The 72,089-nt window shown below is 38.1% G+C and overlaps 1 protein-coding gene, 1 long non-coding RNA gene and 3 pseudogenes across 2 annotated transcripts; 3 read left to right on the forward strand and 2 right to left on the reverse strand.

The window, feature by feature from the left end:
• Nucleotides 1–15,494: 15,494 nt before the first annotated feature.
• Nucleotides 15,495–20,915, reverse strand: LOC139776153 (uncharacterized; annotated as a pseudogene).
• A 10,694-nt stretch (nucleotides 20,916–31,609) lies between these two features.
• Nucleotides 31,610–32,001, forward strand: LOC139776158 (uncharacterized). Its single transcript, XR_011719019.1, has 2 exons — nucleotides 31,610–31,661; nucleotides 31,748–32,001. It is a non-coding gene; the product is annotated as an uncharacterized lncRNA (long non-coding RNA).
• Nucleotides 32,002–36,305: 4,304 nt separating this feature from the next.
• LOC139776173 (protein FAM50 homolog) lies at nucleotides 36,306–37,354 on the forward strand (annotated as a pseudogene).
• A 1,013-nt stretch (nucleotides 37,355–38,367) lies between these two features.
• Nucleotides 38,368–39,845, forward strand: LOC139776152 (protein zer-1 homolog). Its single transcript, XM_071712662.1, has 4 exons — nucleotides 38,368–38,691; nucleotides 38,803–38,952; nucleotides 39,031–39,283; nucleotides 39,391–39,845. The coding sequence occupies exons 1-4, from the start codon at nucleotides 38,368–38,370 to the stop codon at nucleotides 39,588–39,590; spliced, it is 927 nt and encodes a 308-aa protein (XP_071568763.1). The 3' UTR covers nucleotides 39,591–39,845.
• A 28,493-nt stretch (nucleotides 39,846–68,338) lies between these two features.
• LOC139776174 (sentrin-specific protease 1 pseudogene) lies at nucleotides 68,339–68,950 on the reverse strand (annotated as a pseudogene).
• Nucleotides 68,951–72,089: the final 3,139 nt, after the last annotated feature.

A 72,089-nucleotide genomic window follows, 5' to 3' on the forward strand; every position in this document is an offset into this window, starting at 1 on the left:
CTTAACGGGCTCCCGCATCGGTGTCTCCTCTCGTCCTGCTACCCCTTGGCTCTGCCTCTGCGATGTCATTTTTGGAACGGATGAAGCCGATGAAGCCGTCTGGATTTTGACAGGCGGTTTCAGTGTGTCTCTTGTAAGGATGCATTCTTAAATCTTTCTTAATAATTCTATGCGCCTTGTTATGGTCCATACCGAGATCATATCCGATACTTCTCGTGCTCGTGTGCGGATTTTCTATAATTGCTTCTCTCACTTGATTGATAGTTTCTTCCGGGCGATGATGATGATTTCGTGCGCGTGTTGACGCGTGTAACGTGCCATGCTGGACAAGGCGAGTTAATATGGTATGGAAATACCCGTGTGCCGGGTGCCGCTTTTCAGAAAAGCGCTCAGCGTACAAAATTGCGGCCTGCCTTCCATTTTTACGACATTCGCCGTAGATTAATAACATATTGGCCAACTCTTCGTTAGTATAACGAGGACGCTCCATCGTTCACCGCGTTTTCAACTTCGATAATTTTTTGTCCGTCTACGATCTGACGTTTTTAAAACAGACGAGTGCATTTTCCGCAGTGATGGCATGATTAATCGCCATAATGAACACCATTACGCGGAAGAGAACCCCCACTGCATAAAAGAAACGCACGTCCAGGGAAGATTTCACGTCAACCAACGTTTGGATGGGGATTGTGGACGATACGATTATCGGACCGTACTTTTTCCCTGAACATATAAATGTCACGGCAGAAGTATATTCCGAGTTTCTGGAGGAAACACTGCCCGGTTTGTTGGAAGATGTTTCATTACACATCCGCCCAAACATCATCTTCCAACAAGACGGCCATCCAGCCCATACTTCCGTTCTCGCCCGTACGATTTTGAATCGTCGATTTACAAACAGGTGGATAGGCATTCACAGTGATCTGCACGAGTGGCCACTGCGATCACCTGATCTCACGCCTTTGGACTTTTTTGCATGGGGTTTTATACGCGATCAGGTATATAAGACATTACCCATGAATCGCAACGAGTTAATTGCAAGAATACGGGTAGCAAGTCGCGATATTACACCTGTCACATTAAGTAGAGTGCGACAAAATTTTATGCGGAGAGTCGCATTGTGTTTGGAGAACAATGGTGGACATGTAGAACATATCCTGTAAAATAAATACATTGTAAGAAATTAATAAATAATTATTTACATATAGATATGAAACAAATTTTTAAATAAAATACCTTCTTATGCACACTGAAGAAAGAACATTCTTGTATTAAAACTATCTTTATTTTTGAAATATTAAATGTTCAAATGAGATTACATAGTGTTAGACAAAGATAACTTGCTTACATGAAAAATTTGTATAGTTGTATCAAGAACAGTATATTCTCATTATTCAATAATAATTTTTTTCATCGGTTTGATATAAAAATATGTTTTAATTGTTATAGATTATTCGATAAATAACTGTAGAACATAGCAAAGAGCGATTCTCTCCAAATTTTTAGGTAATCACGTTCTTGCGATAACAAAACGATTCAGCAAGTATTTGCGAGGGGACGCGGTTTCCTTTAATTGTTATTAATTTTTTATTAACCATTTATTCTCTAGCGGTCGATAGCAAAGAACGATTCTCTCCAAATTTTTAGGAAATTACGTTCTTGTGATAACAAAAATCGAGAACGACCACTAGAGCATAAATTGTTAATAAAAAATTAATAACAATTAAGAGAAATCGCGTCTTGTCGCAAATACTTGCTGAATCGTTTTGTTGTCACAAGAACGTAATTCCATAAAAATTTGGAGAGAATCGTTCTTTGCTATCGGTCGCTGCAGAATAAATTATTAATAAAAAATTAATAACAATTAAAGAAAACCGCGTCTTGTCGCAGATACTTGCTGAATCGTTTGGTTATCACAAAAACGTAATCCCCTAAAAATTTGGAGAGAATCGTTCTTTGCTATCGGTCGCTGCTGAATAAATTATTAATAAAAAATTAATAACAATTAAAGGAAACCGCGTCCCCTCGCAAATACTTGCTGAATCGTTTTGTTATCGCAAGAACGTGATTGCCTGAAAATTTGGAGAGAATTGCTCTTTGCTATGTTCTACAGTTATTTATCGAATATCTATAACAATTAAAACATATTTTTATATCAAACCGATGAAAAAACAGTTTAAATATTAACAGTCAAAAAATTATTTATATAGATATATTTAATCTTCATTAATTAATTATATCTAAGAAAAGCTCAGCGGCCGATAATAATTAACCTACAATACATATGTAATCTCATTTAAATACTTAACATTTCAAAAATAAAGATATTTTTAATACAAGAGTGTTCGCGCTTAACATTTTTATCAATATTTTTTCACAATTAAGAGAGAAAAGCGCGCGACCTACTCGATAAGTCGGTAATGTCAGCTTACATAATTTACGACTACGCAGTGTGCCCCAGCGTGCCCCTGACGCCGGCAGACGCGCGACCCGTCGTACCGCTCTGTATCGTCTTGATACACCCTGTACAATGACCAAAAATAAAAAAATATGTGATTATCAATTCATCAATTTCATCATGCATACGAACATTCGGAATCTATTTCTCCTTCTTTCTCTCTCTCTAGCACAGTAGGTATTTCTTCTTCTAGCACAGTTGGTATTTTTATCTTATAACCGAATTCTTTAAAGGCTTTGACAAAATTCGATCCGTTGTCAGTTACCGTTGAAACTATCTGTTTGCTCTTCAAATTATATTGCATATTTATTTCAAATAATAAATTTGCTATCGAAATATAATTATGTGTTCCCTTAAAACGTTTACATGCAAGAACAGCACTGTGACGTTGAAGAGTGTTTTCGTCGATCCAGTGTGCCGTCACGCCCATGAAACTTCGATGTTTCGTGGACCAGATATCTGCTGTACTGCATATAAATTTTACGTTTTAAAACACTTGTAATAGTTGTCCAGTAACGGATATACGGTCCTCTTCTATCTTTCGACTAAGAGTTCGACGAGACATTACTATTATAGAACTGTCTAAACCTCAGCATAAGTCGACAAAATTTAGATCGTCAACAGTATTAAGTGGTTTCATACTTTTCACAATGTAATTCATTACATTTTTATCAAAGAGTGCTTGTTTCTGTTTGTTGCTGGGTATCTTAACCTCACTAATTTTCAACTGCTTCTGTTTTACACAACTGCTTCCAACGTCAATGTTTGTAGGAATTGTAGGTGCAGATTTGTCATCATTTGCCACTTTTCTTTTTTTACGATTAGGATAGGATTTTATCGACATCTCGGTGAATTTATTGAATTCTGTAGGATGTAATCTCTGAAATTCAAATTTTAATAAATTTAACACTCATGCTATGTACATATTTAATTGATTTCTCGGGTTTGTTCAAGGAAGGCTTTAGGTTTAGGTTAGGATTATTATCATTTTTACCGGTTTTGCTAAATCTTATTAAACATATATATTTTTTATAATTTTATAAAGAATTTACCTTTAGATGTGTACGAAAATTAGTTGTCGCATTTATTGCACCTTTTATCATTGTTTTCTTACGTTTGGCATTGCACACCTCACATTGAGCCATAACTTTATTGCCATCTATATTTTTTATGACGAATAATTTGCCATTTAAAATAGCTGGTATATTTTCTTTCTCGCAGTATTCGCAGTCTTTAGATGTTCCGGGTTCAGCGTCCATTTCTTACATTATATGCTGGCTATGCTGCTATTGCTCTTATATTAGCAAAAATCCTCGTAGAAACTAATTTCATAATCTGCCAGCACGACGCAAAAGCTCACGCGACCCTTCGCCATAAACAAACGGATCGCGAGATAGATACACATTCTAACATTCTCAAAAGCTTCTAATGAGAACTGCTTCGGCGACCGAAGGTCGGTACATAGACGGCGTTGAGGGTTGAGGGTATAGCCGTATAGCGATGATAAGGGACAAAATATAGCCAATAATCTAGTTATTAAGGGGATCCTAAAGCCGTCTGTAATACCGGTTTTTTTCTTAGAGAAAATCTTTTAAATGGCTTTATAGAAATGCAAAATTCTTGTATAGAATTAAAGTACGCATCAAAATCTAGGTTATGGTGGTCGAATTTATATCGAAAACAAAAAAAAATTAATATTTTTTGTTAATTTTTGGTATACATGACGACAATATTTGCTTTGTACAAAAATTTCACAATAAATATCCACAAAATTAGACCGGCATGACCTAGGGACAACATGTAAGAACAATATCGTGCAATTGGAACTAAGAATAAAAGCCTACAAAAAAAGATGAATTGTAATGAATGCAATATAACCTATAACCTTGTCTATCCTTGTCTACTATCATTGTCTATACAAGGACAGATATAGAATTTGGTCGGTAATACAGACGGCTTTAGGATCCCCTTAAGGCTATACAATTTTTTTACATTAAATTTCAAAAAGGGACAAAATATGTAATTAGTAAATACATTTAAATACATTTAAATACAAGATACACTTAGATTAAGTAATTAAAAACAAAATACAAGATACTTAATTATTCGGTATTTAAATACTGTATTTAAATAAGATACGTATCTAAATACGTATCTCAGATACTTTAAGATACGTATCTGCCCAACCCTGATTGTGTTGGAATCAAAGCTTCTATTTCGGTTGACATCCTTTGATTTTCTCTACGGATAATTTCATTATTCTCCCTTATATAAATTCAACTTAACTGGTCGGCAATATTTTGTAGAAGACGGTTTCAAATTTTCCCAAATAATAGTTGAACCATTGATCAATTTCAGAGGGACTAAACACGTTGTGAAAATTGAATCATCTTTTGGTTTGTCGCAATCATTCGGTAGATCTGCAAATGCTTGTTTGCAAAGGCTTTGACAGCTTGCTCCATCAAATCTTCATTTAAATATTAATTTCAAATTCCGAATTTCAGGATGCGTACCAATATTACATGTTTTAAGTAATCTATAAGTTGTCAGAGCTTGTCAAGGAGAGCTTGTAACTTTATTGATGCATGAGTATCTGAAATTATAATTGCTTCTTTTGGGGGATAACAGTCTTTCTTTGCCAATTGAATTTGATAATACGAAGGATACGGATTAATGCCTTGTTCAATAGAAATATTTTGTAGCTCTTCATATTTTAATTTCGATAATCTCAAATTCACTATTAATGCTAAAGCTTTTTCTTTGGAGTACATTTTTATTTCAAGTCCTTTACCTTCGCAGAAAGCTCTGAGTCTTGATGTTTGTTCAGGATGTTCAATAAGAAAAGATAAGATTGCTGCACCATCAACATTGCCAGAATCTTGCATCTTTACTTTTAGAGCGAATGCTAGTTCATCTATAGTGTTTTCAGCTCTAAATAATTCGGTACGTCTTCTTTTTTGTCTATTTGATATATTCAAAAATGGTTTTTGTTTAGATAAAGAAATATCTGGTCTTTGTTTTTTATTCGCTGATGTAGAAGGTTTGATTGGCTCTATTTCTGTCGAAGTTACAATCAAAGCTTCTTCTGGGAATCGAAATGTTGTTCGTAACCATGATTCATTCAATTTTATAAATTTCGTATATATACGATTCGATTTACACCATCGTTCATATAAATGAGATAAAAATTTTCTTAATGGCTCAGATAAATATTCCTCCAGCATTTTCAGAAAAATTAAATTCTCTTTTAGCTAATATATGTGTCAAAAGAGTTCTATAGTCTTTTAAATTTTCACCATGAGTTTGCAGAATGAAAAATAATTCAAAATACTCGACAGAATTCATTATGAGAAAGGACACATATTACGATGCAAAGTCTGAAATGGTAAATTTTACAATTAAGATACGTCGTCGTCGTCGTCGCCGTACGGTTGCTTTTTTCCTCGATAGATGGCATTTGAGAACTTGTCGAACGTTCCCCCGGGTCCCCTCCGTGACAGTGTTGCTACACTGAAAAGAGACAGCATATACGCGTACGTGTGCGCTCGTCGCTCAGTGCGTTCGCGCGGACAGCGCGCTGTCAGTCAGTTATTATAACCTAGTAATACATATCGCGTTCGCGATCTTATCTTCACCCGAGGGAAATCTAAAATATAATGGTAATTATACAGTTTAGGGGCCTCACCTAAAATATCGATGAAATTATGCTCAATCGACGCGTTTTTGCACGAAACGAAAGAATCTGGCAAAAAAAAGTGTCGCTCTGCCCCGCGACGCGAGATATTAAACGTTAACGTTGACAGGAATCAGGTTATGATTCCCGTCATACCGACGAGATGTAGCAACACTGAACTAGAGTCCCTATATAAGAGTCTGGCCACTGAGTGGGACTCAGGCGTATTGGCTCAATCAACCTTTTGTAACAAAATGGCGGAACCAATCAAGAGACACGATAGTGTTTCGCGCCAAGTACGCGCAGCGCGAGAATGCCATGTATTTTTACGCGAGCCGAGTTGCAAGTACCCGAGATTTTGAGATCTTAATAACGAGTAATTAGAATTACTACAAAAATCAGACAAATTCAAACAGGAGAGGTATAATAAATGACAAAAGAATTTTAAATGTAGATTTTTAATTCTCTTATAACATTAATTTTCTAACATTTTAATATAAAAAATAAGTCTTCAAATATTATTAATACAGAAAAATTATTTGACTATAGAATGCATAGCCATTGTTTTGCTGCTATGTATTGTCTTATTTAGCCGACCTTTTTGACATGCGATTCTCATGCGATATCTTATAAAACGCTTCTTTATTTTTTCAGATAATTGGTGACAATTTTTTATTGTTTCACAATTAATAGTTTGCATTTTTGTCAAAAAGAAGCGGATAAAGTTACACTTGCTATTTCTTAAATGTGGAAGATATTGACGAATAACAATCACCATTTTTAAGAAATAATCAAAAACTTGTTCACTAACAAAAAATAAAGTTTTTTTTCTAAAACATTTTAATTGCACTAGTTTTGAATATTTTATACCCGTAAAAATCTTTACATCCTACAGAATCTAAACATAATTTGCATATTACAGTATTATTTTTAATAATAGAGGAAACAATATAACCAGCAATATTATATAGAACGTTCAATTGAATGTTACAAAGACGGATATCTGTTTTCGGTTCAGGAATGTTTGGAAATGGTTCAAACTTAATTGTCTTTGGCTTACTCAAAAAATCACCAATAAATTCTCTGTCGTCTTGTTCATAATTAGAGTTTTTAGATTGTTTTATATATCGGGATATACAAAGTTCTTTTTCACAACACCTCCACGGAAAGTTCGACTTTCCATGTCTGTAGAGAGGGGCGAAAGCGGTCAATTTCACGCCAAGGCGGCATAGCGGGCGGAAAGTAACCACTTTCCTCCCTAGGGCGGAAAGTGACCACTTTCCACCCGCTAAACAGGGAGTGGTCACTTTCCTCCCTAGGGAGGAAAGTGGTTACTTTCCGCCCGCTATGCCGCCTTGGCGTGAAATTGACCACTCTCGCCTCTCTCTAGGCATGGAAATCGAACTTTCCGTTAAGATATTGTGAAAAATATCGTGTGCACCTCGAGGCGAAAGCTTTTTCAGACTCGTGTGATTTGCCGCCCTCGCCTTCGGCTCGGGCGGCAAACTTCACACTCGTCTGAAAAACGCTACTTTCGCCCCTTGGTGCACAATATACTATTAAGTCCTGCTTAAATTGCAAAGCATTTGGAATTTGATGCTTTGCTCTAATTCCCGAAAATAAGTTCTCGACACAATCCTGTGTAAAGCGACTTGTTAAAGCATATTGATAATTTCTTTTAGCTATCAAATATTCTGTTAACTCGATAATAGATTGTGTGGTAATCATCACACCACATTGAACAGGTTTAAAACGACGTTCTCGGCCTACTTCCATATTTCTAAATAATTCTATAACTGAATATAAAAACTGTAAGCTATCATCATATTTTTTTTCTTTAAATTTATCTCCGGATATTTTTCCTAATGCTAATCGTGGTGATCGTGATGTAATTAATGTAAACCATTTAGAAACTACTTCTATAAATGCTGCTGTTGTGTCGTATTCTTTTGTGTTTGTTTCTTCGGCCAGGAAATTCAGAGCTCTACTGACATCTGTACTTAATACATGTTTTGCTTTGTTGACCTTCATCTTATTAAATTTTCCAGGAGTAATATCATTATTCTCAAGTTGTGGTGTTAATTTTAGATCTAAATTTTCCTGTATTTCTATCAACTCTACTAAATGTTGGCATTTGACGGTTAAAGATGATAGATTATGGGCTTGAACAAACGTTGCTGGCAGTTCAATTACTTTGTTACTTTGAAGACAGTTTCTGAGATTTTTTAAAAGATGTGGTCCATCAGCAAAAAAGAATAATTTTCTGTTACTATCAAGAGGATGAGGTATTGAATTTATTATTGTCGAATATCTAGCTGCAGAAATATTTCCAAACGCCTTCCACATTGCTTGATTAACGGATTCCATATCGGAAGTAATGCTGTGTACCAAGAAACCAATAGATTCTGCTTTGAAAATGATTGTTTCTAGGATAGGTTTTAAATGAGAACCAGCAAAACCATTAGAAGTATAATAATAAGCAATAACTTGTTTCCATCTTGAAAAAATACCAGCAAGCATAATAACCAAGGCGTACGTAGCTTTTTGTATTTTACCTATTTAAATTTAACAGAGAAAATAAGCAAAATATATCAATGGCCGGTATTCGTAGTCGGATCTTAAGACCGTCTTAAGTACAATCTTAAGATGTCATGAACCAATCACAGAGTCGTATTAGCATCTTAAGGCGACTTAAAATAAGAACCGACTACGAATACTGGCCAAAATATCATATCATATAATTTCATTTCATTCTATTTGCAATTTAATTGCAAATATATAGAAATAAAATTTGCATTTATTATGTTCATACAATGGAGAAACAAAAATCATTCTACATTCATAGTACATGCACTCACAAGCATCAACATGCACTCAGGAGCGTCCCGTTTGACCACGTTGTGATTGACCACAGCCCTCGGTGCCTGGAATTTTTCCACTGGACCAAATCAGATATTTTTATTTTAAATCAGCCAATTGACGACGTGATCAATTGAGTCCCATTCCATACATTCACATGCATCTACACGCACTCACATGCATCTATATTATCTATAACATGCACTTTCGTGCAGTTTGGTCAAAGTGGCCTTTAAGCATATAGAACTGTCTTACCAGAACTGTCAGGAATAGTAGCATAACCAATATGTGTCTGAGTAGATGGATCAAACTGTTCACCACAAACTAAACTCATTTCATCAATAGCTATTACGGCATCTTTCTCACGATCATCTTTGAATAATAATACTTGCTTTTGCAAAATATCAAACATGTTATGTAATATTCCTTCTTGAAAATTGACACTCTCCTTTTTTCTTCGCAGAGTACGTTCTGATGGTAAAGGAATTTGTTGTGTTAATAATTCATTATAGCCATTACTTCCACATAAAAACTTCAAATGAAGAGCTTTCATAATTGTGCTATCTGACCATTTGACACCGTGTGAATTTTTACCAGTCAGAACTTTAATTTGATCCTCGTTGAACATGTTTAACTTCAATTTTAATAACGATTTCAATTTTAAATTTTCTTCTGCAATTTTTTCTTTTTCATAACGTAATCTTTCTTTTTCATAATGTAATCTTTTTATACGTTTTTTCAATACTTGTCTGGATTTATCTATTCTACAGATCATTACGTTTGCCTTTTGGAGTTTGCGGTTGGCTTCTTCTACTTCTAATCTGACTTGAGTGTTTATTGTATTTTCAGTGTTTATTGTTTCTTCTTCAACCTCTAAATTAGCTTGAGTATTTATCGTATTATTGTCAATGTTTATTGTTTCCTCCATTTCATAATCTGTCATAAATGTTTCTGCTCTATTATTTGTTATATCAATCTACAATTATATGAAAAGTTAATTATTTTATAATCTATATATGTATGATCTATAATTAAAAAACTATCTATTCTACAGAGGATTACGTTTGCCTTTTGAAGTTCGCGGTTGGCTTCTTCTACTTCTAATCTGGCTTGAGTGTTTATTGTATTTTCAGTGTATATTGTTTCTTCTTCAACCTCTAAATTAGCTTGAGTATTTATCGTATTATTGTCAATGTTTATTGTTTCCTCCATTTCATAATCTGTCATAAATGTTTCTGCTCTATTATTTGTTATGTCAATCTACAATTATATGAAAAGTTAATTATTTTATAATCTATATGTATGATCTATAATTAAAAAAATATATTATTGGAAAAATTACACAATTAAAAGAATTACACAAAATTACACAATTAACAGAAAAACATATCAGACAGACAAAATTGACTGATATTTACTCTTGCTGAAGTGTCATTTTTCTGTAGTTGATACAAAATTGTTGGCACTGCATTAGGTTTTAATTTCCGCTTTCCATCCACACGAGGCTTCTCCCACATGTCATCAGAAAAATGCATCTATAAAATGTTAATGCAATAAGTACTGAATTTTCAGTTATTAAGATAATATTTAATATTGTATATCTTACTTCACATATGAACCATTTTTTTGAGGGATCCCAATCTTTTCTATTAATTTTTTCAATCCATAATAATCTTCTTGTGGGATTAGTCGGAAGTCGTCGCATAGAAAATCCCTTTTGAGAATAATTTTTACATTCCGGAACACAACAACTTGGCATTTTTATTTCTGCGTATTGTTTACCTGTTATTATTTTAATTATTTGTAATCTTATTGTTAGGGGAGATCGGGGCAAATCGTGACATTTTTTGGTTTTGAATTTTTTCTGAGATAAGTATTTGAGATAAAAATACGTTTTAGCCGGTTTTTTCATCGTGCAACCTTCTAGTTTTCAAAAAATATTTATTTGTGTTTTTTCATCACATTACTTTTAAAGTAGAACACGAAATGCCTCACTCTGTCTCGTGTCACGAATTGCCCCAATACCGGGGTAAATCGTGACAAGGCACGGGGCAATTCGTGACAATTCTTCTTTCAACGGGTTTCAATATCCGAATTCGTCCTATTTTCATGATTTATGTCAAAACGTACACTTACTCACTCAAAAAAGGTTTTTATTAATCAAATTGTACATTAAATGGAATAGGAAGGGCAAAAAATCGTTAGGCTTCGCTTTCGTCGTCTTCCGAACTGCGAGTAACGACCTTTCTCGGGCGTCCACGTCCTCTGCAAGCTGGCTGTTTCTTGGGGGGCTTGATCCTTATATTCTTTCTTTTATTTTGTACTCTTTCGTCATTTTCGTCAACAAGTGCATCGAGTTCATTAGCGTCAGTCAAAATTGCACTTCTCTTTTGTTTTTGTCCTCTTGTCGTGACTTTCTTTTTGCCCGCTTTTGGAAACGATCGAAGGGATTGTTTGAGGCCCTTGACACATCATTTTCAGTTGAGGTACCTGGCTGTGGTTGGTCATCTCCATTCCATGCTCGATCAGTGACTTGACCGGGTAAAAAATCGATTTCACCAAAAACGTCAGGATTGAAAGGAAAGATTCCTGCTGCTTTGAATCCGGCCCTGATGTTTGTACTTGTTGTGGCTAAAGGCAAAGAATCGGTGACGATCGAAGGGATGTCATATATCGTCATCGTTTCCCCAGGATTGTTCACGCAATGTGTCACGAATTACCCCAGGCGGTCATGTCACGAAATGCCCCAGCGTCCTTTTTTATCTTTCGTGGTCCGAAAAACCCAGACAAGAAATAAATGCTTGCAACCTGCGTTACACATGTGTGTGTAAATGCCAGGTGAACAAGTAAAAATTACCGTTTCAAATCTGGAAGCAATTGCTTCGTATTGAATACAAAATATCCGTGGATTCAAAAATTTACTTTTACACGAGGTAAACACTTTTTCCGCCACTGACAACGAAACATAGTAGATACGCACACCGAATTTTGTTCTAATATAGAGGACCATTAGACCCATCTATGGTCTGTAATACAGGTTTCTACCAGCAAATGCATAGGAGTTATCCGCGCGGGAAATTTTTCGTATTGTCACGAATTGCCCCGGTTTCCCCTACTTTCAATTATCTTCTAAGACAAGAGACGATTCAATAGTTGTACTTACTGCAATAATGTATCTTTTAATAAAAAAAATATAATAAAGTTGTAGAAATTTTTCACAATGCGACAGTTCCTTCTTCTTGTTTAGATTCAGTTAAGGCTGGCGACTACAGTCCCTGAGTGTCATTGACTCTAGATTATAGAGTCCCTATATAAGATGCAACAGACGCCATTTTGTTACAAAATAGCCTCAGTGGCCAGACTTTTATATAGGGACTCTACACTGAACATACCCTGCGGCCACATACGCATGCTCAGTGGCCGCACGCGCATGCAAAACTGCGCCAACTTTAAATATACACAGCTGAGAGGAAGCGCAATATTGAGTATAGATATCGATATTTAAATCATGAGATAATTCTTTCAATATTAATTGATAACTATAGCAAACAAGTATATTGTTTTTTATTCTTTGTAGCAATTGGGACAAATGCGACGCAGCCGTGTGTACAGTTACAGCCTTTTCGGTAGAGAAATGTTAGATCTTAATATGAATCCAATAAATAAATAAAATTGAATGTATTATTTTGAAGTTGTGATTTTCATTAAAGCAGATATTTTGTATTTAACTATTTAAAGGGCGTCACTAACCTATGTAGGTTAGTGACGCGCTTTAAAAGTATTTAAGTGTTTAAAGCGCGTCAACTAACCTATGTAGGTTAGTAACGCGCTTTAAACAGTTAAATACTTTTAAAGCGCGTCACTAACCTACATAGGTTAGTTGACGCGCTTTAAACACTTAAATACTTTTAAAGCGCGTCACTAACCTGTGTAGGTTAGTGACGCGCTTTAAATAGTTAAATACAAAATATCTGCTTTAATGAAAATCACAACTTCAAAATAATACATTCAATTTTAATTATTTAATATAGTCAGGGGAGCAAAGCCCTCCCGTTCACGTGCGCTCACGCATGTAAGCCCCCCTGCACCCCTCCATGCATGTGCTTTATAATTTCGCTTGCCCCCCCCCTGCACCCCCCTCATGCACCACCAAGACAATGCACGCCACGCAATAATGTTAGGTATAATAAAGTTTAGATATGTAACATATTGTCAGGAAAAGTTAATAGATTTATTAATTCAGTATGATGTTCTAACAGCTACAATTAAATGTAGTGAATGTGGTAGTGACATTGATATTGATAAAGAAACATTAATGTACCGATGCACAGTGGGGCCAAATCCCAAAAAGCTGGTCAAAAGTCGAAAACGTTTTTCAATTTGGATAAAACTCAGTACCCGGAAGTTTTTGGGCTCGCTGATTACGAATCCGAAGTCAAAATTTGAAAAATCAAAATGGATGGTTTTATATATAGACGATTTGTATAGAAAAAACGTTTTATTTAGGCTAAGATTTAAATTCTGTCCTTTTCAATGATCATTAATTAAAACTCGATTTCTAAATAACAATAGAAAAATGAAAGATTAAGAATGCTGTCAAAATTCTAATATCTAAATATAAAATTATTATAAAAAAAATTTTTAATGTTATTTATTACATCAACATTAAATTTCTTATTAAATATGTAATTGTTCATGAAGGAAGAAAGTGAAATAAAAAGTGAGAACTGCAAAATAAATATATATTTAATAAAACAAGATTAGTCGGTCTGACTGGCAGTAATTTATTAGTATAACGACATTTCAACCCTTACTTTGGGTCCTTATCAAATTAATTTAACAATGCTGAAACAACATAAATTACCGATAATCAACACATGCTACAAGAATGCAAATTAATAGATCGTGATACAAAGTACAATAAATATTAAATTTACATAGATCATTGTACGTCAAAATTTTAAAAATATTTGAGTCATACTTAAAAATTGTGTAAACGGGCGGTGAATAAATATATATTTATTAAAATACAGTCAATCAACAACTTTATGCATCGTCATCAGAAGAATAATTTGATTCACAGTCAGTTGATTCAATTGTAAGATTGCTGGAGCTTTCCTCACTCTCTGTAATCCTTGGCGCAATTAATAATAAGGCTTGAGCATCAGCGTCGGCAGATTCTAAAATTTGAAAGTATAATATTTATAGATAAATTGACAATTACACATTCAATCTTAGTTACTATTATGTATTCCAAAAAATATATATTTTTAAATTATTTATGAAAGTAAATTGCGTATCTTAAAACTCAATACAATAAAGACCACAAGAAAATAAAAAAAAACATTAATTTACATTTCTATTCGCACGAATAAACCGGGCTAACTAAGAACCAGCGCGGTAAATGATGCGCGAAAGTTTTATTTATATTTATATTTTACATATTTTCCAACCTTTGACTGCGTGCTGACAAATCTAGTCGGCACGCAGTTAAAGGTCGGAAAATATGTAAAATATAAATATAAATAAAACTTTCGCGCATTATTTACCGCGCTGGTTCTTAGTTAGCCCGGTTTTTTCGTGCGGATTTTTCATTAAAACCTATACTTCGAATTTTAAATTTTTATTTTTAAAATATTCTCCACAGTGACAATGAAAAATTATTAATCCTCATTTTTTATGGATTTTAATTCTACGCTCTAAATTAGAAATATTTTAGCTGGCACCTAATTTTTCGCTAAACTCCTTTCTAAAGGCCCAAAATTTTGGGCCTTTTGGAAGGGGCTTAGCAAAAATTGACTTGATACAAAATATTTCTATCTTGAGCCGTAGAATCAAAATGCGCAATAAAAAATGGGGATTAATATAATTAAAAATTGACTTGGGCCTGACTGAGCCCATATAGGGCCCCGGGCCCACAATGTGAGTACACTCCTAAATAGATATTTTAAAACCCTACAACTTTCATCAGAAACATTTTTTCAATATTTTGCGTTTTTAATGTTTAAAATTCAATTCAATTGAAAAGAAAATTGTTTTTCATTACAAAAACTTGCACCAATAGCAGGGTAGCAGCTAGTAGCAGCAGTTTTTTGTTGTTTTCATTAAATAATACTTGAATCTACAACATGCAATAGGTCTGGTCGCAGAACTCTACAGAACTCATAAACTTTTCTCTACGTTTCTTAAATTTTCCGTTGCAATTTTACGTTCATTTTCGTAAAACTCATTTGTTTATTAATATCACATAAATTATTACCATAAATTTTGTAATACGTGATAATATTCTACTTACTTCCAGCTGTCGAATCCATTTTGTAGATTTAAAATTGCTTTATTTTTATAGCTTTGGCGTCCTCCTGAATATAACGTTTAAAACTCGGCTCCGAACACGACACGTCTTGTTCGAGCGAGCGTCACTTTTGAACTGACGTGTACGAGCAGATATAAGGGATAGGACGTTTTCTGGTCTAGAATCCGACCTTCGGACTATTACTCAAACAAACCCACCACTTTAAATCCTCGGAATCGAAACTTTATTTTTCGACTTTTGGCCAGCTTTTTGGGATTTGGCCCCACTGTGCGATGTAGAAAACGATACTATGTAAAAAGTGAGCACAAGAAACGTATCTCTAAACAGTGCTGGTACTTGGTTCGTCGGATGTTTCTGGCTCAAGTTCTGGCTGGTCCTCAAAAGTGGATATCGGAGGATATAATTCTGCGATGACATCAAAGAAGTTTTCTATACGCTCCAAGCGGCTATAGGCGCGTTTGAAGAGATATTCGCTCAAATATCCAAGGACGTGATCCTCCCTGGTTCCATACCTTGGGATATTCTCTCGAACTTCTCTCCAAACACGCTCTATATGCTGCGTATGCGCGCCTGTAGATTTAAAAAATGTATTAGAACAATATACAAATAAACAATAATAATATAGTTAACTATGGCAAAAAGTTCTCACCAGTTTCAGGATCGACGAAGTTGTAGGAGTGGTTTACTGTCAGATGTTGGAAGCCTTCATTGTTCAAACAATTATAGGACTTCCAACAATCTGACACGATGGTAGTGCCTGGCAATATCCACTCCTTAATACACGCCAGAAATGTCTGTTCAATTCGATCCTGTACTGGCACGATGAAATCTTCTTTGTGCCTCGCTCATATCCTCCGAAAATCCAGTTAGGGGAGAGTGGGGTAATTGAGAACGGCGGGTAATTGGGAACAGCTAGATAAGTAATACATCCCCCCGCACTACACCGTCCCGAACCTATTCAACGGCTGCATGCAGCGCCACTCATTGCGTACGCGACAGTGAGAGTGAAAGGACGCACGCGTGCTGTCACGGTAAGTCGAACAATTTTTTTTGTATTTTTGATATAATTTTTGTCGTCTGTTATAATAGATGTAAGTATCAAATTTTTGAGTTCAAAGACACCATATTTTGTTACTATCATGCACGCACTATTTGTTTTCAAATCCCACGTAAATTGAAGTTAACCAAAAGTGCTGTTGAGAGTGGCGACCATTTTGATGTATATTGACTACTTCGGGCAATTGGGAACGGCGTCAGGTGGGTAATTGGGAACGTTCCCAATTACCCCTTGCGTTCTTAATTACCCATAGTGCTGCTGGTTGATTGTGTAAAAATGTTTAAACTTTACAAATTGTTTCAGATGCCTCGAAATGACGCACGAAAGACTAAACCAAAATACCAAATTGAAAATCTTCGCCATGCAATCGAAGATGTTAAAAGTAAAAAGCTCACATTGGGCCAAGCTGCTACCAAATACTCACAAGGGAACGGTCGGGGGTGTCCGAGACCGATTTGGATGCGCTTTGGATATGTTGTTGAGCATCAAAAAATATTAGACTCGTATTTTTTTTTGCGGCTTATCTCGACGTTTAGGGGTTGAAACAACCCCTCGAATATAACGGATTTTATAGTTTTTAGCGAATATCTTCGAAAATATAAGGCGTATGAAAAAAAGTTTGGTACAAAAGGTTTATAGCTTTTTGTGCTCTTTACAATGGCGTAATCAGATTTTTCAAATTTGTCACATTTTTTAATTTAACCCCACCCCCACCTATTATTTTTGCCAAATATAACAATTTTTCCAACGCAAATTTAAGAGCGTCAAATGCCAAATACATCCATGTGTATTTTTATTATGATACCATTATTAGATTTTTGGCAAGACGAGATGATATGTGGTATAGGCGTCGCGCTGTAGGTAGGTGTTGCGTTATTTCTGTTCAAGTTGCGCCGTACGCTTAAAAATTTCCATTTCAACTCCGGGATGACCGAAAGCGCTGATGCGAAGGCCAGCGCAAGGCTATTTCGAGAGTCCTGGACTAGCAACGGAATGTAGACTCCGATATTATAAATACCACCGCCGAATTGTAAGATCGAGCGGGCAGTCGCAAATTTGAACGTGCGTCACATTAACCGCTACAATAATACACTATCCCAATTATAACTCCGGGACAACCGAAAGCGCTGATGCGAAGGTCAGCACTAGGCGCTGACAGCGAGGAGTTTACGCTATTTCGATAGCGTTAGCACGAAAATAAATAAGCAGGAAGTCCGGAAGGTTATATGGAGTAGGGGAAAGCCTTCGCGCGTTCTGAAGGAAGGCACGGACGGACGGCAGATAGATTTGAGTCGCTGAGCGAGAAGTACATACCATAATTTGGAGAGAGAGAGAGAGAGAGAGGTGAATAGTTGAAAGCAGTGAAAGTTGCAGAAAGTAGCATTATTACATTGTATGGATTAAACTTCATTCTGAAAGATATTAAAATTAAATATTTGTCTCGAACTTTAATTATATAAATAAATACGCACTTTATAATTAATGGAGTGGTCTTTGTTAGGTTTGATACCGTCTCTTTCCAATTTGCGACTGCCCGCCCGATACAATTCGGCGGTATTTATAATGTCGGAGTCGACATTCCGTTGCTAGTCCAGGACTCTCGAAATAGCCTTGCGCTGGCCTTCGCATCAGCGCTTTCGGTCATCCCGGAGTTGAAATGGAAATTTTTAAGCGTACGGCGCAACTTGAACAGAAATAACGCAACACCTACCTACAGCGCGACGCCTATACCACATATCATCTCGTCTTGCCAAAAATCTAATAATGGTATCATAATAAAAATACACATGGATGTATTTGGCATTTGACGCTCTTAAATTTGCGTTGGAAAAATTGTTATATTTGGCAAAAATAATAGGTGGGGGTGGGGTTAAATTAAAAAATGTGACAAATTTGAAAAATCTGATTACGCCATTGTAAAGAGCACAAAAAGCCATAAACCTTTTGTACCAAACTTTTTTTCATACGCCTTATATTTTCGAAGATATTCGCTAAAAACTATAAAATCCGTTATTTTCGAGGGGTTGTTTCAACCCCTAAACGTCGAGATACGCCGCAAAAAAAAACACGTGTCTAATGTTTTTTGATGCTCAACAACATATTCAAAGCGCATCCAAATCGGGTAGGTTCTAAATCGGGTTTTTTCGACCAATAAACGTCGAGATAAGCCGCAAAAAAAAAATACGAGTCTAATATTTTTTGATGCTCAACAACATATCCAAAGCGCATCCAAATCGGTCTCGGACACCCCCGACCGTTCCCTTGTCAGTACCAAAAACATTATTTAAGCAACTAAAACAAAACGAATTGAAGACACCAAAAAAAGGTCGGCACACGGTATTTAATAAAGAACAAGAGGACCAACTAGAAAAATACATACTTGATTGCTGCAAGTCTTTTTTTGGCATAACACCAAATTTATTACGTAGACTTGCTTTTCGATTTGCTGAAGCTAACAAACTGCAACACAATTTTAACAAAGAAACCCAGCTGGCAGGCAAAGACTGGTACTATGGCTTTATGTCTCGACATCCTTCCATCAGCTTACGGATTCCAGAAGCTACTTCACTTAATAGAATAACAGCTTTTAATGCCACCGAAGTAAATCTGTTTTTTGATCAACTAAAAACGATCCAAGAAAAACACAATATACCTGGTCATCGTATTTTTAATATTGATGAAACCGGCATTAGCACAGTTCAAAAAAATTACAAGATTTTGGCTCCAAAAGGTGTACTAACAGATAGCAAAAGCGACAAGCGGAGAACGCGGTGTAACAACAACAGTAGTTTGTGCTGTCAACGCTAGTGGCATATATGTACCTCCCATGTTTATCTTTAAAAGAAAGAGAATGAACGGACTGTTAATTAAAGGCTGTAACAGCGACATGATTGCCACGGTTTCTGATTCCGGTTGGATAAATGAGTCCATATTTCTTGACTACTTGCAACACTTCATTTTTTTTGTGAAACCTACCAAAGAGGAACCAGTATTATTAATACTCGATAATCACGAAAGTCATATCAGCCTGGGAGCATACGAGCTTTTCCGAAAACACAACCTGCAAGTTCTTTCTTTGCCACCCCATGTATCTCACAAAATGCAGCCACTGGATCTTACAATTTTCAGTTCACTGAAGATGGCATACAATAAGGAATGTGAACTCTACATGGTTAACAACCCTGGCAAACGAATAAGCCAATATGAGGTTGGAGAACTTTTTACAAAGGCGTACAACAAAACAGCTAACATAAGCAAGGCTGTCTGTGGATTTAGGGCTGCTGGAATCCTATTGATCCTGATAAATTTAAAGACAGCTTTGAAAATACGGTATCTGATCAATCCCACACCAGTCAGACTCAAGAATGTGATGTTCATGAAACTGCAGCTGAGCAAAGTTTAAATACCAACACAGGATGCCACTTCTGTTCCTGAAAATGAAAATGATTTGAGCGTTACCATTAATACTCCTCCTCCATCCACTCCTGTGCCTCTTGCCGAAATCATCAATGTGCCTGTTATTCCTAAAACAGGAACCACTTCTAAGCGACAAAATAAGAAGCACTCTCAGATTTTATCCAGCACACCAATAAAAATTCAATTAGAGAAAAAACAGAAAAGACGAAGTGAGAGAAACGCTAAAAAATCAGAAAAAAACACCAAAAGATCACCAGAAATCATACCAAAGAAGCCACGAGTCAAGGGTAAAGGAGTCAAAAATTTGAAGAAAGCTTTACAAAAAAAAAGAAAACGAAGAAGGGTTTTACTGCATAATGTGCTACGAAAAGTATCAATCTCCACCGAAAGAAGATTGGATCCAGTGCGCCGTTTGCCAACTCTGGGCACATAAACATTGTACTTCCGGTGAGACTAGTAGAGGTTATGTGTGTGATATATGTCGTGATTAACCGTCGTTCCTAATTACCCCATACCGTTCCCATTTCCCCCGCGGGATGATCTCAATTACCCCATAGGGTATCGGGTAAATAGGAACGGCAATGTTTTTTGTTTTTGTTTATATTTTTATTAAAACGTAAATTTTTAAGAATTTTTTTATGACTACTAAGTACATAGATAACCAAAGTTTATGTAGCAATAAAAGTTGTTTTAGTTTATAACTTTTCTCTATTATTTTTGAGCGTTAGAAGTTTAGTGTTCCCAATTACCCCACTCTCCCCTACCTCTTATGAGCCGACCACGATTGTATTTTCTTTTTCCAATTTTTGCTTCATCGATTTCTACTGTGCGTCTTGGGCCACCAAGTTTCTCACTATGTTTTTCAGCCCAGAACACACAGACCTGTAGGAAGAAATAATATTATTAATATTTTGTTTCATACATTTTACATGTGTGTGTGTGTGTGTGTGTGTGTGTGTGTGTGTGTGTGTGTGTGTGTGTGTGTGTGTGTGTTTGTGTGTGTGTGTGTGTGTGTATTTATGAAAATATATTAAAATATAATTACCTCTCGGCAAAAATTGAACCAGTCAACAATCGTGGTCGGCAACGAAACGCCAGTTTCATCTTGTGTGTCATCTTGACGTGGATGTCTCAACATTAAAAAACAGGCAACAATTTTGCATATTGTTGCCACGTCAAGATGACTTTTTCCGAACCAAGTACCAGCTTTGCCACTTTTCTTAAAACTGCACTGCTTCGAGACACGTTTCTTGTGCTCATTTTTTACGTAGTACCGTTTTCTACATCGGTACATTAATGTTTCTTTATCAATATTAACGTCACTACCACATTCACTACATTTAATTGTAGCTGTTAGAACACCATGCTGGATTAAAAAATCTATTAATTTATCCTGACAATATGTCAGATGCCCGAACTCTATCAAGCCTAACATTGCGTGGCGACGTGGCGTACAATTTCGTGGCGTCTAACAATAACGACATTGTCGCGCTTCATTTGTTTTATAAAATACATATTTAAAATTGGCGCAGTTTTGCATGCGCGTGCGGCCACTGAGCATGCACATGCGGCCACTGAGCATGCGCATGTGGCCACAGGGCATGTTTAATGTTGCTACATGTCGTCGGTATGACAGGAATCATAACCTGATTCCTGTCAACTTTAACGTTTAATATCTCGCGTCGCGGGGCAGAGCGACACTTTTTTCTGCCAGATTCTTTCGTTTCGTGCAAAAACGCGTCGATTGAGCATAATTTCATCGATATTTGAGGTGAGTCCCCTAAACTGTATAATTACCAATATAATGTTGCATTCGCGCTGAGTTCGCAGCTTTACCCGGTATTTTCCGCCGCGGAGCGTCTTTAGCAACGGGCGTTGCTATGTGTTGTTGATACAGCCCGGCTGTCAGATTTCCTTCGCACTGAAACTCGAGCGGACATTTCGGTTCTCGTTCTGCGATTGTAACTTACGCAATAAACCATCCTTACGTTTCTTAAACCTGTGTTCCCTTATTCCGCGGATCGCGAGTGAACACGCGACCGAGTGCGGGAGTGCTTAGAGAGCGTGCGAAAGCCGCCGGAGTGCAACAATAATATCAAGAGATACGGTAGTGTCTCGCGCCAAGTATACATATAACATTATGTATTACTTCTTCTCCGCGTGTGCGGCGACATTTCGTATGTGCGGCGATCGTTGATGTCGTTGTTGATAATGTTGATTGACAGTTGGTGAGTTATATATTTCTTATATTCGTATAAATCCATGTGAAGAATTCCATGTTTCGTGAATTGAGTTGAGTGATCAAGAAGTTGAGTGATTAATACTACGTTTACGCGAGCGTTACTTCTGTAGTAACTTACAATAATTCCTTCGCGTAAACGGGATTTTCCTTCGCGTAAACGGAATTTTGTAGTAACTTACGATAATTTACTCCGCGTAAACGGGTAAATTATCATAAGTTACGCTCGCGTAAACGTAGTATAAGAGTCACGGTAGTGTTTCGCGCCAAGCGAGACCGCACCGTGACTCTTTTACGCGACTAAGTACATGTGACAGGAATTATAGTAGTTTACGTTTACGTGAGTATTACTTCTGTAGTAACTTATACGATATCATCGTAGTTACTATAAAATCTCCCGTTTACGCGGAGGAATTATCGTATCGTAAGTTACTACAGAAGTAACGCTCGCGTAAACGTAGTATAGGTTAAGTTACCGGTTTCTTACAAAATTTTACATAAAACGCGAGATTCATTTATGTATCAAGAGACACGGTAGTGTCTCGCGCCAAGTACACGCGGAGCGAGACCGACCGTGACTCTTTTACGCGACGCGACGGGTTGCGAGTACTCGAGATGTTGAGATCTCGATAACGAGTGAACGGATCAAGTTCTAAGTAGGCTTGATCGATAGCTTGGGGTCGACTTGGGGGGGGGGGGGGTATCTCTTATAATATTTTCCGCTACGTGCCCTATGAGCGGAGATATTGCGACGCAAAGTCCAAATGTGAAAATTTTATATTAAGATACTTACTACGTCGACGCTCTCAATTGGTTCAATATATGACATATATATATCAGAGAATGTAACTTTCACTTTTTCGACACTGGCGGCTGGCGGTGCTAGTATCGCCAGTTTCGATATGTATCGATATGTATGTATGCATATGCATGATGTAAAAAGAAAGGTGTTTCATTCCCGAGATGCGCAGTGGTCTAAAATAATGACTGCCTTCTGACCAATCAAAAAGCCTCCCCAAATGTAAAAAGCAACATGGCTACTTCCATTATATAGAGGTTAGTTTGTTAGCCGCCGCATGAGCGGATTCTCGCTTAGATCCAACCGGCGATCCAACGACTCCGAGAACGTGACGAAGGCGTTGTCGCGCAGCATCAGATACCTCAAATTCGGCAAGCCGGCCAGAGAACCGTCCTCTATTGTCTCTAGATTGGCATTATCCGAGAAGGCCCCCTTTTCCACGGTGGTAAGCAGCTTGGCGCCAGAAACGTCGAGCCTCTTCAACGTCGATAGACCTTGGAAGGCTCCCGATCGCAGGATCGTGAAGAAGTTCTGGCCCAAGGTGAGCTCCTCTAGGAGCGGCAACACCGCCAGCTGCTTTGTCGGCACTTCGCGCAACTTGTTAGCACCCAGTTTCAAGGTGCGAAGGGCGTTCAGGCCGCGAAACGCGCCGTCGCTGATGTTGTCCAGTCCGGCGCCCATGATATCCAGCACCGCCAGTTGCTCGAGACCTTTGAACGCGTCGTCCGGCAACGAGGAGAAGGCGTTCCAGCCGATGTGAAGCTCGGCGAGGGCGTTCAACAGCGCTAGGGCTGGCGCCAGAATAGTTCGCAATTGGTTATCGTTGAGATACAGCACCCAGAGGGTGCCCAACTTCTGAAACGCGCCTGGCTCCACCGTGCCTTCGGCCACAAGAGGAATCTACGGCTACTACGATAAGAGGTTCGTCCTGGCCATCTTTAAATGTGCCAACTTATTATTAGCAAGCTACATATTATATTTTGTTTACAGAAACTAGATTGTTAGCTGCTGCATGTGCCTTCAGCCTTCCTTTCTGTCTATGCTAAATGATAATGAGTTACGGGCTTTACTGGAGCTATAACATACAAACGTCCGAAAGATCGGGAAAGAAAGTCTAATCTTTTTAAAGTACGTACGGGCTTTGAAATTATGTATTGAACATAAAAATGCTATTGTGTTAAGATGTATAGATTGATATGTGTGCTTTGTAGGAACTTTTGCAAGAGGCAGAAGCGGACGAGACTGAGGAAGGCCGTAGAGTGATATCTAATTCACGCTGTCTTCCGGGCTCAAATCGCAGGAGGCATAAACGGAAGTCTGTGTCCGAGCGTTTGACACATGGCGGATCATTGCAGAATTAAGCGCAGTCTATAGCTTCGGAATTCAATAGTAGTTTTGCTTATCTGACGTCTAGTTCCTGTCATACTTACGGAAGTAGTAGGAGAAAGAATAAAAAATACACAGGACTCAGTGTCTCTGCTAGACAGAGAGAAGGTGGATCATTACTGTCAAATGTAAATGCATCGCATAACTTTGCTTCTTTGACTAATTTAGATCTAACATTCGGTAAGAAGGTATTTATCATTAGAATTAATAATAATATTCATAAATATAAATGTCTTTGTTTTATTAGTGCATGTAAGAAATTGTATAAAAAATTTCTTTGAAAGACATTTCATCGTCATAATATTGTAACTTTGATGAGAATGTAAGCAACATATTGGCAATTTTCTTATCTGTTTGTGAAGAAGAGCTTTTACGAGGAACGGTCAGCTTATGATTGGCCAGGTTTGTCCTGGCCATCTTTAAATGTGCCAACTTATTATCAGTAAGCTACATAGTATATTTTGTTTACAGAAACAATGCCATCGTGTTCCATAAAAAATTGCAAAAATCGAACATGCGACGGAGATGCAAGAGGAATAACCTTTTTTAGATTTCCGAAAGAAACTCCAATTCGTCAGCAATGGCTTAATGCTTGTCAACAAACTGAGACAAGTTTGAAAGTTGATTCAGGTAAGTTGCTGTAATAAATGTATTTCCTTATTATCCTAAATATATTATCATTTATGAACTCATGTTTGATAAGACTTCGATTTGTTTTTGGACATACTAAATTCCCTTAAAATATTTTAACTTTTTTTTTAAACACCCTGTGTAAACTATACATGTTGTAATAAGTAATTTATGATAAAATTTTAGCAAGAATATGCAGTGACCATTTTGATACAAATAGTTTCATAATGGAATTCACAAAACCGAGGTCAAAAAATACACCTGCCAAAGAAGTACGACGATTAAAAAAAGATTCTGTCCCATGTAAAATGTTAAAACTATGTGCAGGAAAAAAAAGAAAAAGAATGTCGCAAAATGAAAAAGATTACGAAAATAATAAAAAGATAAAAGGAAATAACGTATTGTAAGTATTTTCTACACATTTTTTAATATATTAATATTTATACATGTATGTATGTAAATAAAAAGTAATTTTTTTATATTTTTTCAGAATAAAAACTGGTATACCTACGTATGCAGAACTTGTGCAGTATGCAAAAGAGAAACAGGAACTAGACATGTATGTAGCTGTATATCTTTATAAGCTTTTCTCTATTTTACATATATATATGTATATATGTAAAATGTATATATATAATGTATATATGTAATGTATATATGTAATATGTAAAATATTACATATATACATATATACATATATATATATATATATATATATATATATATATATATATATATATATATATATACACACACACACACAAGCACTATAATTTATATAAAAATGTTTTGTATGTTACAGAAATAAAGAGATTAGCAACAATAGTTCAACGGAAATATTACCGATAGAGCTTCGAAACTCTGAGATAGACAAGCAACAATTATTTGAAGAAAATCAAAATTAAAATATTGAAAAAGACAATATAAATGTTGAAGAAGAAACACAAAATATGACACGGGAATATCTTGAAAATATCGAACAAAATGATACAATAGAACTAGATATGTACGTATACCTATACATCTTTATTATAAGTTTTTCCCTATTATACTTAATATGTATATACATTTTATATAAAAATGTTTTGTATTTTACAGAAATAAAGAGATTAACATAGACAACAATGCTAGTTCAATGGAAACATTAGTAATGCAGCTTCGAAACAGTGAGGAAGAAAAGCAACAATTATTTGAAGAAAAACAACAATTACTTAAAGAAAATCAAGATCTTGGACAAAAAAATGAACAATTAAATAAACAAGTATTACAGTTGCAAGCTGAAGTTAAAAAAATAATGAAGAATAAACAGAAAGAAGCCGAAGCAGTAGCTACCAATGCTTTGCGTAAAGTATTTACACCAGTTCAAATTTCAATATTAATGTCGACACGAAACCGCGTACATTGGTCGCCTGAAGACATCATGTCTGCCATTTCTTTACGCTCGTTAAGTCCAAAAGCATATAAGTATTTAAGAAATGTTAAAAAGGTACCATTGCCGTGTCTAACAACTTTGCACAATTGGGTAGCTAAGTTTACAGTTTTACCTGGGATTTTAAATGAAGTTATAAACATTATGTCAAGTAAAGGACACAATCTTTCAAAAGTAGAGAAAATAACTGTTTTAACATTCGACGATGTATATATTTCAAATAAGTTAGACATTGACAGAAAGCAACAAAAAGTTTATGGGCCTCATAAGACTTGTCTGTTTATCATGGCTCGAGGTTTATTCAAGAATTGGAGGCAACCAGTTTATTATAATTTTGATGTATCAATGTCCCGTGATATTTTATTTACTGTCATACAAGAGCTATATAAAATAGATTACACTGTTATTGCTGTTACGTGCGATATGGGTTCAAGCAATATGAAGTTGTGGAAAGATTGTAATATCGGAGTTGAAGATTATAGTTATTCCAAGGATAAAATCATCACAACAAACATCGAGAAACAATGTTTCATTACGCATCCCGCAAACAACTCCCTAAAAATATTTTTTTATGCAGACGTTCCGCACCTTTTGAAATTAGCAAGAAACAATTTGCTAGATTCTGGATTTAAAATTAAAGAAAACTTTGTGGACAAAACATGTTTAGAACAACTACTAACGTTGAATAATGGTGATTTGAAAATATGTCACAAATTAAGTACACTACATCTTGATGTGAGAGGCACGCAACGACAAAACGTGAAACTAGCAGCTCAAGTTTTCTCAAATAAAAATGCACTAGCCATTAAATGGTGTGGAGAAAATGGTTTTCTTGGCAATACACAATGGAAACATACATCCGAGATATTAAAACTGTTCAATGATTGGTTTGATGTCTTCAACAGCAAATTTAAATATGACAAATGTGGTGTATCAAATGCCTATGGCATTAACGTAGAAGAACAAAATAAGATTATTAGTAATATGAACGAATTTATGATGGAAATGCGAGTTGGGCAAAGAAAGAGTTTATTGCAATTCCAGAAAGGAATTTTATTATGTAACAGATCGCTGCAAGAAATGTTTGCACATTTACAAGATAAGTACTCATCTGAAATGTTTGACGTAAAATATGTGTTAACGAGAAGATTAAATCAGGACATTCTAGAAAACTTCTTTTCCTACATAAGATCCATGGGAAGTGGATATGATCATCCCACACCCGTGGAAGTAAAAAATCGTTTGAAATGGTATATCCTTGGAAAACACTCGGAACATGTATTTTCTGTGCGAAAAAATACTGAAGGAGATGGTACTTGTGAATCGTTAATTACTATAAGTGATGTACATAGTCCAGATTCTGTTTATATAGCGGACCGATTGTCTGATGAAGAAGAAGATATATTACTTAGTAATACCCCACAAGTCGGACAAAATGTCGATACGACAATTAGGGAGGAAATATATAATCATAACATACCAGAAGAAACTGGAGAAGGTATGAAAAAAATTGAAACTTTTTTGTAAATACTTATGTAACTTTTCATCGTATTATATTAAAAAAGATTCGCCGCCGGTCTCATTATGTTCATGTATATAGTTGTCCTTAACTTTATACATCTATGTATAAAGTTAATGATAAATAGCGAAATTACTGATAAAATTGAGATATATTATCAATGTACCAATTATTCATTTTTCTAGTGCAAAATTTAAGTAATTATGAGCCTAGTTGTGATGAAATACAATTACTTGAAGATTTTGAACAAATCACTAATCAAGAGATAGTACAAAATAATGCACTTTTATATATAACCGGTTATGTAGCTCATAGATTCCGAAATTGCTATACTAACTTAGGAATTTCAACCAAGTCTTTACCCAATCCACCTAATGATTGGCTTTGTACAATATCAAGAGGAAACTGCATGTATCCATCCGCAGACTTCTTAAAAGCAGCTGAAGTCATGGATACAGAATTTGTAAAATTCCATGGTGATTCTTTTAGCACTGAAAATAAGATCTTTGACAAATTAACTGATATTATATTAACAAAAACAAATAATAATTTTCCTAAGGAAGTTATTGCGTGTTTAGTTCGCACGAGAACGTATATAAGACTGAGAAAAGTAAACAAAGAGATAGTAGAAAATAACATACGTAAGAAAAAATAAAAAAAAATATATAAACTGTCTAATAAAGAAAATGTTGATAACAATAAAATAACGTTATAAAATATAAATGCATTTATTTATTTGTTACTATTAGAGGAAAGACCCCTATTATGAGACAGGATCCTAATATGAGATATTTTAAGCTAAAAGGCCTTATATAGGCCCCATCTTTTGATCCCACCATGTAAAAAACACGCCATCTCATATTAGGATCCTGTCTTATAGTAGGGGTCTTTCCTCTATATTATACTAACATCTATATACTTATTTTTATATACTTATTTTTTATGAATAGCACGGCTTCTAAAACTTAGAGCGGTCTACATAGTCCGATCTTATATTTAATATTATCATAGGTTTATATTAATAAGGCATTGCAACGGCCATTGTATCAATGACAGCATTTTAAAGATACTAAATGATAAAACTTATGAAGCAATATCACAATGTTAGCATGTTATTTTAATGTATGTAATATTGCGATTAGGCACGAGGAAAAAGCGAACCTCTGTTCACATTTGACGTTCACGATGATATTCGTGTTATGCACGATGCTTTTGTCGAAACCGAGGAATCACATGCCGGAAAAGTTTTACTTAGGTATTTATCATTAAAAGAATACTTTGTATAATTCTCTTTTATGTTATTTCTCATTAGATCATGGTACGAGAGGAACAAACACATTTTTCCAGCGAGTAGATGGGAACCTTTTGATCCAACGAAAAGTTACGACAAGTATACAGTGTCGGATAAAAATAGGAAAAAAGATAAAATCTGATAAACTTAGATTCAACGTATTGTCCAATTTCGTTTAAAGAATTCAGATTCAAAGGACTGTAATTTAGTAGAGCTACATAATCGAGTAAATGAATTAAATATTATCACATAACTAAATGAATTAAAATCACAGTCCTTAAAAATACAATGTAGCTATATATATATGGGGCGTTCCACGCCAAATCGGACACCACTGGGCTTTTGCATCTCCGATTTTTTTGAAAATGTTTTATGTTATAGTATTAGTTGAAAGAGGCCTCCATGATTTTTTTCAAATTTTTTTGTCAAAACGTTTTCAAAATATCGATTTTTGAAAAATTACGTTACTTTTTTTTTAAACGCCCATAACTTTACGAAAAATGGGCCAAATGGGACGTTTTTTTTTCAAAATGTTCGTATTTAAACATACTTTTGATAAAAAATATCAAAAAAATTTTTCAAACTGTATTTCTATAAGATTTTCAAATTTTTAACACAAATTGTTGATTTACAAAAAACACGTACTGATCGATTTTCTTCAAAATTTTTTGTAAAAAACTATCATCGATTCCACAAATTTTAAGCCTAAATTCATAATGGGATAATGACGGGATCTATTTTTTTTCGATCTTTTAATTTCTATTTTTTATTTATCCGTGCTGAAAAATATCTGAAAAGAATAAATAATTTACACAGGAACTACTATTAATAATTATCTGAGACATAGTGATTACTAAATAGTTTACAAATTGATTTCAGGAAAAATACAGTTGAATTAAAGCGTTTATTATGCTTGAGGCCGACGAGGAACGTACCCAAACCTTTAACCGCCCTCTATTCATTCACTTCCTCTTTAATTCCCTTCCTCCTTTTTGGACCAACTGTTTAACGTCTCTTTCCGAAAGACGGACATATATTGTAGTATATTCAAATAAAAATTATCGATCATTTGTTTATTAAATGATAAAAATATATGTTTTTTTTAAATAAATAACAATGACTGTTGCCGATAAGCCTGAAAAAAAAGATTTATATATATTTTTCAGCACGGATAAATAAAAAATAGAAATTAAAAGATCGAAAAAAAATAGATCCCGTCATTATCCCATTATGAATTTAGGCTTAAAATTTGTGGAATCGATGATAGTTTTTTACAAAAAATTTTGAAGAAAATCGATCAGTACGTGTTTTTTGTAAATCAACAATTTGTGTTAAAAATTTGAAAATCTTATAGAAATACAGTTTGAAAAATTTTTTTGATATTTTTTATCAAAAGTGTGTTTAAATACGAACATTTTGAAAAAAAAAACGTCCTATTTGGCCCATTTTTCGTAAAGTTATGGGCGTTTAAAAAAAAAAGTAACGTAATTTTTCAAAAATCGATATTTTGAAAACGTTTTGACAAAAAAATTTGAAAAAAATCATGGAGGCCTCTTTCAACTAATACTATAACATAAAACATTTTCAAAAAAATCGGAGATGCAAAAGCCCAATGGTGTCCGATTTGGCGTGGAACGCCCCATATATATGCGTATATATATTGTAATATATATATATATATATATATATATATATATATATATATATATTACAATCTGTTGTATAATGAATCAATTGTACGATGAAACAAAGTTATTTATCTGGTTATTAATATTTACAGTCCTTTGAATCTGAATCCTTTAAACGAAATTGGACAATTCGTTGAATCTAAGTTTGTCAGATTTTATCTTTCTTTCTATTTTTATCCGACACTGTATACTTGTCGTAACTTTTCGTTGGATCAAAAGGTTCCCATCTACTCTCTGGAAAAATGTGTTTGTTCCTCTGGTACCATGATCTAATGAGAAAAAATAAAAAAATAACATAAAAGAGAATTATACAAAGTATTCTTTTAATGATAAATACCTAAGTAAAACTTTTCCGGCATGTAATTCTTCGATTTCGACAGAAGCATCGTGCATAATACGAATATCATCGTGAACGTCAAATGTGAACAGAGGCCCGCTCTTTTCTCGTGCTTATAGATATCCATTAACAGATGGTACTTATGGTCGGCAGTCCAGACTCCGGAAAATCGCATTTTGCAAAGAATTATCTGAAGGAATACGGATACGTCAACAGAGACACTTTAGGCAGCTGGCAGAAGTGCATTGCCGCAGTCCAACAATACTTGAATCAAGGAAAAAGTATAGTTATAGACAATACCAATCCCGATCCAGCTTCGAGAAAGAGATACAGGTAGCCAAGAAGCGCAATGTCTCGGTCAGATGTTTCGTCATGACGACAAGTATAGAACACGCGAAACATAATAATAAGGTAATCGGAAATTAACATTAACCGTCATCGTGCGAAAGAATCGTATGAAGTGATGTTTCCGAAAATTCTAATCGATTTATTATTATATTACAGTTTCGCGAGTTGACCGATCCAAGCCACATTCCAATCAACGAGATTATTATCAACTCCTACGTGTAAGTAGATTTTAGATATATACATCTCTACTCAAAATTATTTATCTTTGGATATGTAATTATACTTTGATGTTACTCCTTTGCAGGTAAATGGTCGACAGAAGCTTACAATGTGGTACATATTTTTAACAATATTTCTATATGTAAGTATATTTGATGAACCAATAAATGGTAAACATAAATTCAAAATCTTGCTAATAGTTATATGAAATGACTGTTTTATGATAGTTCAAACATATATACATATATACATATTAGATTTTATAATATATTATTAAAAATTACAAAGTGCAGTTTTCTTTATTTTAATTATGTTTAATATAGAATATTCATAAATAAATCCGCGATTTATCTTTTATGTCCTTTTCCGATCGTTTCCAATAATCTCCATTCCGTTGTCATACTTACGTGATATACATACGTGTAGCATGTTGATTCAAGCAAATAAGACTTTACCTTTGTCGATATACTTGTCACTTAACTGTTTGGATCTGTTAATTGCATATTCGTAGATAAAATAGCAAGTCCTATCAAGCTTATCCATACATTTTCTAAGAGTAGCAAATTTGAACGATATCATAATGATAAAGATACAAGACATAACGAGAGACATTTTTGTAAAACTCACAAGTGCTTCAAATAAAGAATTTGAATTTTTTTTCTAATTGAATTGACACATGGATAATAAAAATATAGCATCGTATATTATAGATAGTAGATGATACGTTATGTCGAGGCGGAAATTCCAAAATCCGTGGAAGAACAATTAGCCGAGTTAATGGCGAAATCGATAAGAAACAGGAACGGTTAATAAAACCTGTTCTAACCACGCAACTATCAATTTTAGTACTTAACTAGCTTTTTCGCCCGCGCTTCGCGCGGACTCAAAAGCTCTTCCTTCTTTTCTCCGAATAGTAATATTTACCCCAAAAAAATTTATTTTTTGAGACCTTTTTTAGACAACTTTGTATGAGGGCCCTTTGTCCCCGGGCTCAGAGCTCTTCCCAAAACCCTCTACGGTCTAAGTTAGAGTATCATGAGATAGTATACCAAATTTGGTTGTTCCAATTTGAAAACTGTGAGAGTAGAATAATAATATCACAAATTAAATTGATCATCAAATTTTAAACGCAACTGATGCTAATAAACATTCTTTCCCAGCAGACATTTTCTCCTCGCTTCGACCCCTTCCCAAAACCCTTTATGGGCTAATTTATTAGACAGTAGACGATGTTTTTTTCCCGAATAATAATATTTACCCCCAAAAAAATTTTTTTGGAAAAAAGAGACCTTTTTTAGACAATTTTGTATGAAAGCCCTTTTATTTTTTTATTTTTATTTTTATTTTCTTATATTAATTTATTCTTCATCGACATCATCCTCGAAAAATTAGACAAATTTTGATACCGGTTTCCAGAAAATCGGTCCATTAATAAATAAGTAGTTCGCGGTCAGACAAACAGACATTAGAAAAATTTTGGAACCGGTTTCCCAAAACCGATTTCCCAAAATAACATTTTTTGTGAAAAATAAAACTTTTTTTTGAAAAAAGGCACCATACAAATTTTGTAACCGATTTCCAAAAAGATCGGTAACGAAAAATTATACACTTTATGGCACTCCCCGGGAAATTCTACCTCTATTTTATATACAATTCTTTAAAATTTGGTCAATTATTTCCCAAAAATTGGAAAAATTTTGGATACCGGTTCCCAAAAAGATCGGTTACGAAAAACTATACACTCTATAGCACTCCCCGGAAAATTCTACCCCTGTTTCATATATAATTCTTTAAAATTCGGTTGAAAACTGTAGATTTGCATAGCGGACAAACATACTGTTCGCGAAATCGCTGATATTTCCCGACGATGGAAGCGGGATGAGAAGGACGTGCGTGGAGGGTGTCAACGAATTATTTCTTTTGTTTAATGTAACTCAGACCACAGTCTGAGCCGTCTTTAATGCGTCCAAATATGTACAATCTGACCTGAGAAACAATGAGCGGTGTATAAATGGGAAGTCTTTGATGCGCGAGACAATTATATGAATTGCCTCGCTCGTGGTGATTCGCCCGGTGAGCCGTTGAGACACGTGGCGGTCGGCACTCGCGCACGTGTGAGCCTGAGTCGTCGTGTTGATGTACCAGAGCTGATGAGCGGTCTCTTTACACGTTAGCAAAGTATCTCGGCAGCTTCAATCACTGCGATGGGCACTTTAATTCGCAGTTCTACTAGAGAAACGCACAGAGCACACGTCGTACGTCTGATCACAGCGCGGACATGTTTTTGTCTCCTGAGGGAGAAGTTCGCGATGAGCGCGCCCGTGCTTGCGCAAGCTGCCGCGTCGATCCAGCCTGTCGATACCCGATTGATGCTGCCATCTGATGAGATGGCGCAACGTGATGACGGAATCTTGAACACATACAAACATACATTCATTTTTATATATATAGAGATAACTTTTTTCCTAATTGAGAGCGACAATTTTAACTTATAGATTCATGTTTTACACACCAAAATACACAAAATTAAAATTTTAGCCAATTCGGTGAGGAAGCCCCTCTCCTTCATAATTACCTTTTTTAAACCACATTTAACTGCTTATAAATATAAATAATATAAATAATATAAATAATTAATATAAATAATATAAATAATTAAATTATTTATATTCAACCAATTAATAATTTTTAAAATATAAGTAATTTTTCTGAGACTATTTATTTATTATTGAAAAAATTAATAATTATTTTCCACTAATTATTAATTTTCAAATAGATAGTAATTTATTTTTGATAAACCATTTATTAATTATTTTAATAATAAAGAATTTATTTTTACTAATTACCAGTTTACAAAAGAAATTAATTCATTTTCACCTAATTACTAACTTTCACAAACTAGAAATTTTTCTCTGACAAATTACCAATTTTTTAAGTAATCTACACTTTTCACAAAAATTAAAGGAACACTATATAAATTTATCTTTAAAAATAGACAAAATTCAAGCAGCTGTAACTTTGTTAAAAATGAACGAAATTTAAATTTAAAAAAGGATTTTAAAGCTCAAAATTTCTACTTTTGAAAGGTTACTATTATTTTTTAGTTTTTGTGAGTTTGGTAATTTTTACATATAGAAAACTACGAGCTAGACAAAATAGAAAATTTTCTTCTCACTTTGTGGGCCTGTCAAGTGCACAAAAAAAATCTGCGAAAATTTTCGACTTTCTAACGTAAAAGCTTGAAGTTTTCCTTGCAAAATCTTTTTTTAAAAATGTTTCTACGATTTTTTGTTACTGATTTATCACGGATTGAATAAGAAATGGATTTTGACTTTGATTGCTCATAATTCCCTTAGAAATCATCGTATCGCAATTCAAAAAATAGATTCTTAAAGCTGAAACTTTGTTCTATTGAACGGTATAATTGCCAAATTTTTTTAAATAACATGTAGATATGATACAAATGGATGAAAATAATGTAAAAATTCAGGTTTTAAGCTTTAAATTTAAATTTTGTTCATTTATAACAAAGTTACAGCTGCTTGAATTTTGCCTATTTTTAAAGATTTTAGTGTTTCTTTAATTTTTGTGAGAAATATATAATTTATTTTTACTTAAATATTATTAATTTTTATGTAAATAGTAATTTTTTGTAACTAATTATTAATTTGCTAATTTAATAAAAATTTAATTTGTTGTTATTGCTAATTTCGTAAATAATTAAAAAATAAAAAATAAATTTTTTTTACAGATCTTTGCTTAACACTACAAAATGGGTGATATCAGTACAAAATTACCTTTTTCAAAAAAGGTAAAAAAAAGGCGCCAAGTACACGCAATGTATTTTGTAAATTCAAAAATCCAACCTAAGTGGTAGCTTTATTTATTTTTCACAAAATTATATTACTTAACTTAACTCAAGTGACATGTATTTCAAAAAAAGATATAAAATCTTTAATTTCTTCTTCACAAAATTATATTACCTAACTTAACTCAAGTGACATGTATTTCAAAAAAAGATATGAAATCTTTAAATTAAATTACGCCAATTGCAAAGAGAATATGTATATTGCTTTGAAAGATAATTGTTGTGCAATTACTTAAAAAAAATAAAATCCAAGTGGTATCTTTGTGTTCCTATTCAAGGGTCTTCCTATTCCAACCCAAGTGGTAATAGCTTCTTAATTCTCTTTAACAAATTTTTAATATTACAAAGAATTATTTTAATTACAAATAATTAAAGAAGTAACAGTACAAAATAAAAATATTTAATTATAACAAAATAAATAAATTTTTCTTGTAAAAAAACTTGGCGCTGCTAGACTTTGAAATTTAAAAATTAAAATTTAAACATTAGTACTAGATTTTTGATTGAATAAAAAACAATAAACATAATTTAGGGAAGAATGCGACAGGAGTAAAAAAGCAGCGCCAAGTTTTTTTACAAGTGCAAGTTTAACGCCTATTGAGTTAATATGTAATAATTTTCCTATGTAAAAATAACACGATGTTATATATGCGATTTGGCGTGATTTCTGCCCAGTGCTCTGAATGTCATCTAGTCATACATATCAGGAATTTTCGATAGGCTTCTTCAGAAGATAGGATACGAAGAAAATCCTAATGATGACGATATCACAAAGATGCTAAGGCTAGATGCCACGAAATGGGCATGTACCGTCGGTCACGCGGAATGCAAGAGAAAAGCCGCCGTTAAAATGAGCGAACATCTCACGAATCCTGATACCCACAAGTAATTTCTTACAGTCTTCTTATGATCCCGATTATCTCATAATTTGTGTTTTTGTATGTGTATTTTATGCTTTGATAGAAGGAACGTAAAAAAGAGCAGGAAAAGGAAAGAGCGCTAGCGGCGAAGCAGGCAGAAAAGAACAAACAGAAGAGACAGATTCAAGCTTTGTCTTTTAATCTGGATGAAGACAAAGATGAAGCTAAGATGTCTTCTGACGAAGACAATGCCGAAAAATCCCCGCAGTCAGAAAATGTGCAATCTGATGGACCCGCGATTAAGAAGATTAAGAAAAATCTAGATGTAGATACAAGTTTCTTGCCAGATAGGAAAAGGGAGGAGGAGGAAAATTAACTTAGGGAAGAATTGAGGCAAGAATGGGCTAGAAAGCAGAACGCGTTGAAGGAAGAAGAAATTGAGATCACATTCAGTTATTGGGATGGATCTGGCCACCGTCGGAGTGTTATAATGAAGATTAAAATACTCCAGTGTCACTTTTGGAGTAACATTGGCGTGATATATAATGTTCTGCTGCATAAATTAAATTTCCACATACAGGTAATTCTATCTATCAGCTTCTTCAGAGATGTTTAGAAGTTCTGAGGCATGAATTCATCGAGCTTAATAAAACAGTAATGGCAGATCAGTTAATATATGTCAAGGAGGATCTTATATTACCGCACCATTATACGTTTTACAATTTTATTGTAACTAAGGTAAAGATACTAAATGATAAAACTTATGAAGCAATATCACAATGTTGGCATGTTATTTTAATGTATGTAATATTGCGATTAGGCACGAGGAAAGAGCGAGCCTCTGTTCACATTTGACGTTCACGATGATATTCGTGTTATGCACGATGCTTTTGTCGAAACCGAGGAATCACATGCCGGAAAAGTTTTACTTAGGTATTTATCATTAAAAGAATACTTTGTATAATTCTTTTTTATGTTATTTTTTTATTTTCTCATTATATATATATCAAGAGACACGGTAGTGTCTCGCGTCAAGTACGCGCGGAGCGAGACGCACCGTGACTCTTTTACGCGAACGCACGAGTTGCGAGTACCCGAGATTTTGAGATCTCAATAACGAGTGAACAGATCAAGTTCTAAGTAGGCTTGATCGATAGCTTGGGTCGATTTACGAATAAGAGTGTTTTTATTTTTTCGCTACGTGCCCTACGAGCGGAGATATTACGATGCAAAGTCCGAAATGGTAAATTTTACAATTAAGATACGTCGTCGTCGTCGTCGTCGTACGTACGTACGTACGGTTGCTTTTTTCCTCGATAGATGGCATTTGAGAACTTGTCGAGCGTTCCCCCGGGTCCCCTCCATGACAGTGTTGTTACACTGAAAAGAGACAGCATATACGCGTACGTGCGTGTTCGTCGCTCAGTGCATTCGCACGGACAGCGCGCTGTCACAGTGTCAGTAGTGTCACTTCGGCTACGGTCAACGTGACGCTACAAATGCTTTGGAGCGTTCTTCTTCTCCTTCTTTCTTCATTGAAAGAAAAGAGAAGGAGGAATGCTTCGAAGCATTTGTAGCGTCACGTTGACCGTAGCCCTTGTCACTTATCAGTTATCAGTTATTATAACCTGGAAAACATATCGCGTTCGCGCGTAATAACACCGTGGTCTCTCATCGTTAAATACTACGATCGGATCGTTTAATTCCGAATATCGGTCGCGCAAGTATCGAAGTGTCACGAAATTAGAGTGGGTCTCACAAGAGACGAAACATTAGCGGGTCGGATTTATTATCAGTGTAGTGACAGTCGTGATCGTCCCAGATATACCTCGACGCGAAAAACTCGTCGGATCCCTGCCAGGTTTGTCAATATTAATCTTCCATATTAAACTCTTTACGGTCAAATTGCAAGAGTATTGTTTAATAAAAAGGAAAGTCCATTTTCGATAATAATGTAACTATCATTCATTTCTGTAGATGTCGAATTATGAAACCCTTGTAAAGGTGCTTCTACATTTAGCCAAACACTCAGAGCCAAAAAGTTTTGTCCAAAAAATCGACATATATCTATTAAATTCTTTAGCTTGTCAAGTAGAAGGTAAAGAGACAAGATTACTCGGCAAACTGGGTTGTGTTAAAACTATGTTAAAATTGGTCGCGTACAGAGTGGAGATGAATATATTTGATGATGTATTAGAAGTTGCATGGTCAACTATGTGGAATATGACAGATGAAACATCTATAAATTGCCAACAATTCTTAGATGAGGAAGGCATGGCACTCTTCCTCAAATGCGTACAGGTATGTCTTACATTGTCTTACAACATACGTTCGATAGTTGAAACACGATATATTTAGCTTAAGCTGCAATTTTTGTTTCTACTGTAATATAGTATTCTATCACGTGTCGAGCAATATTCACATAAAGAAGAACTGTTGAGGAATATGATGGGTTTGCTCGGCAATGTAGCAGAAGTCGAATATCTTTGGATCCATCTTATGCAGGAACGATATGTAACCGTCTTCGCCAATCTGTTACGTTCTAATAGCGATGGAATCGAGGTTTCGTATTTCCCTTTTCTTTCTCCATTTTTTTTTTCTAATGTGCTCACATATAGATATATTTCTTGATTTATATAGGTTTTATACAATGCTGCTGGTATATTAGCACACATGGCATCTGATGGAATTGACGCTTGGACAATAAAAAAGCCAACTCGTAAGGAGGTTCTTAAATATATAATGCAAGCGATTGAAAGTTGGGACTTAAATGCAGAACGTAATATCAATTATCGCTCGTTTGGACCATTATTACGCCTGCTGGATGTGTATCATACTCCTCCGTGTCAACATTGGGCTGCTTGGGCTCTCGCCAATTTCACCAAAGTATACTGTACGTATTTAATAATATTCATACTTACGACGAATTATTTAGTATCCGCTGTTTTGCTCTATTTGGATCTTGCTATTTTATGTAATATGATGTAATCGATGTTTTAGCATTCAAATACTGTGCATTGGTAGTAAAAGAAGGAGGGCTGGAGAAGCTACATACAGTGATAGAAGATCCCAGACCATACGAACGTATAAAAGAACTCGCAAACTTGGTGATCGAAAATTGCTGTCAATATGAGAGCCATTCCGACAATGTATATGTTTCTCATTCTGCCTTAGACGCGGAATATAGTCTGGACGACTGAAAGAAATCTTAGTAACATTATTATGCACATCGCATAATTTATATCATCTCTTTAGACAAAACAAATTATGATTAGTATCATAACTTTGACGAATAGCGGAGGAATAATTACATAGACGAGTCAAATTAAACATGAGTGTTACATTAACTTGATAACGATAGATCTGTTCTTTGTAGCTGTGCTATGTCATATGTCATACTTTCTGCACTTAAGACAAAATAAGTACATGTCGCAGGAATTTCGTGTAATTTATTTTTTTTTTGTAAAATCCCTAGGGAATCCATAAAAAGCCGGGGTATTGTGAAATAAATAAAAATTAATATAAATATATAACATAATTAATATAAATATAAACTTATATAATTATATTTATATTTATAAATATAATTTAAAATATATTTATAAATATAAATTAATAAAAATCTCAACTTACAATTTTACTGACAGAATCTAGAATTCCTGCGATATATATAATTAGATGGAGAGAAAAAGAGAAACGATGAAACGTACAAAGAGTTTAGCTACAAAGAACATACCTATTTCTTTTTCGACGAAAAAGTGGAAAGGAACGGATGCTCAATATTACAATTACAAAGGTTGTGTATGCATGCGGGCGTGTGTACGTATGTGTGTGTGTCTGTGCTTTTGTGCGTGTGCATGGATTTGTATGGAGAACGCGAAGTATTTTGAAACAACTATTTAATTATCCGCAAATATTCATCTTATACTTATTATTATTGCCGATAATTAATGGTTAATTGAACTGAAAATCTTTTATCTGCTCGATATACATACGGTGTTACAAATGTCTTATGTGTTACAAATGCCCTAAGAGAATCATACCATTTTGAATATATTCAGGCAGATACGCATCGTGTCTAGATATTTGTGCATCGTGATTACTGGCTGTTGTCAAAAAATTAAAAATTAAGTTTTTATTGATTTAAAAATATGGATTGAATATAAGCTGTTTACTTACTTTTAGTCCTACGTATTTACTTTCATGCATGTGAAACTCACAGATACTAAACTCAGGTAGAATTTTGAACAATGCATTTGCCATGCCGTGTGTATGTATGTATATAATACGCGCTTTTAATAGTCGAGCCTCCTCACATTCGACTAGGATTGTTACTCTTCGACAGCTTCGAAGCTTCGAAAAATATATTTGCGACATAAGCGACATAATTACAACATTAGAAATTTTATTTGGATTTTGTCATATAATTTTATATAAATGTGTGTCTATTGCGGTACTATTATTATTATTATATTAAATTAATAATTGTATCATTTTGATTCTTCGAAGCTTCGAAGTTGGAACATCGAAGCCTTCGAAGTAAATCACCAGCTCTACTTTCGACACCCCTGTCCAACTGAATTTTCGAAAATAATTAGTGAAATTGCAAATACACAATAATATGGATAATATGAGAAGAACAGCGGGAAAGAATAGGGAATTTTTTTGTTCTAACGGATTAAAAGTAAGGAGCTTTGATTGTAAAAAAAGCGAGAATGAATAATTGTAGCTAAGGCTTGCACGTTTATTATACTTGTCTTTAACTAATCATATTCACTTTCGTACGACATGTGGATGTTTGTTCCGGTCTTTCTTTTCTTTCGTTTCTTTGCTTCTCCCTTTCTTGTAGATTAAATATATAGCATAAATAATTTATTCTCATTATACTAGGATTTTTCCAACAAGGATGTGACAAGCTTAGAAGGATTTTGTGTGTAAATAGAATTACGAAGGAGCAGTACATTAGATTTTAATGTTTTATATGTTATATCGTTATAATTACCATTAAATTACCCTTGAAAAAATTAACTCGATTAAGCCCCAGTTACACGATCAAACGTATACTTTCAACCAATTTCCAGATTTGTCTTTTCATAGATTCTTGTTCAGCAACAAGAATGCGCGGAGAAATAATTACAGCGATTAATTCTTGTTACCAGCGTCAACGTAATATGACGATGTAATCACATGACGTGTCAATGCATACCCGATTTGTCCGATGTATAATATAGTATTATCTAAAGAACATGCATTTTATTCTCTTTTCTATCCTTATTTTTTTCTTTTGTTTAAAAAATATTGTGGTTACTTGTACAGGTATATAAAGTACACTAGAAGTTACTGTAGTATAGGGGAGACCGGGGCTAAACCGCCAGTTTTTTTTCGGAGCCGATTTTTAACCACAAAATAAATAATTGAAGTTAAAAGTGGTATACCACTGTAAAGAGTGAACCTTTAGCTACAAAATTTATTAAGGAAATTTTTATCTACGTCGCTTTGTTTAACCGGTATAGAGCAAAAACGACAACGGTGCAAAAATTGAAATCTCAAAAATGCCGGGGTTGAACCGCCACCCCCCCGGGGTTTATCCGCCACACTGCATTTTCAATACATATACGTACATGTAATCCTGAAAAATGATAAGATACATTTTAATAATTGTTTTTTAAGAGAAAAACATAAAAATTTATTAAAAATTTTTATGCAAAACATTAAAAAATAATTGTTTTACCTATTCCATAAAACAATTTAGGCACGTGAATACAGAGGTTAACCAAATCGTAAACTCCCCAACGGCACGTCACATTGTCAACGCGGGCAACCACGGGGAATACGCGTGACGGCGTTCCGGTGCCATAGGATCAGCGCGGACCCTCGAGCAACCTAACCAAGCCGCGTTTCTCGCGGGGGAGCGATAAATAGCGACAGGGGGGTTAGAAAAGCTCGCGGTGGAGCGCGACCATTTTACCGACTCGACGGCGTCCTCGCGCCGATTCCTCGACGCGCCGACGACGACGACGACGACGGCCATGACCACCACGACGACGACGGCCACGACCACCACGACGACGACGGCCACGACCACCACGACGACAACGGCCACGACCACCACGACGACGACGACGACGACCACCACGACGACGACGACGACGACGACGACGACGACGACGACGACGACGACGACGATGACCACCACCGACACCACCACCACTACAACGGCGGCGACAATGACGCCGAGACGATGCGGCGAACGCTGGACGATGCGGTCGCACGCGCGACTGTCACTGACACAACGACCAACAACGACGATTTACCGCGGCCGGGAGTCGGGACGATCTACAGCGCGCGCGGCATGTCAACTCTCGCGCGGAAATCGCGGGATCTCAGAGCCGTGCCGTGCCTCGCCGTACCTCGCCGACGTGCCGTGAGCGTAAGCGATCTCGAAAACAACGGTCCGCCATCTTTTCGGTCGGCCAAAACACCCAAAAACACCCGTTTTGCGACGATACGTGCGTACCATTTCCCTCCTACACAAACTGACGCACGTGCAAGGGAAGACAGAATCACGCTCGAGGGAAACCTAACCTGAAATCGCCGTGAGCTGAAGTCGTGCGCCCGGCGCGCCACAGTGACGAGACTGGCGGACCAACCCCGGGTGCTTACTGGCGGATAAGCCCCAAACATAAGTTTCAGGTTTGATCGCCCACGAAATATTAGACATCAACGATAATGAAAAAACTACACTGGATTCGTGTTCAGCATGCATTACTCTTTATAATCACGTACCGCGAGATTTGGAGAGCAAATATTATTGCAGATATTACAATATTTCCACGCGCAGAAAATTTCACTTTCACCTTCCGAAAACACGTTTGCCCTCGTAAAAATCATAACACGGCAGGTAACCTGCCGAAACTCCGTTGGTCACATGGGTACCATAAGCAGCGTTTACAATGTTAATAGCGAGTTCGCACAATATACAGGTTCCGAGATATTTGATTTGGCGGTTCAACCCCGCTGGCGGTTTAGCCCCGGTCTCCCCTACCCACATTTCTATATATATATATATATATATATATAGAAATGTGGGTATACTACAGTATATATATACATATATATATATATATATATATATATATACACATAATATACATAGAGTGTCCCATTTTAATCAATCACCCCTAAAAACTTTTTTATTTGTGATTCTAGAAAAAATGCTTCAGACGAAATTCTAGAAGACGATAGAAATGATGATACGAGTTGGCCGTAAGCAGAAGTAAGTACGATTTCAACTGGTTGACCTAGGTCTCATGACCTGATAGTCGTCAACTTTAACTGTTAATATCTCGCTTCGCGGGGCAAAGCGACACTTTTTTCTGCCAGATTCTTTCGTTTCACGCAAAAACGCATCGATTAAGCCTAAGTTCAACGAAATCGGTGAGGAAGCCACTATTCTGCATATTTACCTCAGAATTAAATTTGCATTTTACATTTACCTATATTTTTGCACGTAAAATGTAGCCGATCTGATAAATAAATGGGAAATAGTTTAAGCACGTTTCGTTTTGATGAACTCTTATTACGTATCGGGCAATTCGGAAAAATGCGTTCCGAAACCACCACATATTCTACGTCTCACCCCCACTCTCTGGCAGCTAAACGATATACAGTTTTTCGCCTTTTTAAGCGAAACCGTGATCTAACAAACGTTTTAATTAGTTTATTCGGAACTAACAAACGATTCCGCATCGATTGACCCAGGTTTGAACCGAAAATTGTAAAGAATTCTATATTTACCAGCTAAATTAACACAAAAAATTATTTTCGTGTTTACGTAAAAACTATTAACTAACAAACATTTTAATTAGTCTAACAATCAATAACAAACGACTAACAAATCGATTCGTTAAAAAAAATGTCATAAGTCGAAGTTGTCCAGCTAACTTCTATGAGGTAACCAATCAATGCTATGCACCACAAAAGCGAAGGCGCCACAACACAAAAGTTGCGGCGCTATTTAACTTTAATATTTCACTGTTACTATTACACTATTAACCACACAACTGTCAAAATGTGACATCATGACAGCCGGTTATGAAGTAAGCGCAACAAGAAAACCAATCCGCATTGCGGAAAAACGACAACAATATTTCGATAGATTCGAGTATCGATGACATGCCCTTTTTAGAAAAGGACCCTTTTTAGAAAAGGATGCGTAACACTACAAAATGCATGATATCAGTACAAAATTACCTTTTTCAAAAAAGGTAAAAGAAGGCACCAAGTAGGGGAGACCGGGGCTAAAAGGTCAGTTTTTTTTCGGTGCCGATTTTTAACAAGAAAATAAATAATTTTAGTTAAATGTGGTATACCACTGTAAAGAGTGAACCTTTAGCTACAAAATTTATATAGGAAGTTTTTATCTACGTCGCTTTGTTTAACCGGTATAGAGCAAAAACGACAACGGTGGAAAAATTGAAATCTCAAAAATGCCGGGGTTTAAGCGTCACCCCCCCGGGGCTAATCAGTCACACTGCATTTTCAATACATATACGTACATCTAATCCGGAAAAATGATAGGATACTGAGACAGGATTTTTTCTACGACAAACCCTTTCACCCGACGCGGCTTGGGTCGGAGCTGTCGGGGCTCAAAATGCAATTAATTAATATGTTGGGCGCAGTTAATTTTCCCGAAATTAACAAAGTTCTGAGTTTTACAATAAAATGGTTCGATTGGGTGACCCAGGAAACAGGAGATACCAAGAAGTGAAAAGTAATTGGTGGAACTGAAGATTGTTACTCACGTTCTGACAAGAAGTCTCCTTTATTATTACACTAGGCAGTCACAACTCTCGGAGATCGACTCTCCATGCGATCTCTTTCGACAACTTTACAATGACGCTTTACAAAAATTGACCCTCCGTGCGACCGCTTCTTGACAATTTGACGACGTCTTACAATAGGTTCGGTTTAGACCTTCTCGCACGGTGCTCACACAGAGAGTGTTCGGTCACGGTTTCGCCGGGAGCCTCCTGTGGTTCGGCCGGTTCGGGAGGGCGCGGAAGTCGCCGCAAGCGCGACAAGCAAGGCCGACGCTCATTGGGCGCCGGACGACACATCGTTACCGATACAGCCGTCGAGGCCTGTTCGGCACTTCGGCTGTACAGAGCAATCCCATTGGATTTAGCGCTAAGTTAAATTTTAATGTTACGTAAATATTATCTTATTCTAACGCGGATCTCGAGAGTTTAGGCTGCGAGACGTTGAGTTCAGAATTTCCTGTCACATCCTCCCCCTTCGGACCTCAACGTCTAAGCAGAATAATTCCTTCAATGGAACGATCAAATGTCTTTATAGACCAATTCTTATCTGCAACCTGCAGCTGAAACAGAAGACTGACAATTATCTTAATGTGCAATCTGCAGCTCCGTCTAATGCTATTGTGCCACAGGTCACTTAGCTCAAGAGGGTATATCTTCTTGGAATCTTAGAGGATAAGGTCGAGGTTAACTATGACAGTTGGCTTGGACAATAATGTATGTGTTTTATTTTATGAGAAAGGTTAGCAGTTCGACACGCACGGTAACTCGGCTATACGATAAGTTTGTCAGTTTAAGTAGTTAGTAATGGGCGCGCTTTCCTGGTCAATAGTTTACTTGGACGTCTTCTTAAACTTGGTAGGCACGATGACTCTAATCCCCTCGCCGTCCCTGATCTCGGGCCTGTCCCTTACGACCTCATCGAGTAATTTTTTTTACCAGGGGCGAGCATAACACTCGAATGGCTCGTCGTCGTTTTTCCTCTGACAACTGTTGAGCTCCAGGGGCTCCGGGATTTGCCACTTTTGATGTTGACAAGAGGGCGTTTTCCCTAATAAGGAACCTCCTCAGCTTGTTTGGGTAGTCTTCGTGTGAGTCAAATTTTGCCTTGACTTTACGTCTGAGGACTTCCTCCCCTCCACCGACAAGATACCGGTGATCGGTTGGGATCATCCAAGTTGGCCAAGTGGCGTAATTTAGTCGAAGCCAGTCAGATAGTCTTTCTAACCTTATGTTACAGTCGGAACACTCCGGACAGTATAGACTGAGGTCCTTGGCGTATCTCGCGCAGCGATTGAGGGCGCGTTCATGCTCGATCCCCTGAGGATAAATGCAGTCCTGCGTATCAAACCCATCTGCACCGCAAATTTGACAAAATCCAGGCCGGTAGGGTAAGCCGCAGGCCTTGAAGTGGTGTTCTGCTGACTTACAATTGACACAGCCGACAACTCGTGGTTTTCCCGCGACGGAGACGTACGTCTGGGTGCCACGGTCGACCTTGGTGGATTCCATCTTCTTGAACAGGTATTCGGCCCTTTTGGTGACGATGGATTTGAAGAGTTCCTCGCTGATTATGCGACAATCGGCCATGTAGAGAGGTCTCTCTTTATGTGGAGTGCTATAAATTCCAGCAACCCCGAGCTCCTTTAGCACCTCGTCCAACGATGGCATCCCTTTTAATGGCAATGGTTTTCCCATAACCGATGCAACCAGTGCCTCCGAGTCGTCAACAGTTTTAAGTTCCTTTCCCGTGATGGCTGACTTCCGCTGGGGATGACCTCCCGGTGGGATCCTATTGCGTAGGGCATTCTCCCTATGGATGTCTGCATCAGTTACTCTTTTTGGCCAGGTAAGCTTAAGTTTCGGTGGTGGAAGATTGTGAATTTCCTTTAGTAACTGGGCCACCTCTGCATTGCGTGGTATAGTCCCTGAATCAGATCCTCTGCGGCTCGACTGCGGCCTTCGGAGCGAAGAGGCAGGCGAGACAAATAATTCGTCGGAGTCCACTGACAACTCGTCGAAATCAACAGGCCCCAAAGCTCCCGGGACATCTGTTACTGGTGCTTTGACGACAGAAGCAGTTCTGTTTAGCTCAGACTCGATCTCCCCATTCAAGGCTCGTACTCTTGCCTCGATTTCTAGCTTTTCCGCCAGTAGTGCATGGAGGCACTTGGCGGTCTCCCCAGAGTCAGAGACGGTTGGTGTAACATTAGCGTCGCTCATGTTGCTAGAGTGGTTGTCCCCCGGAGTTGAAGCAGGTATCCTCTATTTAACCTTAAACTATTTACCCAGGTCAACCTGTTAACGCAATATAATTACCACGCAAACTACGACGGGGAATTTTTAAGTCCGTTACATAATATTTCCCGACAATTTTATCGTTCTTATCCGCCAATTCCACGATCATTGGCCCAATTATTCGTTTCACAGTTGCCGGACCCAAGTATCGGTGGCCTAACTTGGCAGAATATCCTTCGGCTTTTTTACTTAATTTTTTATTCGGATAATAGACTATAGTACCAATTTGTAAGTCAAATTGTTTTATTCTGTCTGAATTAGCCTTAGCAAGACGTTTATGGGAATAATTCTTTAATTGATTTTCAACTTTATGGCGCAATTCGTCAAATTTGGCTATCCGCTTGACCCAATCAGTCACCGCCTCGTCAGTCACTTGTGGATTATCGTCAACTAAACGTTTCCGTTGGTTTAAGTTAGCTTCTCGCGCGTGATTTAAGTAGAACGGAGTGACTCTACCACCCGAGTGAGGCACCGTATTGTACGCAAGTTGGAGTTTCGACAAATTTTCATCCCACTCGTTTTGACTGGTTTTTATAAATGCCGCAATCATGAGTTTTATCGTTCTATTAACGCGTTCCACGGGGTTCGCTTGCGGATGTGCTAACGGGGTGGTGATATGACTAATTTTGTTAGCTGCTAGGAAGGCTTTAACGTCTTTATTCACATATTCTGTACCGTTGTCTGTGACAATTGACTCCGGAATAGTTCCCCATCTGTCGAACACCGTTTCCAAGACCTTGACCACGATTTTACCGGTTTGATTACGTACCGGGAACAGTTCGACAAATTTCGTATAGAGATCCTGCACGACGATTATGTATACATTGCCCTTCTTCGAACGAGTAAACGGTCCCACCGTATCAATCGACAATTGCACCCACGGTGTGAGCAGAGGTCTTGTCATCAAAGGTCCTTTCAGTGGCCTCTGATTAAACTTGACCCTCATACACACGTCGCAGTCTTTGACAAAGGATTTTACGTCCTGCGACATGCCTGGCCAGTAATAGTTCTGTCGTATTCGATCGTATGTGCTGTCTCTACCCAGGTGCCCTGCCTGTGGAGTTTCGTGATTTTCGCGTAAAATCTCGAGAACTTCTGCTGGTCTGACTACTCTTTTCCACGGATGTTCGTCATCGATCAGCATTTTCGCGTAGTCTGGTCTATGATAATACAACTCGTCATTCTCGATCTTCCATTCCGCGAATCTATCAGGTTTGTTTACGCGTTCGCGTTTTACATCGTACCAATCTTTGTCACAAATAGTTGTTAACCTAGCTCGACTTTTAATTGTTTCCTCGACCGTTTTCTCCCACCCAAGGGGATCAATGTCAACGTCGTGCATGCGCGAAAGGGCATCCGGCGCCTCGTTTGTTGTTCCGCGCCTATACTCGACTGTCATTTTATGCTGTAGAAGATAGATAGCCCACCTCGCGAGGCGGCCTACAGGATCTTTTAATCCGTAGAGCCACTGTAAAGCCTGATGATCCGTGACGACTTTAAACGGCATGACCTCTAAGTAACAACGCAATTTATCGACCGCCCAAACCACCGCCAGATACTCTTTCTCGGTGGTAGTATAGTGCAATTCTGCGCCTCTCAGTGGTCGACTCAATACCTCGATTAGATTCTCGTTATCGCTGTCAGGATCTTTCTGTACTAGTATCGCGCCTAGCCCGAAATCACTGGCATCTGTGTACAAAATAAAAGGTTGTCCCGGTATTGGGGTGTACAATCGCGGCGCGTTGGCTAATGCTGATTTAGTCTCGTCAAATGACCTTTGTTCGACTTCCGTCCATTTCCACGGAACTTTCGGACTGGTTAGTTTATTCAACGGCCCTTATACTCGCGCGATATTTTTCAAGTGTCGGTGGTACCAATTGACCAGACCGTTGAATTGTCGAAGTTGTGTTCTATCTCTCGGTACCGGAAAATCGAGGATTGGTTGTATTTTTTCCGGGTTTGGTCTCATACCAAATTTGTCAACAATATAGCCGAGAAATTTGACCTCTTTACAAGCGAAACTACTTTTCTCGCGATTAATGATTAATTTCGCCTCCCGTAGAACTTCGAACACCAGTGACAAGAGCGCAAGGTGCTCATCAAGGTCCTGACTGACTATTATCCAATCATCCAGATACGCGAACACTTGGTCGGCCCATTGACTCGGAAGATTTCTCTCTAAAATCCGTTTCTTGACTTGCTGTTTTAGTTCGTCCATTAAACTTTGGAACGTGGAAGGAGCTCCGGTTAAGCCATACGGCATTCTGACCCATTCCAGCAATCCCCTACCCTCGACGACGAACGCCGTGTATTTCCGACTGCTTTCATCCATAGGGATTTGATGGAAGGCTTCACTCATGTCTAAAGTCGAAATTATTTTAGCTTGATGTAACTGCGACAAAATTGATTTCATGTGTTGGAGCGGGTAAGCTGGTTTTTCGATTCACTGGACGATAATCTATACAAAATCTGAGTCCTCCGTTCGCTTTCGGGGCCACGACAGGTAAACACGCCCAATCACTATTACTATAGGTTACGTATCCCTTCTCCAGTAACCGATCGACTTCTTTATTAATAAACTCACGGACAACCTCGCTTCGTCGATAAGGTTTATGTCGGTGTGGGGTAAGGTCGTTTAGTTCAATAACGTGTTTAGTTAAGTCAGTCATTCCAGTAGATTCTTTATCAAATTTTGCGAATTCAGAGTCGAGAAAGTTTCTTAATTTATCTGTTTCATCAACTGTCAAAGCTCCCAATTCCGCTCGCGTGATGCAACGTTGTGACATTGGATAGGAATATTTACTCCCCTCCAATGTCCAAGTTCCCGTCGTTGGATTGGTTTTGACTTTAAATGACATCCAAAAATCCATCCCGAGGATCAATTCACTTGACAAATTCGGGAGGATGCTAAACCATTGCGGGCCATAAACGTCCCCCACGTCAATTACGAAAGACGTGCCCCCTTTAGTCCTGACAACTGACCTATCACCCAATCGTACTCCGTTTCTTGATGTCGAGTCTGAGGAGAGATCTTTAATTTGGTGGTCTTTTACTCGTTCATATGTTGCTTGACTCAAGTACGATCTTTCACTTCCCGTGTCTAATATTCCGCGAATTTTTTCAAAATGTTCCAAAAATGGAAATCTTTATTGGCATTCTCATGACTTTACTCGGCTCGACCAGACCGTTATTGGCACGAAAGATTCGTCGCTGTGCCAGGCGATGGACTAAGTGAGGTCGCAAACCGATTGGTCTCCAAGCTTTCAATTTCTCAATATCTAACGTATTCTCCCGAGTAATGTCAGTAGCTGTTTCAGGTGTTTTGTCCGTTACTAATGTTGACAACTGTACCATTTCTTTGTAGGGTTCATCTGAGGTAATCTCATCTAAGTTATCTTCCGACAGTTCTGACTCGTCTGTTAATTCGATAATTACGTCTAATTTAATTGACGAGTCACTTTCGTCAGTTTTCTGTTCCTGTACGTGAGTTAATACCGTCGTATCTGCGCAAGTGTCTAGTTTGTCTAATGACTTAGTTTGCGCGATATTAATTTTAATTTTCTCTTCCTCATTAATGCCCTCCGTAACAGTAACCTGAGGTTTGATGACTGTGGGCGCTACTCGTTTCCCGGACGCGTTGGACAATCTTTATTTATGTGGCCTTTGCGTCGGCAAACATGGCATACAATTTGTCGATCGGCCATACACAACCGTGCAGCGTGTCCCGTTTCGCCACAATTAAAGCAAAGCATTTTACTCGGATCTGGAACAAATTTCATAGGCGTCTCTTTTGACTGTTCGTTAGAATTAACTGTCGATGTTTTGCTGTCTTTTCCAAAACGTGCGAGATTATGTTCGAGTCTCTGTTTGACTAGAGTCTTAGAATTGTTTGGTGAATTCTTTTTATCGGTACCGTTGGTCCTTTGTTGAAGGGCTTGCAAATTGGTGACGTCACTGTCTTCGTCCTCTATCGGTTGGATGTCGTCCTCGTCCGTATCGTCTTGCAAATATTTTAATTCCGTTTTAGCGGCTCTATCCCGTGGTCCCCTTTGTGTGTCGAAAGATCTACGGTACAGGTAACTACGCTCGTTTATGTAGTGCAAGAACTCATCGTAATCGTTAATTTGCAAGTTAAGAACTTTGAAGGTTAACCGTGGATTAAATTTCACCAGAATCTGTTTTAGCTGTTTGCGAAAAGATGGGGGATGCCACATCCTCTCGAAAATAAGGCGCGCCCGACAAGTGAACTCCGCGAGACTTTCACCCTTTTCGAGTTTTAAATTGTGCACTTCTAAGAAGAGAGCACCGTCGTCCTTCTTTACTCCCCATTGAAAACGGAAGGCCCGCGCAAAGTCTTTCCACGTTCGCCAACGTTGTTTATTTAATAAGTACCAGGTCCTGTACGGACCCTCGAAGATATTAGACAAACATGGGACAAACAAATCTTTGTTTATTCCGCTCACGCTTAGCTGATCTTTTAAAATTAACAAGAACTGTTCGGGATCTTTTTCAGTTTTAGGGAAAGTGATTTTCCAGTTACTAACAATTCGACCGATTTTCATGGCAGAATTGAGTTCTCGATCGTGTGCGTACGCGGTTGAGTTTTCGCTCCCCCTATACCAATTTGTCGAATAATTATCCCTTCTAGGTCGCAAATTACTCCGTTCATTAAGTCGTCGTGCGTTGTCGTCGCTGTCACTCGACTCGCTGCTTCGCCACGATAAGGCCCCCCTCCTAGATGTTTCCGGACGTTCTTCGCGTCTAGGTTGAGGACCAGACACTAAATTTTCGCGGCGGGACAATTCACTTCTATCTTGTGTTATTTGTCGGTATTCCTCGTTAGTTACGTAGTTATCTTCGCTTACTAATTTGCCTTCAGGTGTTAGTCGCGTTATTGTCAATTTGACCATGCCGCATGGCCACCCGCTAGTCTGGTGATTAAATTGTTCTACGTTTGAGTTTCGGGAATTATGTCGAACGTCATTTAACACTCTCATTCGATTCACGTCTGATGATCGAGTGTTCAGGTTGACTGCTCGATTTTCATTGCCGAAATGTACTCTACGGGGTTCTCCTTCGACTAAACCTCTCTCGTTTACCGTTTTTTTTTGTCCGCTCTCCTGGCGATACGGTACGAAAGCTCCCGGGGAGTTCGATGATCTTTCTCGCGGTGGCCTACGTGCGTTTTGATATAACAGCTGAATTTTTCTATCTATGTTGATCAGGCTACTTCGTTGCCCGTTTCCAGCCGTTCTAGACAATTCGGTATTAATTAAACTAACTTCTACTTCGTTATCCTCTTCGTCGCTACTGTATACGTGATTAAGCGTTTCATTATCCACTGTTGCACCACCCGCCGCGCTTCCCCTCTGGACGCTGAGTTGAGCGGTGGAATTTCAATATTATTATTTTTTTTGGTGTTATTCGATATATTTAAATTTTGCAACAACAGATCTATTTTATTCTCGAGTGTCTCGACGCGTGCCCATTTTGCATCGGAATGGTCTAGTCTCGTCGTCAAAGTCCCGAGCGTCGTTTCTAGCGATTGCCAACGTGGATTTTCGTTAAAAGTCGGAGTCGCTCCGCGCGATCCTCTTCCTCTACCTACTGACGTACCCCCCCGAATGATTTTAGGGATAGCACCAATGGCTCGTTGCGTCAAAACGGCTGTGTCCGAGTTTCGAGCGGTAGGCGAGCCCTCCACCCCCGCGCCCTCAACGGTTTGCGACAGGATGGGCCCGGTCTGCAAGTCCCCACTTAACGCGTCCCCCCTTGGAAACGTTTCGTTGAGCGACATTTGCGAACTCTGGTCGTTTGACGGTTTTTTTAATTATTTATCTCTATTAATTTCGTTCCGTCTCTAGTCGTTCGTTTAGGCGGCGAAATAAACATAGACGTCATGATATTGAACTACGTTTAGTCTTGCTAGGGCCTTATTTGACAATAATTCTCTGTTTCAGTTTAACAGTTCAATAATTGTGCCAATGCTTGCTTTGACGATTCAACGTCTTACTCAACAATCTCAGTCCTGACACAATCAACCACTTTCTCAGATTTGAATAAAGTTTTACTAAGAATTAATAGCTTGATTAATTTACAATTATTCAGCAAGTCGACAACCAACTCAAGCTCTCAGAATGTCGTCGACTTTCAACAATAACATACTTAATTTACAATCAATCAACAACTGGGGCAAGACTCAAGCCGTTGAAATGACGTTGACTTTTCAATAATAACACATAAGAACGGAGCCCGTCAATAATCCATAGCGAGATATGAACTGGTTGACAGAACGCGTACATAATAAATTAACATAATAATAAATTAACATACATAACGGAATTTATTCATAACGAGAAATGAACCAGACGTAGCACGTACTCGCTTAATAATTTGTCGATAAATGGGAGCAAGATCCTCACTCATTGACAACAAAATTTAATTAATCCTTCTAGGATTTACTGATTAACGAGATCAACTCGTTTACAAATCAATAACGTATTATTATTATTACCGGGTAGCTCGGTTCCAGACGACTTAAGCCCATCGGTATTTCTCAACAATCTTAATAAGCCGCAAAATCAGAGCAAGATCTGAATTAAGCGACTGCAATTTACAATTTATAATCTGTCATGAATGGGACAAGACCTTCATTCAGACGAAATTAACATATGATTAATAAATAATTTTACACAATTTTACACAGACTATAATAATTTGTCAACGAATGAGAGCAAGACCTTCACTCGTCGAAAGCAATTTACTTCCACTAAATTAGAGTATCGTTGAATCGGCGGACTTTCCGATTTACAATCACTCGGTACATAGATGATCAATAAATAGATATAGAAGCGCTACAAGGAAAACATTAGGGGCGATAGTCGAAGAAAGCATGAAGTATTTCCTGTTTGTTTACGCTTGACTTTATGGCCGGCCTTGAGCTCGGAATGCGGATGCCAGCAGGCACGCTCGGGCTCAACGCCTTGCCGTTCACAATAAAGTTATACAAATTAATTACTTTAATTATTGATTTCGTTTCCCAACTGCCCCACGTTGGGCGCCAATTGAGACAGAATTTTTCTACGACAAACCCTTTCACCCGACGCGGCTTGGGTCGGAGCTGTCGGGGCTCAAAATGCAATTAATTAATATGTTGGGCGCCAGTTAATTTTCCCAAAATTAACAAAGTTCTGAGTTTTACAATAAGATGATTCGATTGGGTGACCCAGGAAACAGGAGATACCAAGAAGTGAAAAGTAATTGACGGAACTGAAGGTTGTTACTCACGTTCTGACAAGAATCAGTCTCCTTTATTATTACACTAGGCAGTCACAACTCTCGGAGATCGACTCTCCATGCGATCTCTTTCGACAACTTTACAATGACGCTTTACAAAAATTGACCCTCCGTGCGACCGCTTCTTGACAATTTGACGACGTCTTACAATAGGTTCGGTTTAGACCTTCTCGCACGGTGCTCACACAGAGAGTGTTCGGTCACGGTTTCGCCGGGAGCCTCCTGTGGTTCGGCCGGTTCGGGAGGGCGCGGAAGTCGCCGCAAGCGCGACAAGCAAGGCCGACGCTCATTGGGCGCCGGACGACACATCGTTACCGATACAGCCGTCGAGGCCTGTTCGGCACTTCGGCTGTACAGAGCAATCCCATTGGACCTAGCGCTAAGTTAAATTTTAATGTTACGTAAATATTATCTTATTCTAACGCGGATCCCGAGAGTTTAGGCTGCGAGACGTTGAGTTCAGAATTTCCTGTCACAATACATTTTAATAATTGTTTTTTAAGAGAAAAATATAAAAATTTTTATGCAAAACATTATTAAAAAATAATTGTTTTACCTATTCCATAAAACAATTTAGGCACGTGAATACAGAGGTTAATCAAATCGTAAACTCCCCAACGGCACGTCATATTGTCAACGCGGACAACCACGGGGAACACGCGTGACGGCGTTCCGGTGCCATAGGATCAGCGCGGACCCTCGAGCAACCTAACCAAACCGCGTTTCTCGTGGGGGAGCGATAAATAGCGACAGGGGGGTTAGAAAAGCTCGCGGTGGAGCGCGACCATTTTACCGACTTGACGGCGTCCTCGCGCCGATTCCTCGACGCGCCGACGACGACGACGACGACGACGGCCACGACCACCACGACGACGACGATGACGACGACGACGACGATGACGACGACGACGACGACGACGACGACGACGACGACGATGACCACCACGACGACGACGACGACGACGACGACGACGACGACGACGACGACGACGATGACCACCACCGACACCACCACCACTACAACGCCGGCGACAATGACGCCGAGACGATGCGGCGAACGCTGGACGATGCGGTCGCACGCGCGACTGTCACTGACACAACGACCAACAACGACGATCTACCGCGCGCGCGGCATGTCAACTCTCGCTTGGAAATCGCGGGATCTCAGAGCCGTGCCGTGCCTCGCCGTACCTCGCCGACGTGCCGTGAGCGCGAGCGATCTCAAAAACAACGGTCCGCCATCTTTTCGGTCGGCCAAAACACCCGTTTTGCGACGATACGTGCGTACCATTTCCCTCCTATACAAACTGACGCACGTGCAAGGGAAGACAGAATCACGCTCGAGGGAAACCTAACCTGAAATCGCCGTGAGCTGAAGTCGTGCGCCCGGCGCGCCACAGTGACTGACCAGCCCCGGGTGCTTACTGACTGATTAGCCCCAAACACAAGTTTCAGGTTTGATCGCCCACGAAATATTAGACATCAACGATAATGACAAAACTACACTGGATTCGTGTTCAGCATGCATTACTCTTTATAATCACGTACCTCGAGATTTGGAGAGCAAATATTATTGCAGATATTACAAAATTTCCACGCGCAGAAAATTTTACTTTCACCTTCCGAAAACACGTTTGCCCTCGTAAAAATCATAACACGGCAGGTAACCTGCCAAAACTCCGTTGGTCACATGGGTACCATAAGCAGCGTTTACAATGTTAATAGCGAGTTCGCACAATATACAGGTTCCGAGATATTTGATTTGACGCTTCAACCCCGTTGATCTTTTAGCCCCGGTCTCCCCTACACGCGTGGTTGTTACCTCGAAAAAAAACCAAGTGATAGTATTATTAATTTTAAATTCAAAAATAAATTAAATCTATTCTAACCTAGGTGGTAGTAGCCTTAATTTTTCTTAACAAAATTATTATATTACAAAATTGTTACTTTATTCAATCCAAGTGATATTTACCTCGAAAAAACCTAAGTAACAAGTGGTATCTATTTTAAAAAAAAATATGTGAAATCTTTTAATACTGCGCCAATTACAAAGAGAAAATATATATTATATATATACAATATATACATATACAGGGTGGACCATTTTAATCCATCCAGTCGAATATCTCGAAAACCAAGCCCGGAAGAGAAAAATATTTCAGACAAAAGTTGTTTGGTTTCGAGGGCGCCATAAGATGGTACCATTGGTTTGACCTTGAAGAATTATTTGAAGGTCACATGAAGGTCACCTCAATTTTTTAAAACGGTATCCTCTATTTTTCAATGCATATTCTTGTAGCTAATCTCGAGAGCTTTTCAAAACACTATAATAAAGTATTTTTTCGTTAAGAACTGTTGGAATTATCAGGCTTGAAAGTTCTAGTGTTTTGACATAAAATACAAAATATCTTGTAAAACATTAAGTTTTCGGTAATGTCACCTTAACCCTTAAAGGACACACTACCTATTTGAGACATAAAGTACATACTGGGTCATTTTGACCCAGCGCTACTTTGCGTAATTACCACAAACGGGGGATCGATTCTTTTTGGCTGAAATTAAAAGGGTGCATTCTTGCAACACACAAAATGAATGTGAAATTGTTTGTGAAGGGTTATTAATAAAGCTTTATGGTTCAAAAATTCAAAATATGGTTTATAAACCAAAAAATTGCTATTTATGAAATATTCAATAACTTTCTAAATTTTCAATATTTTTACGTGAAAATTTAACTGCATACTCTCTGGATTATATACTTTAAGGTAAAAATACGCGCGAAAGCTAACATTTCAAAAAAGACCCGTGATTTTCGGAACGTTTGACGCGGACGGCAGCCAGACACAGCCGGACGCCTGCTGACTTACAGCGACTGTACCGTCATCTAGAGAGAGGTTAAAACTACCAAGAAATGGCGCGACAGATCCCGATTTCAGCGTTTCAATGGTAGATAATGCGACACAATTTTTTTACTGGGTCATTTTGACCCAGGGGGTCTTTTAAGGGTTAATACTTTTATGCACAGAATAATGAGACAAATCAATTGGTATGAAAAAAAGGCATAGTTCCTTTAAAAAAAAATATGTAATTTGCAACACGCATCTCCATACTTTTTCTTAAAAGCAACTATGTCTTTTTTTCATACCAATTGATTCGTCTCATTATTTTGTGCATAAAAGTATTAAGGTAACATTACCGAAAACTTAATGTTTTACAAGATATTTTGTATTTTATGTCAAAATACTAGAACTTTCTAGCCTTATAATTCCAAAAGTTCTTAATGAAAAAATACTTTATTATAGTGTTTTGAAAAGCTCTCGAGATTAGCTACAAGAATATGCATTGAAAAATAGGGGTTTCCATTTAAGAAATTAAAGGTGTCGTTTACGTCAGCTTTAAACGACCATCCAAGGTCAAACCAATGGCACTATCTTATGTCCCCCTTCGAGCCAAACAACTTTTGTTCGAAACATTTTTCTCTCCCGGGCTTAGTTTTCGAGATATTCGACTGGATGGATTAAAATGGTCCACCCTGTATATCTTAACAAAATTATTATTATATCACAAAATTGCGTTACCAAACTCAATCCAAGTGATACGTATACCAACCTAAGTGGTAGTAGCCTTATATATATAAACCGTGTCTCTTGATATTGTTTTTTAGATTGACGTATGGGCGGCCGGAGTAATTCTATATATTCTCCTGTGCGGCTTTCCGTCATTCGTATCATTAGATAACGAACAGGAAGAATTATTTGAGCGTATTCTGAGCGATCAATATGAATTCACATCGCCGTATTGGGATACGATATCGGATTCCGCAAAGCAGCTCATCTCGAATATGCTGCAGGCACAGCTAGAACTTCGCTTCAGCGCGGAAGACGTGTTAGATCATCCATGGCTCGTGATAACTGTCACTGTATTATAAACATCTTGATAAGCTATGTCGAATCGATCGAAACTCACTGCCGGCGAAACGCGGTGCACCAGGAGTCTACAAGTGCTATCGCAAATGTGTAATGCAGAAACTTTGGTGCATTGATAATACAAGATAATTAATTTAATTTCGTTATGCTAATCAATGTCTCATACTTTTTATTCCAAGAATCGCATATTTTCCATTTTAATAATGAATATGGCAATTGTACTTATAGCTTATTTAATTTTCAATATTTTTATATCTTATATTTTTAATTGCAATTAATGTGACATGTGACAATGCACACATAAAGTATAATATCTCTCATTTTCGCGAACATGTATTTATGCAATTCTTTTGATCGATTTCGTATTGTGATTTCCGTTTTCTGAATCGATTGTAACTTTGTCAAATGTTCTCCTGCTCTCGTATTATACTGATATTTACCACAGTGAATGAGAAAGAAAGTGAAAGGCAGAGCAGTTATTTAGATAGCAGATTCGCATGTGTGTTGTTAGGATAAGAAAGTGGAAGACTGAAAGGAAACTTGATCCTGATAACTTCGTAAAGCGGAGGCTCGACCGTATTTTACGAATAAGAAGATTCTGCATTATCTAATCTCTTATTTTTTAAATAAAAGAACGCTTCTATTTTTGCTGTGCGATAACAAACGTGATCTTCATCCGCACAATTCACGTAGAATTTACTTAATAACTTTCTTCTCCTGCTATTTAGTTTCTCCCTACTCTATGGCAATCAAATGGTAGTGTAAGAAACTTTGGATGTTTACGACACTTATGTGATTCATATATTCTTATAACACGCGATTTTTGTGTAATACAAAATACAGTTATTCTCGAATTTCTCTAATTTCAGATAGATGTTTTAAATGTGTAGGGGAGACCGGGGCTCAAACGTCAGTTTTTTTTCGGTGCCGATTTTTAACAACAAAATAAATAATTTTAGTTAAATGTGGTATACCACTGTAAAGAGTGAACCTTTAGCTACAAAATTTATATAGGAAATTTTTGTCTACGTCGCTTTGTTTAACCGGTATAGAGCAAAAACGACAACGGTGGAAAAATTGAAATCTCAAAAATGCCGGGGTTTAAACGTCACACTGCATTTTCAATACATATACGTACATCTAATCCTGAAAAATGATAGGATACATTTTAATAATTGTTTTTTAAGAGAAAAATATAAAAATTTATTTAAAATTTTTATGCGAAACATTATTAAAAAATAGTTACGAGGATTCCTCTTTCCGAAAAAGTCACTCGCCCGACTTGTTTCACTCCTCGACGTCCGATGACTCTATTCGGTGTCTGAACGGTTGTAATTCCCGTCTCATCCATATTCCATATGCAGTGAGCCTGGAAATGCCCGGAAATGCCTTGGAAATGCATCCGGACTGCTTATTGACCGATTAGCCCCAAACACAAGTTTCAGGTTTGATCGCCCACGAAATATTAGACATCAACGATAATGAAAAAACTACACTGGATTCGTGTTCAGCATGCATTACTCTTTATAATCACGTACCTCGAGATTTGGAGAGCAAATATTATTGCAGATATTACAAAATTTCCACCCGCAAAAAATGTAACTTTCACCTTCCGAAAACACGTTTGCCCTCGTAAAAATCATAATACGGCAGGTAACCTGCCGAAACTCCGTTGGTCACATGGGTACCATAAGCAGCGTTTACAATGTTAATAGCGAGTTCGCACAATATACAGGTTCCGAGATATTTGATTTGATGCTTCAACCCCGTTGACGTTTTAGCCCCGGTCTCCCCTACTCGACATGTTTCGCGCAACTAAAATATGATACAGCATTTAAAAGTAGAGAGAGAAGTTGATACCATTATCTACATATAAAGCTTTGAATTTGTTTCGAGCAAGCAAGTTTGAAGAGTCTTTATATACGGGGTGTCTCATTCATTCTATGCCGAACTGCAATTGTTAGAGGCCAAATTAAAAATCTAATTGTAAATAGATTTGCTTCGCTATCGATGCGTTAACAATTTTACAGTTAAGTAACCGAAACGAACGGGATACAGTGTCATCGAATACACTTATCTGCAAAGATTTTAAGCTATCGTACGATTATAATCTGCGGCTTAAAAGTAATTATTATGTTTACTCTTCACGTATTAAGCATAAGGAGGTGTCATCTAATTAAACCACACAACTGGCTCTTAATACAAAATAATATATGCATATATTTATCACATGTATATCAATATAGATGATTTGTACATCGATCATTACTACAACTGCATTCACGCAGCAAATCTTGTGTCGCGAATTTAGCATTGCATGTTGTGTATGCGTTATGTGTAACTTTAGGCGTATTAAATGTGCAAAAAAAGGTGTTAAACATAAAAAGAGTGTATCAATCGCCTAATTAAATACACATACACAACACGCAATGCTAAATTTGAGATATAATGGCTCTTATGCCCGTTTTCACCAACGTCGTTTAACTTGAACCTTAGTTCAATTCACCCCTTGTCTCTTTCTAATGGACTCCCTTAGAAACAGACAAAGAGTGAAGTGAACTAAGGTTCGAATTAAACGACGTTGGTGAAAACGGGCATTAGTCAGTCATGTAATTTCGATCGACCATTCGATCATTACTACAACTAATTTCACTCAGCAAATCTTGTGTCGCGAATTTAGCATTGCATGTTGTGTATGCGTCATTTTATTTCAAGAAAAAAATCAAGTTCCATTTAAGAAATAAGTCTCCTTTAAAATTTCTTGAAAATGATGACATGTATGACACGACTTACATTGAAATCATATGTTCTCCTTCAAACCAAACAACTTTCGTCTAAAGCATTTTTTTCTAGAATTACAAATAAATAAGTTTTTGGGGGTGATTGATTAAAATGGGACACTCTATATGTATTATATGTGTGTATATACAGGGTGTCACTGAATGTTTGGTACTTTTCTCATATTTAGATAGAGCGAGCCAAACTGAGTCGAAAAGTCATGTACCATTTTGCAATTTTTGCGATAGTTGATGAGTTATTAATGATTAAAAATCGCCGTATTGGCCCGCCCACCGCCAAATCCAAGCGCGCGGTGAGATGCGGCCGCCCCGCGGTCGACGCGCGGGCAGTTGTTTACTATAAGCGGCAATGATGACACGGCGCGACGCACGAACGGCGCGTAACGCCGGGCCCCCGTCCTGAGCGATGATAGTTTCTCGCCTTTTTTAAACAGAAATAAAATTTTCTAACAACATAGAAAAATTTTTTTTGCGTACGTATGTACATACGTGTGTACATGCATACACACAGGAACATATCAATTGTACTGCTTAAAAAAGCGATTACTCAATTTACTTTTTTTCTTTTAGTAAGTAACGGTTGTCTTTAAGAAAGAATATTTTCTTGATGATAGTCTTAAAATGTACAAATTTTAGAAAGAGTCTTTATTATGTACTCGAAAGAAGAATTTATACTCCTTCAAAGAACATAATAAAATTTTATCAAAGAAAAGTCAAAATAATAAATAAAGTAACATGAGGACCCTCGAGATTAAAATAGGAGAAGTCAAGGCTATGAGGGTCAGACGCAGATCACAGTGCGTAATATCTGAAATAACTGATTTATTCGTCGTTTTGATACATTACATCGGTTCGTACGTTTTGGCTCAGTTTTGAGCCATCTTCAGCGGTAGTTACAGAAATTAAGTTACACGTTCTCCGTACCGTATGGTGAGTATACTGATTCAAAGTATCAGAAAAATAGACCAATTGATCCATATCTGTAAATTTGTTCAATTAATGTTGAGATATTAAAAAGATCCCTTAGGAAACTCACCATTTGGTCTGAAAAACGTGGAATACAGAGCCATGTACATAATGAATACTCTCTGCGAGAAGACTTGACGATCTTATCGACACGACACATGCACAGCAATGATATGAAAGGTCTTGCAAGAAGAGGCATGTCGTAGGTCAACACACCGGCGAGGATTATAACAAAGCACGATTTGACACCGTCTCAAAATGACACGGATTTTTTGCATCATGCATATGTCACGGTTTTGAGCAAATTGTAATCCAAGCTCATGAACTTTGGTCGTTGGCAAATCGGGGTTTTACTATTGGTACATGTAATATTGTGACGGTGTCAAATCGTGCTTTGTTATAATCCTCGCCGGTGTGTTGACCTACGACATGCCTCTTCTTGCAAGACCTTTCATATCATTGTGTGTCGTGTCGACAAGATCGTCAAGTCTTCTCGCAGAGAGTATTCATTATGTAAATGGCTCTGTATTCCACGTTTTTCAGACCGAATGGTGAGTTTTCTAAGGGATCTTTTTAATATCTCAATATTAATTGAACAAATTTAAAGATATGGATCAATTGGTCAATGTTTCTGATACTTTGAATCAGTAAACTACTCACCATACGGTACGGAGAACGTGTAACTTAACTTCTGTAACTACCGCTGAAGATGGCTCGAAGCTGAGCCGAAACGTACGGATCGATGTAATGTATCAAAACAACGAATAAATCAGTTATTTCTGATATTACGCACTGTGATCTGCGTCTGACCCTCATAGCCTTGACTTCTCCTATCAAAATAATTAGCAAATCGAATTTTTGTTTTACTTTGATATTCTTAACTGAAGAACTGAATAATTAGAATTTAGAATATTATTTATTTTAAGTAATATTATCAAGAAAACATTTTTTGTAAAGATCATCGTTACTTAAAAGAAGAGAAAACTGAGTAATTGGTTTTCTTAGCACTAGAATGATATTTTTTTGCGTGTGCGTATACGGACATGCCATTTTACTATTTAATACCATCATAAAAATTCTACCAAATTAAATTGATACTCAAAGAAAAGAAATTATTATTGTGTCTAGACATACTTATAATTTATCGAATTATTGTTAAGCTATAATTGAAAATGCAGAATTACAATTATGTCTAGATAAAATATTAATTCTGAATTTATTTTACGTTATGACATAAAAAATTTTCGGGAATTAAAATTATGTACATAATTGTAATTCCCGAATTTTACTTATGTACGCAATTTAAATACTTGAATTTCTATTATGTACACAATTGTAATTCTGGAATTACTTTTTTTCTTTTGGTAAGTAACGGCAATATTTTCTTCATAATAATCTTAAAATGTATTCATCACAAATTTTAGAAAAAGTCTTTATTATGTACTCGAAAAAAGAATTTATACTCCTTCAAAGAACATTATAAAATTTTATCAAAGAAAAGTCAAAATAATAAGCAAATCGAATTTTTGTTTTAATTTTATATTCTTAATTGAAAAGTTAAACAATTAGAATTCAGAATATTATTTGTTTTAAGTAAAGAGAGTGATGAGTGTATTTTAAGATTATTATCAAAAAAATATTCTTTGTGAAGATAACCGTTAAAAGAAGGGAAATGGAGTAATTGGTTTTCTTAGCACTAGAATATTTTTTGCGTGTGAATTGTGCATAAATAGCAATCGCGATATAAGATCGCGAGCCAAAAAATAATTTTTTTTTCTGTGGCAAGAAAATGATAGTGCGCTATCATTTCCACACCACCTTGCGGTAGATAGCATGGCGCATTTTTTTTAAAGTGGTATCCCCAGTAGGTCTAATCCACTTTGCATTAATATTTTAATGCAAGAACTGTTCGAAGTGCCTTCCTCCTTCTCGTATACAGAGTCCGGCCCTTCGAGTAATATTGCGCGTCGCGCGGTGCGCCATTTCCGGCGTGATGGTACCGAAAGCTGCGAGAATTTCTTCTCGTACCTCAGCTTCTGTACCACCACGCCTGTGCTCGACTAAATCTTTGATGTAACCCCAAACGAAATAGTCGAGCACGTTAAGATCTGGCGACCGCGCCGGCCAAATGATTGGGCCACCTCGACCCATCCATCTGTCCGGATATCGCGCGTCTAAAACATTTCGCGCCTGTCGCGAAAAATGCGCGGGAGCCCCGTCGTGCTGGAAAATGAGCTCTTCCCGTTCACGAAGGGGAACGTCTTCGAGAAGACCGGGCAACTCATTTTCCAGAAACCGCGCGTAAATTTCCCCGGTTAAGCGTGGCGGGAGAATGTAGGGACCGATCTGAAAATCGTAGAAAGAGTGTGATTTGAAAAAACTGTGAGGGAGACAAAGACGGACTTTCTTAACTCATAAACTTACTACTTACAATTCGGTTCGCTTTTATTCCTGCCCAAACATTTATCGACCAGCGATACTGAAACGCGCCTTGGCGAATGGCGTGCGGATTTTCACCACTCCATAATAAAAAATTATGGCAGTTAAACACGCCATTTGGTGTGAAGGTCGCTTCGTCCGTCCACAGGATGCGGTCGGGGAAAAAAACGTTCCGCCGACACTGCGCGAGGAATTCTGTGTATTTCGCCGATAATTATTATTTGTTAAAAGCAGCGTAAACATTAAAGAAAGATGATAAAAGTACCTTCACAATAATAGACGCGCTGCTCTGCATCTCTTGGAAGAAGTTGCTGCACCCGTTGATAATGAAACGGGTGCAATCCGTCCTGACGAAACACCTGATGTACGACGCTTCGGGAGAGACCGAGCATACCAGCGACACGGCGTATGGTAGGTCGTCTCTGGGGGTTCTCGGGGTCGTCCTCGAAATCCTCGAATGTTTGGAGGATTCTCTCTTCGTCGATTACGCGACGTTGCAACGGTGCACCAGCATGTCGCCAATTTGGCAAAAGCGATCCTGTCTCTCTGGCGCGTCGGACACATCCCAAAATCACGTTGTATCCGGGATGTCGTTCACGCCCGGGGAATCGTTCCGAGTAGTTAGTATAGGCCGATTCTAACTAGGGAGCTCCGAGGGGGGGTGAGGGGGAAAGAGAGGGGACGGGGTATCGGGTTACACAAGGGTATCGGATTTCGCGGGGGTGAGGGGGAGGGGGGTATCGGGTTACACAAGGGTATCGGATTACGAGGGGGGCGAGGGGGAGGGGGGTATCGGGTTACACAAGGGTATTGGATTACGAGAGGTTGAGGGGGAGAAGGGTGACCTTGGCATACCACCGGGATGACTCACCGGGATGACTCACCGGGATGACTCACCTGGATGACTTACCGGGATGACTCACCCGCGTTCGAGTTCGCGTTCGCGTTCGCGGTCGCGCCGCGGGTCCGCGCGGGGGTGTCCGCGCCGCGCCACGGGTCCGCGCGGGGGGTCGGCGTCGCGCCGCGTGTCCGCGCCGCGCCGCGCCGCGGGTCCGCGTGGGGTCCGCGTGGGGATGCGCGGTCGCGCCGCGAAGATACGTTCGCAGGGGGTACGTTCGCAACGACGCCGTTAGGCGGCGCACAATGGGTAAGACTAACTCGATAGCGCACTGCGTAGGAGCGTGTCTCGTCGATGACGCGTCGAACCTGTCGGAACATGTTCGTCGTAAACAACATTTTTCTGGGAAAAGGGGGGTGTTATCGCGTAGACTAAACAATCTATCTACGCAGTACGTAAAACAATCTACGCAGTACGTAAAAGACAAAGGAAGAAATGACGTCATCGGGACGATGATCGACCCGATAACACGTCGAACCTGTCGGAACATGTTCGTCGTAAACAAAATTTTTATGGGAAAAGGGGGTGTTATCGCGTAGACTAAACAATTTCGCGCTATTTTTTACGACGCAGTACACGAGACAAAGGAAAAGATCTTTCAAAAATCAGTTGGAGCGAGAGAGAGGGCAAAGGGTATATAACGAGGAATAAAGCGCGTCGAGCCGCAGTAGTAAGATTTGAGAGCGATACATCGGCCGAAAAGTATCGAGGTTTTTTCGTTAATATATGATAGAACATTATCACGTACACGTTGCTCTGTAAAAGAGACTCTGTGAAGCGATATAATAAAAGAACTGGTGCGAAAGTGATCAAACATGGATTAATTCGAGCAAACCGAACGCGATCTGTTGGAGCTGTCCGACCAAGTAGCTACCTTGAGTGAATATTTTACATGGGCGCTGCAATGCGCGGAATTCATCGAGCAGCTCGAAGAAGGCTGTCGTGCCAAACGTCCGCGGCTCTCGATCGGGCGGAGGCAAAAGTTGGTTGCCAGAATCGCGCGACTCGAGGGTGCGAAGACGCGATTGGAAAGACAATTTATCCGTAGCGGTGGTGATTATGCGAATGCCGGTAACAGTGGCGACACGCGCGCGACAGAACTCGTATGGCGAGAAATCGATGCCGCGTTCGAATCGCGGATAATGACCGGTGCGGTAATTAATACAGACCATGTAGAACCGCGGCAGTTTTTGGAAGACGCCTGCAGCGTAGTGTGCAAGCGAGTGCGAGACATTATAAAAAAACATAACTGTGTCAAAGTGAACACCTTGTTCAACGGAGAGTTTGTGGCGGGCGATAAACGTGCCAATAAGAGTTTTAATACAAATAACAAAGAACTCTGTAGTACATCGCACTTGCGCGAGTGGTACGAGCGGAACGTTATCGAGCCCACATTAGCAAAACTCGAGGAGTTCCAGGAACGCGACAGTGGGTGGGCGTTGACGCGAATCCTCAATTTGACGGTGAACGTCAACAGATACAATCCTTTGCGCGCGGGGTGTCACTTGAAATTACCTCAAGACATTAAAACGAAGAACGCCGTGATCAATGTGCTGTCTATGGACAATGCGTGTTTTGCGTGGTCAGTGGTAGCCGCCTTGAATCCAGCCGAAAGACATTCAGAACGGGAATCATCATACCCGCATTATTCAACGGTATTGAATGTACGAGACATTGAGTTCCCAATGATATTGAGTCAAATTAAAAAGTTCGAACGGCTCAACAATATATCCGTCAACGTCTATACCATCGAGGGACAGAAGACGTCAACCGTTCTTCCAATACGGCTTACCGACCACACGAGTAACAAACACGTGAATCTGCTGTACGTGCAGGATCCGCGAGACAACAATGTTGGACATTTTGCGTGGATTAAGCATCTATCCCGCCTCGTGAGCTCACAAATTAACAAACATAGACACACAAAGTACATTTGTGATCGGTAAGTGTCTATACTTTTTTAAAATAATATATAAAATATTTTATATTTTGTATATAAAAAATTTATAATATTTGTGTTTTTCTTTTTTGCATATGTTTTCACTATTTTAGTTCGAGCGACAAGTTGCAGTCTCACACTGTGGACTGCCGAGAAGTAAACAAATGCGCAATCCGACTACCGAGCGAGGACAACAAGTGGCTGAGCTTCAAGAACCACAGCAGGAAAGAGCGACTTCCCTTCGTGGTGTATCGCTCTGAGTCCGTACGACGATAAGCGATATATCGTGCCGGATTCGACAGATACGTTGCCGTGGGGACATTATCGCATACCTTTATATGATAAGGAACAGTGAAGATTCATGTATGTAATGTATGTATGTATGTATGTACATAGGAATATATGTATGTAATGTATGTAGTAGTATAACACGACATATGTATGTAACGTAATATAATATGTAATGTAATGTACTAGTATGAATGTATGTATATGTATAATGGAAGGAATATTAATCACGTATATTTTTATATTTTATATTATAAAACATTTATTCAATAAAAATTTTTTTATACAATATTTCCATTTATTACTTCCCTAAACATTTTGTTCCTAAAGTATGGCATGTCATCATACGTGAACGTTATCTTCCTGCTTGCACAGATGTATTCGGCGAACATGCAAGAGAATACACCACAATCGCTGCCGTTCGTCTGTTGCGGAATATTCTTGGCGGAATAAAATGTCCAATCACTCATATCATAAGGTTGTTTCTTTTTGTCAAGACTCTCATCTTGTAAATATAGTTTTAGCGCAGCCAGACATTTCGGATTATCACTGCCCATACTGTCGTAATAAACAATTGTTTCATCGCGGAAATCTACTATTGACATACACCAGTGCACATTCAAATGTATAGGGATAATAATGAGATCCTGCGCAAAGATGTCCACCTTCCTGGTCCATCGCTTCAGAGATGAGTGACCGCTCGACAGAAGTTTTGGGTAAAAGAACGTATTCATCGCGTGTACTTTCGGATATTTGTTCGAAGATGCACCTCTGGCGATCAGCAGATTCATATAAAAGTTAATCACTTCGTCGTTGAGCCAATTTAAGTCGACCAGCGTGTGAAGATCCTTTTGCGTGAGCTTCAGACCGAAGCCTTCCACCACCATCTCCATACTGCGATTTTGTCAAAACCTTTGACAAAAAAATATGATGTCATAAAAATTATGATGTCATAAAAATTATACCACATCACATTCCAATAATTTTAAATAATAATTTGCAAATTTACCAGATGAATTGCTGCACAGATGAATCGCTGCACCATAGATTGTTAACTGTTTCGATCGCTGCACACAGATTTTAACTGTTTCGATCGCTGCACACAGATTTTAAATGTCTCAATCAATGCACAGATGTATCACCGAGGTGTTTAAGCTCTCAAATCATACTACTGTAGCTTGATGCATCCCTCATTATATACCCTTTGCTCTCTCTCTCGCTCCAACTGAATCTTGAAAAATCATTTTTTTCTCTGTTTTGCATTTCTTCCTTTGTCTCGCGTACTGCGTCGTAAAAAAAAGTGTGAAATAGATACGTATACGCAATAACAGCCCCCTTCTTCAAGAAAAAAATTTGTTTATAGCGCCACGATGAACACGAAACCCACAATAGTAGATAACGTATTATATTAGAAAGGATATTAATAAAGATATCGTATATGTATTTCAAACATTTTATATGTTGCATACGTCTTACATGTTTTTATATATTGGATATTTTGTATTTAATATTTTTTACATAGTTTATTTTTTCATATGTTTTAAAAAAATACAATCTGTACGAATTAAATAACATTATTCTTGTGTATCCAAGAGTTGTGCGATCCATCGAATCCCAGCCATTTCACGTAAACCTCGTCGCCCTTCCTGCGCAGTACTTTCTCCACGAGATACACGTCAGGATACGTTGCGCGATGCAACTCATACTCGTAGAACGCTCCAGCGACGGATTTTCCACGATAGTCCTCGAGTAGATAGGTTACGGGATTGGTATGCTGCACTCTACGGATCTTAAACACCTCGGTGGTCCAATTCGGCGTGTAACCCTTCTCGAAAATTGTCTTGTATTTGCTGACGCGTACCGAGTCGCCCGTTTTGAACTTTGCCGGGCCCGCGATCTTTACCGCGCTGTACACCGTAGCCAAGAGTCTTTCGGCGATCGCGGGGGTAACGTCGACGGGTTGCATGCCGATCGTTCGATGCTTGCGCGCGTTGTAATCCGACACGAGTCGCGGCAATGTGTCGACCCACTTGTAATTTCCATTGAGCGTAAACATCTTCCACATATTGTTTTTTAACGTGCGATTGAATCGCTCGACGACCGATGCCTTCATCACCGAATACGTGGAATAATGATTGATACCGTGTTTTCTCACGAGACGTTGCACGTCGGTGTTGTAAAATTCCTTCCCCATGTCGGTTTGTAGATTACTAGGGCACCTCCCGCTATCTCGAATTATCTCAGCGATAGCGTCAGCTGTCTCGCTGCCGCCTTTACCCTTGAGCGGCACGGCCCACGCGTACTTGCTCAACACATCGATGACGGTGAGTATGTAGTGGTGGCCTCCGTTGAAACGCGAGTACGGACGCATCTCGACGATATCAGCGTGCCACAGATCGTCGTATCCTCGCACTATGACGTGTCTGCGGGGAAAATTTCTTCTCGCCGGTGCGTGCAATTCGTCCACCAGCCGTCGCTTTTCAATATTTTTATCCACATCGGTCGGTTTTAACGGTCTCATGTTCGGTTAGCGTTTCGTTGGCTGTTCGTCGTCGTTCTTTAACTGTACGTAGCCGTTTCTGTTTATGTTTCTGCGTCGTTCGTCACTGTTTCTGAACCGCTCAGAAACGATTTCGAGCCGTTCCTGAACCGTTTGACGGCCGTCCGACAACCGTTCCTGAATCGTTCGTTGTCGTTCGTCGTCGTCAGTTAACCGTTGTTTATCATTCATCGTCGTCGTCGACGTTCTTTAGCCGTTTGTAGCCTTTCCTGTCACCGCGTAGTTCGCACCTGTTTCTGAACCGCTCGTAATAGTTTCTGAGCTGTTTTTGAACCGTTCTTGAACCGTCCGACAACCGTTCTTGAACCGTAAGACAGCTGTCCGACAACCGTTCTCGAGTCGTTCGTTGCTGTTCGTCGCCGTCGTTAATTAACCGTTGCCTCTCTTCACTCGTCGCCGTTCGATAGTTGTTTCTGCTGAACCGTTTCTTGTCACTCATCGTCGTTCGCGAGTCGTTTCCAATCTAACGATATTCGCACGCCGAAGCGCGTTTACCGCAGTCTGTAACGCTCGCACGTCCTTCTCGAACGCGGTAAGCTTCTCGTCTGACTCTTTCCGTTGATCTCGCAAACTTTTAACGCACTGATCCACGTATAGTTTGTTAACAGCGTCACCGTCAGTCTCAGGTTGCGCTACGCGACGAATCTTGCGCGACCTTGCGTCAAAGTCCGTGGCGGTGCGACACAGAGCGTTGTCGCGCACGAAATTTCTCACTAATCCGCTCCACCGATGGTATGAAATGGCATTCGTCGCGTCTTCGCTCTGCTCGAACAATCCAAATTTATTGATCGGCATTTCAACACCGATTGAACGGATCGCTGTCGCGCCGTTTAATTTATAATAAGCCCAGTCTCGCGAAGTTCCTCGATGATCGACGTGATCTCGTTGTCGTGGGCATTGTTGCCAGCTTTACGCGATGCGTCGAGCAATCGCAGACGATCCACCAGCTCGTTGGGGTTGTCCCAGTGCACGTAGTCGATCTTATTGTCGGTTAGCGTCATCGCGCGAGGCGCGAATACGCCCTTTCCGGATTTTTTCGTCTTGGATTCGGTCGATATCAACGGTGAGATTACCCATAGATACTTGTATCCCCTGTTACCCTTTACTCGCTCGCGAGGATCGTGCTTGTATTTATGAGCACTCGTCGCCAACAGTATGCTCCTGTACTTTTGCCTATCAGCCTCCGTGTAGAGCTTATCATCGGGTATTTTTTTGAAGATTAACTCGTAAATACCGGGTGTACCGGCGTATCGTACGTCGCCGATATGAATGTTATCCGCTTTGTCCACGTAAAAACGTTTATTACCGAGCATCAATTCATTCTTGTCGAGATAAACGCCGTACACGTCGTCTGTCGTTGGATCGGCGCCCAAAACAGACGAGATATACACTCGGCTCAGTGGACCGAAGCGATCTTCCAACGTTTCTATAAACAATTCTCGCCCCTTCAACGTTTGCAACTGCTTTTAAAC

This window comes from Temnothorax nylanderi, unplaced genomic scaffold (genome assembly GCF_030848795.1).
Source record: "Temnothorax nylanderi isolate EJ_2023f unplaced genomic scaffold, tnyl_v1.0 TNYL_tig0113_pilon, whole genome shotgun sequence".
Classification (NCBI taxonomy): Eukaryota; Metazoa; Arthropoda; class Insecta; order Hymenoptera; family Formicidae; genus Temnothorax; species Temnothorax nylanderi.

Coding starts and splice junctions, on each gene's coding strand:
- LOC139776152 (XM_071712662.1), top strand. CDS start 38,368: ATGTCGAATTATGAAACCCTTGTAAAGGTGCTTCTACATTTAGCCAAA. Junction 38,692..38,802: donor TCTTCCTCAAATGCGTACAG/GTATGTCTTACA, acceptor TCACGTGTCGAG/CAATATTCACATAAAGAAGA. Junction 39,284..39,390: donor CAATTTCACCAAAGTATACT/GTACGTATTTAA, acceptor TCGATGTTTTAG/CATTCAAATACTGTGCATTG.